The sequence below is a fragment of the Lepisma saccharinum genome, chromosome 12 (genome assembly GCF_977018435.1).
Source record: "Lepisma saccharinum chromosome 12, izLepSacc3.1, whole genome shotgun sequence".
NCBI lineage: Eukaryota > Metazoa > Arthropoda > Insecta > Zygentoma > Lepismatidae > Lepisma > Lepisma saccharinum.
The window spans coordinates 38999080-39071168 of record NC_139240.1 but is presented as its reverse complement, the minus strand read 5'-3'; the positions used below and the strand labels follow the sequence as shown (position 1 = coordinate 39071168).

Here is a 72089-nt window from a genome sequence, read left to right as displayed (position 1 = left end):
ACATCAAAAGACATTGAATGAATACCGTTCATCCATTCTCTTAGTGTTACAGCATAACTCTGACATGTACCATGTAAGACCCACGGGATCTCAGAGCTACAATCAAAGTATAGTCGGTACACTATCTTAGGATTAAATGGTCATTACATGGAATTGATGGGGTGTATAGGGTTACCCTCTGAACACACACAAATGTGAACATCATCCACGTAATTTTCAGACTAACGAGACTCTGGCGTCTGGAATCACAATTAGTATAATCGTTTATGTTGTGTGTTGTCCTTTGAGCCAAGTGCCTCTTTACAGCCTCAGATTTTACCATGGGTAAGGATATTTTAGTCCTTGGAGATAGGTGTTGATCTTAGTTATGGTAAGGAGCTGGTACAGGAATAGTGAGATAGGTGCAGATAGCCCAAGCACCGACGCACCCATAAGTTATATTTCAATCAATCAATTTAATCTTACCACCTTTCATCTTATCTTCGCAATTACCTAAAACTGACAGAAGTAAAGCAAATCAATAAAAAATACGAATTGATGAAGGAACATTCGCACCCATAGCAAGTTCGTGACTTGAACCCGGAACACTTGCTAACGAGTTGATTGATTGACTTGCTTTATTTTACTTCGCTTTTTATGCCACTTTTGGCTAAGATGGGGATGAGTGATGACATGATGAAATTGATGAAGGGACACGGATGAGTGATGATATGAAATTGATGAAGGGAAACTCACAATAAACACCCATGCCTGGGCTAGGATTCGAGCCCCCTGCCGTTGTAGCGCTCTATGCTAACCACTCCTCCACGGAGATCGGAATACGAGATTGTGAATACATCTTGGTCACAGAGGCACAAGAATCCCTAGAAGCGAATTTGATAGGTCTTAGCTTTCATGGCATCCTTTTAAATCTGGAGAAATGTCTTAGCAAAGATGCACAAAAGACCGGAGATGAGAGACTGTTGAGGTGAGAGATTTCTCCCAGAATCAATTCAAGGCATCCAAGAGGAGCAAATTGGCAGTGGTTGGAAAATCTCCGGATCTTCCTGTTGGGTGATGACAACAGTGTTTTATTAAATGTTTTTAGATTTTTCCACCTTCTCTGAGGAAGCTTTTAATATATTCTCACCTTTTAATGTGTTTTGTGTTTCGTGCAGTCTTCTTACAACCTTTTAATTCTTCCCAAGGGGATTTTTACAGCTCTTATTTTAATTTTTCAGTCACAATTTTAGATAAGGAGATATTTCCCCATGTACGTAGAAGGGTGCAAGATGGCATTAAGTGCCGACGCACCCAAAACTTTTAATTCAATCAATCAATCGATCTATCTATCTCTCTCTTTCTAATTTTATCTCTTCTTATCTGTGTCTCTTTCTCTCTCTCTCTCTCTCTCTGTCTCTTCTCTTTCTCTCGCTCTCTCTCTTTCTCTCTCTCTCTCTCTCTCTCTTCATACCACTTTTTACATACGCGTTATTTCCGAACACACTACAGTCAGAGCAGTAGTTAAAAGTGAAGTATCCTGAGCCTTATATAACCTAAATATCACATAAGTTATAGTGGTCGCATATTAACCAGGGGTTTTGCGATTCTGAGCTTTGAGACTGTATATCAAGGAAAGGCCTTTTCCGAATTCGCCTTCCTTCTGCCGCAAGATCGCGCACAGCGTTTACGACACCAGATGTTTTGTCGAGGCCCGCTTTGCGAGGCTACTTAAGAACACTCCTCCTCCGGTACCCAGGCAGTTAGTGATTGACAGGTCGTAAAACCCTTGTGAATTTCTTTCCTCAGACATGTCCTAGGTTTTGCTGTTCGGGTCGATTGGCATCTTCATTGTCAAAAGTTGATCTTACCATTTCGTGTCAAAATTCCAGACGAACGATAATATAGAGTCCTGCAGCAACAATATGTGGCTTGTAACATACATAATTGTGAAAGCTTCTCTTCAAAGAATAGTATTTGACCTCTAGGGCGAGGTAGTTAGCACTACGTTTGGTATGATGTCGCATTTGCTGTATGCTCTTGGAAGAGGTAAGTCTTTGCTAACTTGTCAATCTTTTTTTGCACTCAATATTTGGTAGCACTGAATAGCATGAAGACAACCTGCATTCCTTGCAATTCCAAAACTGTAAACAAGGCACCCCTCTTATCGCTCAACCCTCCAGGCGACACTGACCCATCGCCAGCGCAGACGTTGCCAAATGTCTCCTTCTTCCGCGCGGGAGTCGCTAACGTGAGGTCATTGCTTCCGAAATTGGACGAATTAAATTATATAATACGTAAGTTGGATTTAGACGTATGTGTAATCACAGAAGATTGGATAAGCGATTCCACACCACAACCTGCATTTAGCTTGCCGGGATACGAAGTAATCACACAAAACAGAAGTAACAAGAGGGGAGGTGGAATTCTTGTGTACAATACAAATATGGGTTAAAGATACAGAATGTTGAGATCGGAGTGAACACAGATGAAGTCGAAACGCTAAGTTTCATATTATATTACAAAAATGTGCGACTTGGCATGTGCGCTGTTTATCGGCCATCCAATGTAGCGTACTCTAAACTGTCGGTACTCGAGGAGGTGATATCTGAAATATACCCGTCGTTATATACAAGTATATAATATATAAATATTTGTTAGGCAAGAGCTGCCTGCCTCAAAATTTCAAATTCACGATTGGTATATGAAATCCCCACAATATTCCTGCGTAAAACTACCGACTCCTTGGCTCTTCCTTTGTCTGCCTTATTCAACAAATGTTTCTCTAAGGGTATATTTCCGAAAAACTTCAAACGGGCCAACATTGTGCCCATTCACAAAACTGGAGAAAAAAGACTGTAAAATCCTATATACCAATCTAATTTCTATCGCCACTATCAATTATTTGTGAAAAAATCATCAAAAACAGGTTACTTCAGTTTACATCACCGTATATCAATACCTGGTTTTCTTCCAGGCAGCTCTTGCCTAACAAATCTTTCCGTCTCTGCCAGATAATAACTCCCAATTTGACACTATATATTTGGATATTTCGAAAGCCTTTTACAAAATTAATATATATATTTACACTGTGATGTTGTACGTAAAGAAAAAAATGCCACAACTACAAAGTAGACAACATGTACATTCCTATACTACAAGAAACAGCAGGCGTATAAATATACCCTATCATAGACTCTCAAAATCCCTGAATAGTTATGAAGCTCTAGGATTAAGACTATTTAATAAGCTACCTCTTGATGTGACAAATATGCCTATGAATGTATTTAAACATAAACTGTATGCCTGGTTAGTTGCTGCACCATTGTACTCAACTCAATAATTTCTTGAAATTAAAAATATTGTATTTTTGTGCAACTTAAACATAAAAGGGGTTATAATTTTATATTATTTTATAATATATTTCACATGTATTTTGTTCTTGACATTGTCTATTGCTGTACAAGCTTAATGACAATAAATTATTATTATTATTATTATTATAGTAGAGTTGCAACATTATCGTCCAAATTAACGGGAAAAATCACCACATCAATGTCCTCATAAATTTGTTAAAGTAGAACGTACAGTCACGAAAATTTCTAGGTTGTAATGTATCTATTGAAAATCAATGCTGTCGTTACAACCCAGAACTGTCCGTAACTGTACATCTCTGCAAATTTGAGCTAGGAAAAGCAAAGATGGCGCCGAGTGCAGGTTGTGCAAAATGTGTAGCTCCGCTCTTTATCTGTTTTGCGTTGGTACTAGTGCCAATTTGCATAGTGAAAAAGTGTTGTCCGCCTTGTGAAATTGCAGTTAACGATGGGAATATGTTTGCCGATCAGTTCTATGACAGATACTTGAAAACTCTTAAATCCTTCTCCAACGCTTTGTGCTCTTCGCGGGGCGAGCGCGTGCAAGGACGCTTCGAGGAAAGTCTCGCCCGGGACCTCCGTCAGGAAGTGCGTGGTCCAGCACCTCTTCCTCCTGCTGTTGCTGCACGGAGACGTCGAACTTCAGCCTGGACCAGGGACGTCTACGGGGATAACAACAAGTGATACTGCCTTTCACCTATATTATCAAAACGTGCAGAGTCTAAAGAATAAGTTTTCGGACTGTGAATTAATGACGACTGAGTTCTCCGAATACGACTGTGTGTGCTTTAGTGAATCTTGGCTCAATTCTAATGTCTCGTGTGTTGAAATTCCCCTCTATGAGCAATTTGATGTTTATCGTAGAGATCGTGAAATGCGTGGTGGTGGTGGAGTTATGGTGTGTGTGAACAAGAAGTGGCACAGCAAAATACGTTTGGATTTACAACGAGACTGCGAATTACTCTGGATAGAAGTAAGTACAAACCACCGTAGAAAAATACTTATAGGTTTGTTTCTATCGGCCTGATAGGCGGAGTCCCAAAGAACTCTTGGAGTGTTGTTATGATTCCACTTTGGCAGCTCTTTCCAGCCACGACGTTGTTTTGTGTGGGGATTTTAATTTGCACATAAAGTGGAATAATCCTGTAAATATTATACCAACCACTGGAGACGAAGACTGGTTCATAGACAATTTTATTCATGGACTGGGTCTTCTTCAACACAACATGTACAACACGAGAAAAGATAAAAACCTTGACTTCATATTGTCCTCGTTTGAAACCTGTGACGTGACGCCCTCTTTGAATCTGCTTCAGTCGGACCACGAGTCGCTGTGCGCTATCTTCAAAATCCCGGTGAAAGCGGGAAGCTCCCCTTCTGCATCTCCCAGGCATAAGATTCCGCTGTGGAAGAAAACGCCGTGGGACGCCGTCCGTCGAGCCATTGACCTTTTCAACTGGAACCTGCTTTCCGAAGGGACCGTGTCCGAGGCTTTCGAACTGTTTACGGAGTGATTCATGCCCTAATTCAGGACTATGTGCCACATAAAACAATGAAAAGTAAAAAGTTTCCCCCGTGGTTCGATAAGGAGTTGCAGCATCTGTTGCACAACAAAAGAGAGCATGGCAGCTGTGGAAAAGTTTCCCCAATCCCCACACACACAACACTTTCAAAGCCCTTTGTAAGCATAGCAAAGATCTTATGAAACAGAAATACACAGAATATGTAAACACAGTCAAAAATGGACTCCTTACTAATCCGAAGAGATTCTGGACATTGATAAATTCACGGAGACAAACCAAACGCATCCCTTTGGAAGCAACACACAATGGCATTTCAGCTGTTGGTAATGACAGAGCTGAACTATTCAATCAAACATTTCAAAAAAAATAATTTTCGAATGATGTTTTAGATCATCCGCCTATCAAATCTATCTGCTCTCACTCTCTTTCTACCGTCTTTACAGAGCCAGATGAAGTATTGCACTTCCTTACATCCTATTCTTCACACCGAGCATCTGGACCAGACAATATTCCTACTATTTTCCTTCAAAAAACAGCTCACTCGCTAGCTACTCCTCTTGCAATGTTATACAATAGGTGCTTCTCAGAAGGCTGCTTTCCCACTCAATGGAAGAAAGCAAATATCATTCCTATTTTTAAATCTGGCAATGCAAACGATACTACATGCTACAGGCCCATTTCTCTCCTCTCCACGCTTGCTATTGTCTGTGAAAAAATTCTAAAAAATAGACTTCTGAAATTCACATCCCCTTACATTAACCCAGCGCAACACGGCTTTCTTCCAAATTCTTCATGCCTTACCAATCTGTCTTCTATGCAATCCTATTCCATAAACGCAATTACTAATCGTAATCAGTTGGATGTTGTGTACTTTGTCCAAAGCTTTTGATTCAGTGGATCACCATTATTTACTGCATAAATTAACTGACAGATTTAAAATAACTGGAAACACGTTAAAAATATTGAAAGACTATCTAAGTAATAGACAACAACGTGTTATACTTCCTGGAACCAATTCTAACTGGCTTCCTGTTATATCTGGTGTACCCCAAGGAAGCGTTATTGGTCCTCTGTTGTTTGTATTATATCTGGATGATCTCACAGATCTCTTTAATTCCCCCATCTCAAGCACAATACTAATGTTCACCGATGATTGCAAGATTATGAGAGAAATAAAACAGCCATCAGACATGCGACATCTCCAAAATGACATTGACCTGACATGACAAATTTTCTGAATGGTGTAAGCGATGGAAACTGTCCATAAACTCTTCGAAATGCTCTTACATAACAATTTCATTGAAGCAAAACATTCTCGACATCCCTCTAGCAAAAGAAGCACAACACCGAGATCTAGGTATCCTCATAGATTCTAAACTAACTTTCGATAATCACATATCAACTATCACAAAAAAGGCAATGCGTATGCTAGGCTTACTTTACAGATTCACCGAAATCCATAACCCTAAAGCACTTTCCATTTACTTCAAAACTTTTGTGTCCACCATTCTAGAATACTGTTCACCCATCTGGAACATGGCTGCCCCTTCTCATACCTCCAAGATCGACAATGTTCTCAGCTTTTTCCTCTCCATCGTTCGATATAGAGTGCCGGCCCTGACACACCTACCTAAGAGAGATCTGCTTGTAAGCTTAAACATACATACTCCAGAATCACGTAGATACGTTGCAGATATGAAATTACTACATAAGATCATTAATGGAAACCTAAGATGTAGCATCCCACTCCACGAACTCCCCCACAGAGTGCCCAGACATAAAACACGGAGCAAGGAGACTTTGCACACTGCAACTCCCAGACTATCACTCATACAACGTTCATTATTCCATAGACTACCGAACCAATTCAATATCATCTCAAACCAAGTAGATATTTTCAGTTCATATTCGTCTTTTATCACCAACTTAGAAAAAATGTACATAAGTAATGCATTGTGAAAGTAATCTGTTTACCTTGGTATTGTCTTGGCTTGCTTATGTGTGTGTATATTTATGTTTATATTTTGTTTATTTTTATTTTCTTTTATCTTGTTTCGTGTGTTCTTTTTAACACTAGGGTACTGTTTTACTGTTGTGTCTTTCCGGTTTAAAATGGCTTCTGCTGTACTGAAAATTGCAATAAATAAAATAAACAAATAAATATCTTGCATTCAGGAAAAAGCTAGGGAAGGGCAAATGCCCGCCTTGCCCTTATGTGGCGACGCCTATGCAGCCTCTCTATGTAAAATACTTGCTGTTATTCACTTTTTTCAGTGTGTGTGTGTCTATCAAATCTTTCCACACACGTCTGGAAAGATATATATATTTTTAATGACCTCGCTTTTCTACCTCTTTTGTCTTATCGCGACGATGAAGATGAAATTGTTGAAGGAACTCACAAAGAACAACCATGTTCAGGCCTGGTATTCGAACCCGTAACCCTGGTGTAGCGAGCTGAACTGTGCTAACCACTCCACTACGGATGTCGGTATACCTACAGAATTTTTGTTAATTTGTGTAGGAGATGAAACTTTTGAAAAGTCACTTTTGACAACTGTTTAAAGAGACAACAATGCAGCTAGGAATGGTGGTCATAATATTTCTGTAATTGCGAGAATATCTCATGTGCTGTAAATGTGAAGTGTCATTGTTCTCGTATGTCCCATACAATTTGTCATTCCCGAGCGTTAGTTCCAGAATTGACCACAACCATCACACATTTATATTCTTGACGTATAGTACTTACCAGTGCTGTATATCATGATAAATGTCATTCTTTCTTTAACTTTCAAATACATTCTCTTGAAAAACGCAAAATAATAAGTAAGTCAGTTGTGATTAACGATAAGATGAATGCAACGTAAAAAACAATACGTAAATAATGGTATGATCCATTAAATTAAGGTTAGGTGACTTTTGGATCACTCCTTAAACACGATTTATGAGATTGAAGTGAGATATGTTGCAAAATTCCTTTCCATCCATAGTTTACTCTGCACCTTCATGCGGCACTTACGTGAAACAACGCTTTTAGCAGAAACCTTTTAAGAGGTCAGCTATGGGGCACGCCATTACCATGTGGATCGACAAAGGGGCCATTACAGTGTCATTTAGAGAAATCGATGATATGATATCACAGGTTGCCTTCAATTGGACGATGCATTTTACAGCCAACTCAATCTCTCACTTCAGTGACAATACTGTCTAATGTCGCACATCTTGCTTACTTTGTGAATGTAAGTTTTTAGTTATTACTAAGGGTTTTGTATTTGCTCGCAATGGTGAAGTTTGAACAAAATATTTGCTTAATACTATGGACGTTGTTGATAATTACACAACTACTACAAAGGGATCTGTCAGACCGCTCTTTTGATTTTGAACTCTGATCTACTTGTTTTGCTATTTTGCATTTCTGACGTGTTTCACGGGACCTGATAGGGTTATAGAAAAATATTGTAAAACAGTTTTCAATTATTATTGGTTTGTTAAAAAAAGTAACGTAATTTATGCAAAGAGGAAGAAAATCAGTCAAATATTGAATCGAAGGCTCCTTTATTTTCTTTTAAATTCCAAATTCTTAAAATTTCTACATTTTGGTGTTGTCAGAAGAGAGGTACTTCAAAATAATTTGCTGAAATTGAGGACAACGAAACAAAAAACACACGTAACCAGTGGCGAAACCTCATAAGAGGCCCGGAGGCTGGGTCTACTCTAATATATTTGGCTATTACGGATTATTTTATTACTTATAATTTCATTGAACGACGCCTTAATATAAGAAATCTCAAATTCCAAGCCTTACGATAATTTCCACAAATTTCCACCCCTGCCAGGGGCTCTATCGTCGCATGTCGAGCCACTTCTCCAAGGGCCTCAGCTGGCCCCATAACATTCTATTTGATTCATGCGGGAAAGCATAATTTCAGGGGCGCGTTCGCCCGAAATGAACACAGTGAGTCCGGCCTCACTCAGTGATGCCAACCCTAGCGTAATTGTGCTAAACGTAGTACAATTTGAACTTTGTTGTCACCTAGTACCCTGTGTTTGGGATAATGATAAAATATAGCATCATATATAAACATGCGCCCCTGGGAGACAGATAAATTTGGGAGACAGATAAATTGAATTCAGAGGAATATATCTTTAAGAAAACAATTTTTTAAAAAATCTTATTTGATCATTTGTTCTGATTATTATCAGATCTTATTTGTTTCAAACAAAAGGTAGAATGCCGATCCAGCCACATCTGGTCCACCGTCGTCTTTTCATCTTTTCTTTATGTTTCCTTACTTAGCTCACGAGGAACATTTTATTGAAGGAAATTGCTAGAAAGTTGGGGTGACAGATAAAACAAGCCGCAGCCTTTTGTAGTCGTCGAATTTTCTCAAACTTTTTTCAAGCGATTGAACCAATTATATTGGTTAAACTAGGGGTGTGCGTGATCCCCAAAAGTCGGGACCGGGATCGGGAAAATAATTTCCCGTCCCGATTCCGAATACCGAATGGTCATTTTAAAAAGTTGTTAATTCTCGACGTTTTCTGCATTGCAAGTGTCTGGAACTTATCGGAAATTGTTTGCTTTTATTCCAGAAATGCAAAAACAATCACTTAAGTTGAAAATGACGTGTAGAATTCGAGATTTTTAGAGCTTCGGGAAATTTCGAACATTTCCCGTCCCGAAAATTTCCAGACTATGTCGGCAAATGGCGAATTTTTCCCGTGCCGACCAAGAAAATTCTGTCCCGCACAACCCTAGGTTAAACCATTGTAATTAATTTAATGGGGGGAATTACCAATATTGTTTAACTAATCAACAACGCATATTCACATCACAACTGCCCCCAAAATAGATGCATAAAATGAACTTAAGATCTAAATCATCCGAGCACAATTTAGTGGCATTTAGCAAAATTTAAGGGTTTAACCATCACACTTTTCCTGATTGGGAGGTTGGCAATGGTGGACACACGGTACAAAACTGGGCTTCATATCTGTTTCTTGTCCAGCGCGGGGTGTCCAACGAGGGGAAAGGAAAGGTGAAGGTAGAAAGGCAAAGACAACTTGTTCCGAGGGCGAAAAATTGTTTCTATCACAGTGTTCTGCGTTTTCGTTAGTTTCTCGATTTACTCCTGTTGCGTTGTTGTTCTATTGTTAAATTTTATCTTTTTCTTTTCGTTCATTTATATTTTTTATTGTTCTTTGATTGATTTCCTTTATTTTAATTCGCTTTGTGTGCCTCCACTTTTGACTAATTTGCAAAGATGGGGAAGTGTGTTGATATGATGAAATTGACGAATGGACACTCAGAAATATCCATGCCCAGGCCGAGATTCGAACTCAGGGCCCCTGGCGTCGTAGCGCGATGTGCTAATCACTCCGCCAAGGAGGTCGGGTTTCATTGTTGTGAGCGTGAAGTGAGCAAAGGGAATAATGACTTGAATTATTCTGGAATGCTACAAAAACAAGCAATAAAGCCTATTACCGGGCATAGGAAGAAAGAAGGGGCATCGGAACATTGAGGACTGTCACTCGAATGACAGCAATTTACAATGAAATCAAGAAATACGATTTACGAGTTGGCACACATCAAGAGTTACTATTCAGGTACGTTGATAGATGCAAGAATATTTTGTTACATTTTCAAAAATAACTTTAAAGGTTATATTTTTTATACTTTAAAGAAGTCGCATCCATAACAACAGGAACTCTCACGCTTGTGCCTACCCTTCCAGTGACACCACGCTTCGCCACTGCACATAACTACTATGGTACGTCTCTCAGACCACCCGGCGAAAATAGCATTCAATGAAATGTGTAATAATTAAAAGGAGGAGAGTTGCGGTTGTCAGAACCCCCCCCCCCCTTCGGACTAAATTTTCTTGAAAGAAATAAGTATAATAATTTTGCTCCATTTTCCTAACGATATAATGACATTCAAAATACTTTCTTAGCAGCCTGACCCCCATAAAAGTTTTCTGGTTGCGCCTATGCACGCAAAACATGTCAAGAAAGCGCTCTTTGAAATCTATAAATACGTACGAAAAGATCTCGAGTTCAAATTCCGAGTACAGCATGAACCTTTGTTTATGAATGGCTGTCCCTCATCACTTCGTTAGCCATTTTCATTGTTGCGATTAAAGATCGAAAACGGAAGAGTAACGTGAAATTAAAAAAATGCAAATTAGAAGAGCGAGAAAACTGATAAGAGGTTTCGTGTCACTTGCCCCTTGAAGAGTTTTTCACTATTATTTCACCCAAAGTATACAATACACTCCCCCACCTCCACATATACACATTTTAAGACTGTTCTGCTTATCAAAATATAATAAAAACACTAAGTTGCTGACCAAGGCAGTTTATTAAGAAGCACTTAACAGGTAACGTTTCAACCCTGTATTAGGGTCTTCCTCAGACGAAGAACTAAACTAAAATGAAATATACTACACACAGAAAGCTTACATACACATAGCAGGGTCACTAGACACACAACAACAAATCAAGTTGACAGTCCTTATCTAGGAAGATTTCTCCAAAGGAATTAGGTGATATATGTTTAATTCCTTGAAGGGATATGAGTGTATCATGCTGTTATATATAAATACAACGTGCAAAATTTGATATATAAATATTGTGATCTCTCTCCTGAGTCCGTCGGACGAAATGAAAGGGAATCAAGTGAAATCAATCCTGTATCAGTCCATATGTGGATAGACGAATACCTGAAACCACAGCCTTTGAACCATTGCAGTGACCTACAAGTTGGGGCGAGGGGTGGGGAAGTAGAAATAGAAATCCTTTCAGCAGCTGTCTCTACCTGAAACCTATCAGACAGTCGAAGAAGCTGCTAGAGTAACTCCTTCCAACCTGCTTGCTGATCGTGCCGAGGAGTGACTCGCTACTCCTCAGTGCACAGATGCATATATTCCTATATTTCGTAAAGGGTACGATCCAAGAAACACGTGATTCTGTGATATAACTTGTCTCGTATTTAGCTGTGAATATGTGCATCTTATGAAAGTTAGGAATACAAACGTTAAGGACTACAGTTAATGCTCTTGTCTTACAGATTTTCAACTCCAACTATGAAGAGTAAGCTGTTCTGTGCCGTTGTTTGTTGTGTTTTAGAAGCCCTTGAATGTTCCTTGGAATACTTCGAAGTTGATCAGTTCGAGGAATCTCCAAGAGTGTTAATTTACCAACGTGTTCAGGCCGGCAAGTGCATAATGCGAACTAGAGTTCATAATTGTCTACCTGTTGGAGAGAACAAAGGTCACGATGAAGAATACGTACAAATAGTCTACGACATGGAAATTGAACCAATGGAATCTCTTCTGCAAGCAGCGAGCCAAGATTGCTGCACATTGGTAGTTGATAGCAGAAATATCTCTGAAACATTCATTTCTGTACATGAAAGTGCCATAGATTCCGTTATGTGTAATCTGATTATATATGTGTTTATGTGTGAAGAAGCTGACTTAATTTTACCCTCTTTAAGTTCCACATGGAAGTCAGTGTTTTCAGAGTTCTATATTATAGCCCCAACACTGGATCCTGGCAAATATAAAATATTTAAATATTTGCCAGGAGATTATTTGATTCCGAAGGAGTTTGAAGTGATTGGTGAGGTTAGAAGTGGTAATTGGATGAGAGCTGTAGTTGTGAAAAAGAACAAAGTGTTGAACTTGAATGGAATAATGATGAAGATGCTTATATTTCCTTACGACCCATACTCATTTATTACTGATTTAGGTTACGATGGAATCGACTACAGGATTCTAATCGAGTTCTCGAGGAAACACAACTTTACATGGAAATTTGAAATGATCGATGGTGATTTTGGAGAACCCACAGACAATGCTTCATCTGCAACTTTCTTTGGATTGATTAAAAGTGGCAAATATCAAGCGACTATTCCTGGAGACTTCATAAATGAATCTAGAATGAAAGTGTTTGGCATCAGCAACTTTTACATTCAATCTGGGGTGAGTTTTCTAACTCCCAAACCAAAAAGACTGTTTACTTTATGGTCAATATTCTCTCCATTCAGACTCTTTACCTGGTTATCTATTATAGCTTTTATATTCCTTTCATCGTTTCTCTTAAGCTGTTTTTCTTTAGTACAACGCTGTTTATTACGAGAGAGTGGAGATATGTATTCAAGCTACTCGCATTCTCTTCTAAATTCATTCAAAATCGTCCTTGGTATTGGAGTTTCAGATACGAAAAGTCCTGTTCTGAAACACCTGATACTCTGGCTGTTGTTTACTTCAACACTACTCATCACCGCCTACAATTGCAATCTCACATCACACCTCACTGCTCCAACATATGAAAATCCTATCAACACAATCAACGAATTTGCCCATTCGGGACTACAGTGGGGAACAGACGATGTAGTGTGGATAGATATACTTAACGATTTAAGCGAAACATTACCATGCTCTATATCAAAAAGGTACTTTCTCTTCGATGACCCTGATGAGATAAACAGACTAGTTAGAAACAAAGATGTGGCAATTATTGCAGAGAAGCTTCCATCTGGGCAGTTAAGCAATGTGGACTTCCTTGATAGCGAAAGTCTAAGCAGGCTTTACTTCATGAAGGAAAACGTGATTAACTTCCAAAATGGTTTCCTGTTTCATAAAGGATCAACGTTGTTGCATACTTTTAATGCATTTCTAGCTCGTTTAAGGAACTCTGGAGTTGTTGCTAAGATTGAAAGTGACATACTCTCCAACCGACCAAAGAGTTTTCTGCTACCACTGAGTTACAAGGAAGATAATTCCGGAGATCTCCGTCCTTTCACTGTGCAGGATCTAGGAGGCGCCTTCTGTCTGTTGATGACAGCTCACTGTCTCTCGTTATTAGTGTTCTCCATCGAACTTCTAACACGATAGTTTCTTTAGGGGCCATTGCCCTAAATGACCCTAACGTTTCTTTAATAAAATCCGCAAGTATGTTCCAGGTACTATGCAATTAACATTTTATCCCAAATGTATTTCCTCATTTAATCACTTTGCTGCTTCACTGTACAATACTGAAAAAACTTTTCTGTTGAATCTGCACGTTAAATCACCATTTTATTGGGATACATATACTATTCTCTTGACCAAGCGGTTTCGATGTCTTCTTCTACGGCAAATCCTGAAAAAGACCAACAGAAAAGAAATAATTATCGTAATCGAGTTTAATAAGATCATTTGTGTAAATTACCTTTGTTTTTAACAATAGAATTTCAAGTGGATCACATTGTGTGACCATTTTTAAAACATATACGTTTCATACTTTTCTCTGTCTACCTGTTTGTATTTTTCCCTCTGTGCCCTTCTTTTCATCAGGCTCTCTCTTTCCTTTATGTTTACCTTTCTTTGTTAATTTGTATTATTTTACTTCGTTTTTCTCCCAGTTTTGGATAATCGAGAAAATGATGATGAATGGTGATAGGATGAAGTCGGCGAAAGGAAAATCACAAACACACTTGGGCTGGACACAACACAAGCCTCACAGAGGGTAACCCTTGTTGTTGGTCGAGCACCAGAGCCTCGTTAACCTGCAAAATACAAACCCAGGGCAGAGGCTCAACCACGATTTTTTGTCTAAGGGGGCAAGTTCCAGGATAAACGTACCAATAATAATAATAATAACAATAATAACATTATTATTATTATTATTATTATTATTATTATTACTAGTGGTAGTATCAAAGATTTGAAATATTTTTTCAACACCGTCAATTTCACATTAGCTAATAATGAAAAAGAAGCTAACAAACTGTATTTTTGAATGGCAGAAAATGAATGTTAAATGCATTCCGAAGAAAATAATTTTTGTAAATATAACATGTATAACTTTCATGTACAACATATGTTTTACACATATGCAATATGGAGCGACACAAAATAAGAAAATACATATGTAACATGCTAACACTAAGTTGTGTACGTATTCAAAATTTATTCAATACATACAGGGTGTGCACAAAGTCGCTTTCCCGAAAACAGTGATTTCTTCATTTATTGGGGAAAGCGACTTTGTGCCCTCCCTGTATATACAACACATATTATTTAAATACGAGGAAGAAAATTTTTAGATCTAATTTTTGCAATTGAAAACAATATTGATTTAATGGGGCGCAAATAAATTTAATTTCACTGGACGCCATAGCATTCTCTCTTTTACAACGTTTTTTTTTTAGTTTAGATCGCTCGGCGTTCATGGCTGACTCCCGCCGCCCTCTAGCTACGGCTCTCAACTTGACGAGACTGAGAAAAGGAGGAATTGCGAGCGAAGCCAGCAAGAAAATTTCACGAAATGTATTATGTGCTTAAAATTTGAAATAGAAGAGGGTAATTGCTCCTCTGTGTTCCCCTGCAGGTGCCCTTAGCCGTCAATGTTTGCCCCCCTAGAATTGACTTCCGTCGAAGGTTGGGAGGGAAGCAATGCTCCCCCTGCCCCCTGTAGTTGCGCCACTGACCCAGGGTATACTACGTGGAAGAGAGGTTCAGCAAAGACCATCCCTAACTCTAGTGTGTTTCTCTTATTATATTTCTCTTTCTGCCTATATCCCCTTATCTTTCTGTGTCGCTGCGTCTTTTTCCTCTGTTTCTCCCTGTCTTCCTATTTAAACTTCTATTTCCTCGTCATCCCAATCCCTTCTCACTTTATTTCCCTTTCTCTTAACAATAACGAAATAGCTCCATTCAAAAATTATAAAGAGCGATAATAGGGATGGGCGTGGACGATATGGGAAATTTCATATCGCGATATATCGTCACACACGATACGATACGATATTTCTTTTAGTATCGTGATATCTGTGACATATCGTTTCCACGATATATATCACCAAATATGGTGACAATATATCGTCTAGTTGATATCACGTGGACAATATTTTTTTCAATATCGCGATATATATCGCGAAGAACGCTCGATCATGTGGCAGCACCTTTCATACTCAAGACCTTTAATGATTCATAACAAATATGTTGTGCGCATGCGTTGTGCACTCTATTGGCCTCATGTTAAATCATGTTTAATCATCTATTTCATCTTCATATACAGAAGGTTGTTTCACGTTGATGGTAACGATTTCGATCACCAAGGAGCAGCATGTAGGCATAGCACAGAGCAGCCGGACCCAGTAGGACGAAAGTCCTGTGTGTTGACTTGCAAAAACGGTAGTTGGTGTGTGAGTGAGTGTTTATATGCACCAAAAATTCCAGTATTTTTGGAGGGGTACATCTGTGCCCTTTCCGACGTTGGTTATAGTTATAGCCAGATAATTAAACAGTGCCACATGAAAGCATTCCATGTGTCAAAGAAGGGCATCAATGCAGTATTGAATCGCCATAAAGCTTGCACTGTACCTGTTGCTGGAACCAGTCAAAGTGGGCCTCGGACATATCATAAGCCCAAGCGTTCCTCCGATGTTGTGCGGAAAGTGAGATCCTTGGTGCGATGTGAAAACCCTGCAACGCAAAGAGTGATTGCACAGGCAGTGCAATGTTTCCCTGCAACTGTAAATCGCATCATAGCCCAAGATTTACAACTTGTGCGGAAGCACAAGGCTCAAGTTCATAAGTTGCGTACCTCACATGTCCAGGAGAGGAAGACCAACAGTCGGAAGCACTACGAACGACATCTGGCAGGGGACCGCTGGAAGTATGTGGTGTCCCTGGATGAAGCATGGGTGTATCTGTCGGGATGTGGTAAAAAAAAGGGCCATCTACTATCGTCCACGTGATGCAAGAGGTCGATTTGAGTGGGTACGTGAATGTGCTGAAAGTTTTCCACGCGGGTTCATGGTTGTTGGTGGTTACTGCCATAACGGCAAACTTCAACTGCGCAGAGTGGACAAAAAGGCTAAACTAAATGCAGCCTATTACCAGACGAATATTTTGGAGCCACTTTACAGACATGAAATTACTTCTCTCTATGGCAGCGACACATCTCGTGTTGTCATCCACCAGGACAAGGCTTCCAGTCATACGGCAAAGTCCACGCAGGCATACATGGATCGAATGGCACGTGTAACGGGCATTCATGCAATCCCCTTTACAGACATCCCTGTGAAATCCCCCGATGCCTCTTCCATGGTTTTTTGTGGGTTTCCGTTGTTGAAACGAGCCTTGGGAAGCAGACGGCCCCGCACAATTGAATGTATTTGGAAAGCTTGTCATGAGGAATATGATCTTTTGGACCAATGTGTTCTTCAACGCAGTCTCCTCCAATGGAAACTCCTCTGCAGGGCCATTGCTGCAAAACAGGGGTATCACGTGGAGCACCACCGCTCGTGGCGTCATGGTTTTTCTTAAGGTCAGGTGGGTTCTAACTTTGTTACCATGGACATGAAACGACCTTCTGTACAGTATTACTGTGTATTGATAAGATAGACTAAACTGCATTATTATCTATCATAAAGGTGATCGCTATGTTCTCTTAAGTTTCAATTTTCCTGCGTGTTTTGCCTCACGATCTATGTTTGAGGGCTCACTTGTCACTACCAGAGGCAAGTGACGGTTATACGTGGCGCTTACTAGCTGGCTTCGAGAGTGTTGCTCGTTTTGTCTGGTCGAACGTTCTTCGCGATATTGAAAAAATATTGTCCACGCAATATCAACTACACTATATATCGTCACAATATTTGGTGATATATATCGTGGAGACGATATATCACCGATATCACAATACTGAAAAAATATCGTATCGTATCGTGTGACGATATATCGCGATATCAAATTTCCGAAAACGTCCACGTCCATCCCTATTATTCGCTCGTGACGTCATGGTGTACGCTATCTAGCGTCGTCTATGAGAATTATTGAACGCACGAGCAAAAACCTCTCACTGCAGCATTCTAGTACCCACTCCTCTTCCATGACAAGCCTCAGTGTACTCCTAACAGTGCTCGTAGCCCTTTTTGAGAACCATTGAAATAGCTCAAACACAATTATCAGCCAGCGAGACGATCTAGCACTGACGGATAGTTCCTAAAATTATCTCACGTAATTTAATGGTTGGTTCTGATTGGCTGTTTCTGTAGGACACGATATAGATGGCGGAATCAGTTGCAAATCCTTTAGGGAGGCTCGTATTTAACGTGAAACCTAGTTCAGTTACGAGTAGGGCGCTTAAGTGCAAAATTCTGTTTAGTAGACAACTATTTTAACAACAGAAGTATTAGTTAAGTTTCAACTAGAAAGAAGTGCATATAATACGAGTGAAATTCACCTTCTATGGTTCAAGATCTCCATCAGCAGAATGCACCCTGAGGCAACTGTTCCCATCATGACCACGAACACAGCAGGGAGGAAAGACTGGAGTCCAATGCTAACGAACTTGTCCTCCTTAGCGCATCGTGGCTTCGGAGACACCCAGATCTTCTCCTGCCTGCGAAGAAGTCCCCTCTCCATGATGAACCTCAGTCTGAAATGCAAATCAGGCTGAAAATAAGTTACTATAAAAATAAAGAGATATTTTGGGGATATCTACCAGGTGAGTTCTGGAAGATTCCAGAGTTTCCTGGACGTTTCGTCCAGAGGTTTTCACCATCCGGAGGGCGGCCCTCATGAGAGCAGATCTCACCCTCACCCTTCGGAAGACTTGTGAGGGTGAGGGCGAACGTTGAGGATAAGATATATATAAGAATAAAAACAATAAAATAAATAAACACTGAACCACATTTGGCTAGCTCTTCATCAGCTACAGATTCAGTTGTTATTCGACCAACGTGGCGGAGTGGTTAGCACACTGCATTTTGACGCCCGGGTTCGAATCTTCAGAGAGATGATAAAATTGATGAAAGGACACTCACAAAGAACACCCATGCCCAGGCCGGGATTCGAACCGGTGACCCACAGCTTCGCCATAGCGTGCACGCTGTGGTAATCAAAATATCGATGCTTATGAAATAGCGTAGAGATCTGTAAGAACACGTATGACAACTTGCAGTCTGGTAGATGATGACTCGTTAATTTGCTAGGTAAACGTCCGGTAGCTTCCGTGACTGAGGTGAATGTATCGTAACAATCTGTAGAATCTCTGCAATTGTAAAGTACGTACAAAGAACTCCGAACCACAGACTTTTAGCCATCACCTTTCCAGTCAGGAAAAAGTTAGAAACATCTAAGGAATGTCTTGTCAGACATTGCCGAGCCTTCTTGAGCTTCCAGGATCGCCATAGTTGCAAACAGGTGTAAACAATGGCAATCAAGAAATATTCTGCAGATAACTGAGTCGGCATTATTAAGTAAAGTCAATTGGAATAAATGTTTAGGAGACGTTGCTGGGCAACGATCCCAGAACCTCTCGCAATGAGGATGAATTAATGAGGATGCAACACGTAAGGTTCTCCTGGAAAGGGGATCGAACTAGGGACCTTTAGATGCTCCACTGGGTGATGTAGCTCACTGATCATCCATCCTCTATTTTGAGCGATTCGCTATTCATGGTAAGCTTGATGGTAATAAGCGAGAGGTAATAATTACACACATATGAATGGCAAAACACAACACTTGAGTTTAAACCCCTACAGACTGGATCAGCATGGCGTGTGGAAATACCTGTCTCTCACCTGTGCGAAGATGCTCCCTCGAGGTGTCGAACCACGGACTACTTAGAATGAGGTATCCGTTTATGGTGCCAGACTGAGAGCCCAGACTTCACTCCCCCCTCCTTGACTGTTAGCTCGCACTTCTGCTCACCTTGACTGATAGTTTAGAACTGCCCTCTGACCCTCGTTCTCCCAGACATTTATTCCAATTGACTTTACTTAATAATGCCGACTCCGTTATCTGTAGACTCTTCCTTGATTGCCCGTGTTTGCACCTGTTTGCAACGATGGCGATCCAGGAAGCTCAAGGAGGCTCGACAAGACATTCCTTAGATGTTTCCAGTGGCGATGCTAGAAAAAGGGCAACTAGGGCACTGCCCCACAACAATTTTAACATAAAAAGTTCATCTCAAGAGACGATCGGTATATAACTATTTTTTTCCCTCCATTCCTACGTTGCTGCAACCAGGCGTACAGGGTGTGCACCCTGTGCAATGCTAATATATTTCTGCGGCCTGTTGGAGAGAGTCAGATCTCAGCTCTGCCCTGAGACGTGACGTCACTAACTGATCCAATGCTTTACAGCATAGGCAAGGAACGGTACCCCCTCACAATGGAAAGCGCAAAATTCGTAGCCGTCTCTGGGCAGTGAACGAGGTGCCCTGCCCATTCATGTTTGCCTCATTCACCGTTCAGTGTTTCCAACTCTTGGCAGGCAGTTCATTCGTTCTTCCAGCCTTCGTACTTTCACTTTCCTCAGTAAGATGCAGCAAAAAGCTAGAAAAAAATCCCTGGAATGCTTTTCTTCGCGCTTGTTCCGGTTGACAACACTTTTTATTGCACAAACTAGTCCCTCGGTGTTTTCAAAAAGATCCTCCTTCCTTTCCATTGTATACGGATTTGGATTTGAGTTAGTGTGTGAGTTTTCGTTGCGTTCCATCTGTGTGCGTGTTGATCGCTTATGAAATAATTAGTTCTTTTTCGCGAGTGAAAGAGTTTATAGTTACTGTACGTGTGTATTTATTTGTGTGGTTGTGTCTGTGTTCCAGACAACTTGACATGCAGATTATCTTCGTAAGTATAAACGAACTTTTTTGGGGGTACATGGACAATGAAAAGTGTTGTAACTGAACTTAACGGTGCATAATCATCTTCGTAGTTAGTTATTGATATTAGATCGGAATTTGTTACATTTCATTCCAAATAGTGATCCATTGTTCGAACAATTTACTTACTCTATGTCAAGAAACTCTTCTCAAAAACCTTAAAGAAAAATTTAGAGGTTATCTGCCCCCCCCCCAAAAAAAAAGTGCCCTGCCTGCCTGGAAAGGCACGCGCCGCCCCTGGATGTTTCTATTTCTTGACTGGAAAGGTGATTGATAAATGTCTGGGGTTCGGAGTTCTTTGTACTTTACATTTCAGAGATTCTACAGATTGTTACAGTATGACTATAGGGGAAATAAAACGAGGGGAGTAATTGGAGAGAGAAGGAGGTCGATAGATGGTTACAGAAGACTTCATCTTCGTGCCGAGGTTAGGTAAGCTCTACCTTACCCTCATGAAGTCTGCCATTCTCAGTCAGAATGTATTGTAAAATGTAATCTCTCGTGTCATTTCTGTCAGGTTTAGTATCCGTATGCAACTCTCAGGAGGGTTTATGTTAAGCGAGTGGCGTACCTGTTGGTTACGTTACGTGGTGAATTTCTGTTACTCCTTTTTACTTGTCAAATATCTGTGAAACTACGCGATTAATGAAAAAATGGTTTCTACAAAAGTTGTTTATTTTTGTAAGAGGAATTAAAATATTAAACAAAAAACTAGTTTTTTCATTTAAAAAAAATTGAGTGGCCTTATACTAAAACAAACACAGGGCAATTCTAAATGAATGGTACTAAAATAAACCATTCGTGTGACTGCTGTAATGAATGTAATTTACAATTATCGATATACTCAGGCCCTTACCCAGGATTTTTTGAGGGGGGCCAACCAAGCCGGAAACTTTGGTTATATATATACCGCGTGAGGCACCTAAAAGTACCACCTGAAATAGCGAAGAAACCAGAAACAGTAGCGATGTGAGGTTTGCGGGAAACAATAATATCAAATGGGTCTCGTAAATCGGAGGTATGGAGTGGGTCGAAAAATATCGACAAATGGGGCATCTGGAGCAAAGTCATATTTTTGTAAATGGAACGATGTACAATAACATGCATAATATAAAAGAGAACACGCAGAGAAACACAACGCCGTTGGTCTCATGCATCTACTGCACATAGGAACGAAGATATGGCCATGTGAAAATATGTAAACAAACTAACAAGTGGCTCACTTGACCGTCAGTACCACGGCATGTACAAGTATGAGATGTCGGAAGCCATTGGACAAGATGAAGACAGAACGTGTTAAAGGAAGAAAAAATACAGTAGACATTGTCAGCACCATGTATTTGACAGTGTTACAGCATAATGAAAATGACCATGACAGTATGTCGAAGAACCACTGCGTAAGAAGTGAAAACCTGTCAAAGTGTGTGTTCAAAGTGGTGGCCGTCAGCTGCGATACAGGCAAAGAGGCGCCCAGGCAAAGATCGTTGCACAGAATGTAGCATCTCGTAGGGAATGTCCCTACAGGCCGCAGTAATGCGGTGTTGCATATCCTCTGGAGTTGTTGGCACATCCCGGTAGACAATGTCCTTCAGCTTTCCCCACAGGAAAAAGTCTAACGGTGTCAAATCTGGGGAACGAGCCGGCCATTTGGCAGGCCCTCCACGTCCAATCCAACGATTGGAAATGTATAGTACAGGCAGTTCATGTTGTAAAAACTGTATGTATCGGTCAGCATTCAGTGTCCCTTGTATAAAAAAAGGGCCAATGAATTGTTCACCCACTATACCACACCACACGTTCACACTCCATGGGCGCTGGCGTTCCACTTGGCGAAGCCAATGTGGATTTGTCACCGACCAATAGTGCATGTTCCTTAGGTTGACATTTCCATGATTGGTAAAAGTTGCCTCGTCAGTGAAGAGGATACGTGACAAATCGGGTGTGTCGTGTCGTAACATCCATGTGCAAAACCGAACACGGTCCACAAAATCATTCCCGTGAAGTTCCTGATGGAGGGAGATATGATATGGGTGAAACTTGTGTGTGTGCAGAATGCGCAATACACTTCGCTGACTCATCCCAGCATCCCTGGCAATTTCACGTGAGCTAACGTGCGGATTCGCAGCAACAGCGGCGAGAACATTTGTTGCACCTGCCTCACCTGTAGTTGGCTTGTTCCGCACACGTGCTCGTGGTGTTACACTTCCGGTGTCTCTTAATTTAATAAATAACGTACCAAACAGACGTCGAGATGACTGTCGTGTGTCCGGATATCTCTCTGCGTACACACGGTAGGCTTCTGAGGCATTCTTTCGGCATTCCCCATAAATCAGGATCATGTCCCCTTTTTCTATGTTTGTGAACACCATAATCTTCGCTCTTACCACTACGACTGCTTGCTATGAACTAACACAATCTCGTGGACCTGCTATCAAAACTTGCTCTGCGTAAAGGCAGTTCTGTCAGGCACCTGAGAAGTCTTACATGCCGTGGTACTGACGGTCAAGTGGGCCACTTGTTAGTTTGTTTACATATTTTCACATGGCCATATCTTCGTTCCTATGTACAGTAGATGCATGAGACCAACGGCGTTGTGTTTCTCTGCGTGTGCTCTTTTATATTATGCATGTTATTGTATATCGTTCCATTTAAAAAAAATATGACTTTGCTCCAGATGCCCCATTTGTCGATATTTTTCGACCCACCCCATACCTCCGATTTACGAGCCCCATTTGATATTATTGTTTCCCGCAAACTTCACATCGCTACTGTTTCTGGTTTCTTCGCTATTTCAGGTGGTACTTTTAGGTGCCTCACGCGGTGTGTGTGTATATATATATATATATATATATATATATATATATAATTGTCATGAAATGTATGTCAATTATTAAATAATTAATTATTAATTAATTAATTAATATATTTATAATTATAAACATATATAAAGTAGCAAAATCATTATTTTAACGACTGATTCAAAATGTCAAGAAATTAGAAGATAGGTGAATTGTTTTTAATAAATGTTAGATATTATTTAATTACTGTTTTGTATTAAAGATCATAATTAAATTTTCATGTTTTTATTGTGTATGTTTTTATAATGGTGTAATTATATTTAGGGTCTCTCGAAAGGAAATGTTTCCTTATCAGAGTTGTAGCTAGAGATTTCAGCGCCCAGGACGAGAATGATTTTCGCACCCCCCCCTACCTGGATGTAGTTGGCATACTTAGATATTGTTGACATTGTATGTACTTACTCTTTTAAGTTGAATCCGATGAAAAGAAAACTTAGCATTCAAGAAATGTGGCTATAAAAGGGCAGTCATTGAAGCAGTGTGTGTTATTGTTCTCATCTGTAGGTGGATGGACAAAAATTGTGAAACTTTAAGAAGACATTAGTTTCCTATGAAATTAACATGTAAGCACTATGTTTTATTCCCGACGAAAAGAATTGAAAAATGGAGGAGAAATGACAGGTCGGTCTAATTTCTATGGCCTAGGATGACAATGACAACCACCTTCGCAGGTACTGCTCTATTTCTTACTAATCCAATTTGATATAATTTTAAAATCTTATCAATGACTGTAGAAGTACGTTTTTAACCCCATGCTGTTACCAGCCCTAGAGAGAGAGAGATGTATGCAACATTCACACACAGGCTGACATCATTCTTTGTTATTCCTTCTTTGTATGTGTTTATGACGTTAATCTTAGTAAAGTATGTTTGAAGTCCAAACGAATTGCTTATCTTTGTTGTTATAACACAAACTCTTACCCTCGAAAAATTTTAATGGGGAAAAATTTTAATAGAAGAAGTTCGTTGGTGGGAAAGTGGGAAATCCCCTATCCTCCATGGGAATTCGTACCCTGAATGTGACCACCGACGCTATGAAATTATCCTTATAATGAAGAACATGTCTGAATGTGAATTAACCACAAGAAGAGGAAATTTTCTCATCGAGACTGCAGTTCGAAAAAAGTCAAACCAGGGAGTAAATATGGTGAGCTGTCCCGATCAAATTGGAACATTTAGTAGTTTTGCATAAATGGTAATAACACTAAAATTACTAAATATAGTAGATTGCAGCCTTCTGGAGTCTGCCTCTCTCCAGAGACAATCCATTCATTTATACAAGAAGAAATTATCCATGATAACACCTGATTAACATATTTACTACTATACATCCTTATAACCACCTCTGCCATTATACTATTCTCAATAAACAAAACACACTACGTCCATCAATTGTTTATACTAAACCTTTCCCCCATTAAAAAATGTCCTTATTTATATCAATATTATCTCTTGGGGGGCTACCACCACTACTAGGGTTTTTACCAAAATGAATAGTTATTATCCAAACAACCAACCTTAAGCAATTAATTATAATCATAATCCTAATTAGTATATCATTATTAACCCTATACTATTATTTGCGAACCTCACTTACATCAATTTTAATAAATTATAAAACCAATATATGAAATATTATTAATAACAAACCGTTAAACTTAAAAGAACAAGTATTATCGGTAATCACAATTTTTCTTTCAATTTGTGGATTACCAATAATTCAACCAATATATATATCTTTATAAGATCTTTATAAGGTCTTAAGTTAATTCTAAACTAATGACCTTCAAAGTCATAAATAAAGGGTATTCTTTAGGCCTTAATACATATAACGTACCACCTTGAAATTGCAGTTCAAAATTATTATTCTTAACTATAAAGCCAAAATTAATGAGAGAGTTTAAAACTCATAAATAAATTTACAGTTTATCACCTATAATTTCAGTCATCTCATTCTTGCAACGATGATTATTTTCTACTAACCATAAAGATATTGGTACAATATATTTAATTTTCGGGGTATGATCAGGAATAGTTGGAATATCATTAAGTATCTTAATCCGTATAGAATTAGGTCAACCAGGAAGTTTAATTGGAGATGATCAAATCTACAATGTAATTGTAACTGCGCACGCATTTATTATAATTTTTTTATAGTAATACCTATTATAATTGGGGGGTTTGGAAATTGATTAGTACCTCTAATAATTGGAGCTCCAGACATAGCCTTCCCACGATTAAATAATATAAGATTTTGATTACTACCCCCATCATTAACCCTACTATTATCAGGAAGAATTGTAGAAAGTGGTGCAGGAACTGGCTGAACAGTATATCCACCCCTATCTGCAGGAATTGCACACACCGGAGCCTCTGTGGATCTATCAATTTTTTCATTACATTTGGCAGGAGTATCCTCTATCTTAGGAGCAGTAAATTTTATTACAACAGTAATTAATATACGAACTATAGGAATATCTATAGAACGAATACCATTATTTGTGTGATCAGTAGTAATCACCGCAGTTCTCCTATTATTATCACTACCAGTTCTAGCAGGAGCAATTACCATGCTGTTAACAGATCGAAATTTAAATACCTCATTTTTTGATCCATCCGGTGGTGGAGACCCTATCTTATATCAACATCTATTCTGATTTTTTGGACACCCAGAAATATATATTCTAATTCTACCAGGATTTGGAATAATTTCACATATTGTAACTCAAGAAAGAGGTAAAAAAGAAACATTTGGAGTTCTTGGAATAATCTATGCAATAATAGCAATTGGATTCCTAGGTTTTATTGTATGGGCACATCATATATTTACTGTAGGAATAGATGTTGATACACGAGCATATTTTACTGCAGCTACAATAATTATTGCTGTACCAACAGGAATTAAGGTATTTAGATGAATTGCCACACTACATGGAACTCAAATTAATTATTCCCCATCAATATTATGAGCATTAGGATTTATTTTCCTATTTACAATAGGGGGATTAACAGGAGTAGTGCTAGCAAATTCATCATTAGATATTGTACTACATGACACATATTATGTTGTAGCACATTTTCATTATGTACTATCTATAGGAGCAGTATTTGCTATTATAGCAGGACTAGTACATTGATTTCCACTATTTACAGGAGTAATAATAAATCCAGATTGATTAAAAATTCAATTCATCTCCATATTTATTGGAGTCAACTTAACATTCTTTCCACAACACTTTCTAGGGTTAAGAGGAATACCACGACGATATTCGGACTATCCAGATGCATATACAATATGAAACATTGTTTCAAGATTAGGATCAATCTTATCATTTACAGCAGTAATTATTATAATTTTTATTACCTGAGAAGGTATAACAAGTGCTCGATCAACATTATTTAATTTACAACAAGCGTCAACAATTGAATGATATCAAATATCACCTCCTTCCGAACATACCTATTCAGAACTTCCAATACTTCTTACTAATAACAATTAATTTTTAAGGTGGCAGAGAAGTACATTGAATTTAGCTTCAAATATAAGGATTATTCTTATATTTATGGCAACCTGAAATCAAATAGGGCTACAAGACAGATCCTCCCCATTAATAGAACAAATAATATTCTTTCATGACCACACAATATTAATTTTAATTATAATTACAGTATTAGTAGGATATCTAATAGCATCATTATTTAATAATAAATTAACAAACCGAATACTTTTAGAAGGGCAAATATTAGAAACAATATGAACGATTATACCAGCAATTGCCCTAGTTTTTATTGCCCTACCCTCCCTACGTTTATTATATTTATTAGATGAAATTAATCAGCCTTCATTAACCCTTAAAACTATTGGACATCAATGATACTGAAGTTATGAATACTCCGATTTTATAAAAGCAGAATTTGACTCATATATAGCCCCGACAAATGAAATAACTATAGATTCATTTCGATTATTAGATGTAGATAATCGAACAGTACTACCAATTAATATAGATATTCGAGTACTAATTACATCTGCGGATGTATTACATTCATGAGCCATACCATCTATAGGAATTAAAATAGATGCCACTCCAGGACGGCTTAACCAAGCAGGGGTAAATATTAGTCGAATTGGTCTATTTTTTGGACAATGTTCAGAAATTTGTGGTTCTAATCATAGATTTATACCAATTATTATTGAAACTACAACTCACAAATCTTTTATTAACTGACTAATAAAAATTATACAAGAATCATTAGATGACTGAAAAGTAAGTAATGGTCTCTTAAACCACAAAATAGTAATATAACAACTACTTCTAATGAAAAGAGTTAGTTAATATATAACATAGGAGTGTCAAACCTAAATAATCTTTATAGATACTTTTTTATTCCACAAATATACCCATTAAACTGAATTATCTTATTTACAATATTCATATTAATTTATTTTCTATTTATAGTAGTTAACTACTATAATTATAATAAATTATTTAATAATAATTTTAAAACAGAAAATAAACCAAAAATTAAATACTGAAAATGATAACAAGATTATTTTCATCATTCGACCCAACATCATCAATTATAAATATATCATTAAATTGAATAAGAACATTCTTGGGACTATTAATAATTCCAGCCCCATTTTGATTAATACAGTCGCGAACCTCTATAATATATAACATAATAATACTAAAATTACACGAAGAATTTAAAACATTCTTAGGAATAATTAATCACCAAGGAAGAAACCCTAATATTTATTAGTATATTTTCAATAATTCTATTTAATAATTCAATAGGATTACTCCCCTATGTATTTACTAGATCAAGTCACTTAGTTTTTACCCTAACTCTAGCCCTACCAATGTGATTATCATTCATATTATTTGTGTGAATTAACAATACAAAACATATACTGGCACACCTAGTGCCGGAAGGTGTACCAACACTATTAATACCAATTATAGTAGGTATTGAAATAATTAGAAATTTAATTCGTCCAATAACTTTATCAGTACGATTAGCAGCAAATATAATAGTTGGACACCTAATAATATCAATAATTGGAAATACAGGAACAATATTAGAAATTATTGGACTTTCAGTATTAATTTTAGCACAAATTATACTAATTATTATAGAAACAGCCGTAGCATTTATCCAATCTTATGTATTTGCCTTATTAATTGCTATTTATTCCAGAGAGTCAAAATAACCAATGTCAACAAACCAAAACCACCCATATCACCTAGTAGATCAAAGCCCGTGACCAGCAACAGGAGCCATTAGAGCAATAATATTAACAACAGGTATAATTAGATGATTCCACCAACAAAATATAATACTATTACTAATAGGAGTAACAACAATACTCCTTACAATAATTCAATGATGACGAGATATTTCACGAGAAGGAACATATCAAGGATTACATACAAATCAAGTTATAATAGGACTACGATGAGGTATAATTCTATTTATTATTTCAGAAGTATTATTTTTCGTATCATTCTTTTGAGCATTTTTCCATAGAAGTTTATCTCCAACAATTGAACTAGGAATATTATGACCACCAAGGGGAATTACTCCATTCAATCCAATACAAGTACCTTTATTAAATACAGCAATTCTGCTAGCCTCAGGAGTAACAGTAACATGAGCCCATCATGGATTACTAGAAAAAAATCATTCACATACAACACAAGCACTTATATTAACATTAATATTAGGAATATATTTTACTGTTCTTCAAGCATATGAATATTATGAATCCCCGTTTACTATTGCTGATGCAGTATATGGATCCACATTCTTTATAGCAACAGGATTTCATGGATTACATGTCATTATTGGATCAACATTTCTAGGAGTATGCTTAGCCCGACACATCTTGTTTTTTCACCAACACATCACTTCGGATTTGAGGCAGCAGCATGATATTGACACTTCGTAGACGTAGTATGATTATTCCTTTATATTTCAATTTATTGATGAGGTAGATAATATTTACTTAGTATATTTAAAGTACACTTAACTTCCAATTAAAAAGATTATAATAAAATAAAGTAAATAATTAATATAATCATAAGTACCTCATTACTAGTTATAATAATCACCTCAATTGTAATAATATTATCCACGTTACTATCAAAAAAAATAATTACAGACCGAGAAAAAAGATCACCATTTGAGTGTGGGTTTGACCCAAAATCCTCAACACGAATTCCATTCTCTATAAAATTCTTCCTAATTGCAGTAATTTTTCTCATTTTTGATGTAGAAATTGTATTACTACTACCAATAACAGTTATTATTACTAATTCAAAATTAATATATTGATTATCTGTTAGATTTTTATTCCTATTAATTTTACTTTTAGGTTTATATCATGAATGAACCCAAGGATCACTAGAATGAGCATGCTGGAGTAATAGTTAATAATAACATTTGAGTTGCATTCAAAAGGTATTGGAATAGTTCAATTTACTTTATTGAGCAAGAAGCAAAAGCAATCAGTTTCGACCTGAATAAATTGGTATATATTATTACCCTTGCTTACTTAGCTGAAGCCAAAGGAAGGCGGCATATTAATGTTAATAATAAAATTAGGATTATTATTTCCTCAGTTAAGGGGTATAAATTAAGTGGGGGCTGCTAACTTCCATCTTTAGGGCCGGTTGCACCATCGCCACTTAATCTGCCACTTTACAAAGTGCTGGATAACGACAGGCGGGAGATTTAGGCGGCGGTGGGTTGCACCAAGCATTTTTATCCTCGGCCTTGTAAGGTGGAACTTTCTCCTGCTTGCCGTACGACCTGGCAACAGAAACTGGAGAAAGTTGTGTTTTCGATTGTGTTTTGTTTGTTTATTACGTGCTAATATCTGATTGTCAATTCCAAATGCATGCTTTTTCAACTGAAATATGTTTAAAAAAACTAAATATTTATTGCAATAAAATGAAACAGCTGATAGAAGTAGGTAATGCATGTGCCGTACTCTCATATAATATCAAATGTATGTTATATGATACAATATAACCCGTAATCTTTCGAAGTAGTGGGATGCTTACAAAATTTTCAATTTATTTTTCACGTACTCCAATTAACATAATGCAAAAAAGAATATTCCTCGTCTTATTTTTCAGTAAGACATACGGTCACTTTTTAAAAAATATTAAACACTACTAAACAGTGACCAAAATTTTACGAAGTCGTAACAAATGCAAGTTACATTTATTCAATTTTTAGTGCAAGGCTGACATATCTGAGTTTGTGTAAATATACGGAATGAGAAGAGCAATCTTCTATTCTGCTCTTACTAATTTATCATTCGTTTCTGTTAATAATTTATCAATCCGTAACCCCTTTTTTAGCGAATAGCGAGTATTAGTATTATCAACGATGACCATCTTATAGGTTTCTTCTTTATTTATAATGCAGCTTTTGTGAAAGTTGGTTAACGATGCAGATGAAAATTAAATTTTTGTATTCAAAACAAATTCGAATACCACAAAAAAAATCGTTAATCAACGGTTCCATGTACAAGGTACATTTTGGGAATTACTATCATCTTAGCACAAAAGGAAGAATCAAATAGTAATGTAAAGTACCGTAGTACTGATGTACGTATGTTTTATTCTTATTAAGAAAAAAGAAGAAACTCCAGGCTGTATATACTTTCAGATAGGTAGTTTCGTGCAACGTTATATGCTAGTGCAATGCAAGAACGTATATATTTCTTTACAAAAAACAGTAATATTCACCAGGAAAATATACATTGTACATACGTACAAGCTGTGGTCCTTTTTAGACGAGCGGATAGGGACAGTATTAGCACCTTGGGTAATACATGCTAACAACACCAAACATGGCCTGCCTAACCTATCCACGTATGTATATAATAGCTTAAATAAACAAATTATAATTTGCCAAACCTATTTACATGCTCATTTATGCTATTATATGCCTACGTGGATAGGTTAGGCAGGCCAGGTTTGGTGTTGTTAGCATGTATTTCCCAAGGTGCTAATGCTGCTCGTCTTTTTAGGCCAGTTATTTTGAAAAATCAAATACAAGATCATGTGTATTGCATATGAATGTTAAAAAAAAAACTTGAGTGCACGTTTTATGCATCTTCAGGCATGTAGATTCGTGCAAGGTTTATTACAATGGTGCATTTTCTTTGTATCTACGAAACGTAACACCATTCGGAAATTGTTCCTTGTATATACGTATCAACGCCGTAAAGATACTGCTGTACCTGTCTCTATTATTGCCAGTTTTAAAGTTAAAGTACAAAATCTCGCACAATGTAATGAAAAATATGTTACTTCGCATAAAACGTTTCCTCTAAGTAGTAAATACCAAAAAAAACTTTGGTATTTACGTCTTATGCTCTCCCATGAATATTAGGGTAGGGTTGGTTAGGTTAGGTACAAAACCAGTAGGAAATTGTTCCTTGTACATGCATGTCAACATCGTAAGGATGCTTGTTAACAGTAAACTTTTTTTTGCCAATTTTGGAAGTTAACATACAAAATCACACATATACAATGTATACGTTTCTTAAAACATTGGTATTACGTCTTATGTACTACTAGGTATGTAGTTTCTTGCAAGGTTATTATTGTAAATGTGTGTGTTTATAAAAAACACACCACCATTCGGAAATTGTTCCTTGTACGTACATATGTATGAACTGGACGGTAAGAGTAGCTACTGCTAAATATTATACGTGCATTCTTTGCAAGTTGTTATTCGGAAACAACACATTACTTGTTTATTTGCAATGTTACATTCACACCAATGGCGACGGAAGTGACTCTAATAATATTACACATGTTTTAATCTTAAAGATTACAAATTGCGAAAAAGCAACTGATGCATGGTGTACATTTCGTGTATTGCGTTTGGTTGAAAAAAATGGTTACAGCAAACACACATTCATTTATTTGGAACGGCATTTTAATACAATTTTGCAAGCATCAAACGCATTACTTTAACCAGGTTTTATTTTCTGTACCCTCATGCACTCAAATCCTACATACGAAATTACAGTGAAACTGCTAATGCTAATATCAATATACAACATTTTTCGGAACACACACGAAAATGACCATCTAATATTTATTTCTACACATATATTTACAAACGTTGCTTTATTTATTGCCGTTCCTGGGATAATTAACAAATCCGCCTTTTTTTGCTGTTATTTGGTAATGCAAAACATGCAGCAAACTTTCGCAATTTGCAACAGCTGATCGAGACTTTGCCATTTTATCAACTATAAAAGTGTAAACACAGATTATACTAGGTGCTGCATGTATCTGTTGGCTGCACAGTGTACTGCTTTTCCATGTTTACCTGGCACTTAACGCGTTAGGCGGAGCCCCGACCGCCACTTACATTACACGGGACTTTAAGTGCTAGGTAACGTTAGGCGGACATTGAACAACCGCAAAATGGTGTTAAGTGGGGGATAAGACGTTAAGTGGAGATGGTGCAACCGGCCCTAAGTGGTGAAGTTCCATTAATACTCTTTATATTGTTTCTTTAGTATAAAATTACATTATCTTTTCATGATAAAGCTGAATTCTAAATAAATTCAAGAAATGTTTACAGAATTATTAAATTCTTCCTAATAACTTCAATATTATGCTTTATTTATAAGCTATATAAACACACATAAGTTATTAATAAAATTACTATTAAAAATGAAAATATAAAATAAATATTAAAATAATTAGAATGTATTAGTTGAATATTTAAAGAACCACCCCTTATATATTTATACACCCCCTGTCCACCTATAATTTCACTCCATCCATAATCAATAGCCTTAATATATGAACCTCCAGTAGTAAATGAACTACCAATTAATCCACCCGAAGATAAGTAAGGTAAGAATCATATACCCGCTAATAAATAATATATTATTTTATTATTAAAAAATGGATAAATTTCGAACAAGAAAGATGTAATATTATATCCAATTCAACCTCCCAATAAAATACAAACGATTGCTCCTATTTTCAAATTAAGCGGAATAATAATAACAAAAACAGAAGGAAAGATTAATCATATTAAACCAGAACCACCTACAATAGATAAAAGTAATAATCCTAATATACCCTTAAATATACCTCATCCTCCATCATCAGAAAAAAATTGAAATGAAATACCTCTATAAGATTTACCAGCTAAATAATAATTTAACCGAAAACTATAAGCTATAGTTATACCCGTAGAAATTCATAATAGGACAAATATTACTAAATTAAAAGAAGATATACTTAATATTTCCAAAATTAAATCTTTAGAATAAAATCCAGCCAAAAATGGTATCCCACATAGAGCAAGACTAGAAATTATTATACAAGAAATAGTTATTGGCATTTTATTAATTAAGCCCCCCATACAACGAATATCCTGAACATCTCCTATAACATGAATAACCACACCAGCACATAAAAATAATAAAGACTTAAATATAGCATGCGTCAATAGATGAAAAAATGATAACTCCCTTAATCCTATGGATAATGTTAATATTATTAACCCAAGCCGTCTTAGTGTAGATAAAGCAATAATTTTCCTCAAATCATATTCAAAATTAGCACCAACCCCAGCTATAAATATAGTTAATCCAGATAGTAATAATAGTACCTTACCAAGAACAGTATATGTTAATATATCCCCAAAACGAATTAATAAATAAACCCCAGCAGTAACCAAAGTAGAAGAATGAACCAATGCAGAGACTGGGGTCGGAGCAGCTATAGCTACCGGCAATCATGCAGAAAATGGAATTTGTGCACTCTTTGTTATTCCAGCAATAATAATAAATCTAGTAATTAATATTATATCAAAATCAGAAATTAACCATAGATAATAAATATAATTTCAACTACCATAATTTAATATTCAAGCAATAGATAATAAAATAAATACATCCCCAACTCGGTTGGATAAAGCAGTTAATATTCCAGCAGAATAAGAACGAACATTCTGATAATAAATTACTAAACAATAAGAAACTAATCCTAGGCCATCCCATCCTAAAATAATTCTAATAATATTAGGAGAAATAATTAAAAACACTATAGATCCAACAAACAATAAAACTAAAATAATAAATCGATTCATATTATAATCCCCCTCTTTATAAGAACCTCTATAATTAATAACTATAGAAGAAATATATATAACTAATCCTATAAAAATTAAAGATATTCAATCAAATAATATTGTTATAATAATATTAGAACTATTCAAATTAACAATATTTCATTCAATAAAAATCGTAACATCCTTAATTAAAAATATTATGCCTAATAATAATAAACCTATTCTACTAATTAATAAAATAATTGATGCTACACTTGTAATAAGAAAATTAAAAACCATTGATTTAAGAACTTACTAGTTACCACTAAGCCCACAACTTACTATTCTACTTAAACTACTTAAATAATTTAAATTCAATGAAATATTGGAGAACAAAAAATAATTAGAAAATTTAATGGAAATAAATGACAAAATAATAATAAATATTCACGAATATTACTTCTTCAACAAGAAAATACACCAGAATAATATATTCCGTGTTGAGTATAGGAATATAAGTATAAGGTATAACCAGCACTTAAAAAAGAAAGTAATGCAACACCTACAAAACTAAAATATGATCACCCAATAATTCTATTTAACAAACTAATCTCACCCAACAAATTAATAGAGGGTGGAGCGGCCATATTAGCAATTCTTAATATAAATCATCATAAAGATAATCTAGGAATATAATTAATTATTCCCCTATTAATTAATATACTACGACTACCTAATCGTTCATAAGTAATATTTACTAAACAAAATATTCCAGAAGAACATAGACCATGTGCTAATATTAAAGTAAGGCTACCATTTATACCCCACGCCCAATATAGTTATAATTCCTATTAAAACAAGTCCTATATGTGCTACAGATGAATATGCAACCAAGGCCTTTAAATCAATTTGACGTATACAAACAAGACTAATTATTCAAATACCAACAATTCTAATACCAAATCAAAAAATATTATATTTAACAGCCAATCTCTCAATACAAGAAATAATTCGCAAAATTCCATATCCACCAAGCCTTAATAAAATTCCAGCCAAAATTATAGATCCACTAACTGGAGCCTCGACATGAGCCCTAGGCAATCACAAATGAACCAAAAATATAGGTATTTTCACTAAAAAAGCAAACACCATTCTAACATATCAAATAAAATAATTTATATTAATATTAGTATATCTAAATATATATATATATATAGACTCCCCACCTTATGATTTAATACAAAAATACCAACCAAAAGGGGTAAAGAAGCAATTAATGTATAAAAAAGCAAATATACCCCCGCCTGTACCCGCTCTGGTTGATATCCCCACCCTAAAATTAAAAATAAGGTTGGTACTAATGATCCCTCAAAAAACAAATAAAATAAAAAAAAATATTCTTATAAAAGTTAATATCAACAATAATAATAAAATAATTAATAAAAATATAAATCCACAAGGGTAAAAATTAGATATAATACTATTTCTAGCCACTATTATTAAAAAACAATTCAAATGGTAAGTAAAATTAAAGAATAAGATATTACATCCAGACCAATAAAATAACCAGCCCCCCATGCCCCTATACCAACCCACACTATAAATAAAAACAAAAAACAACCAAAAACAATAGAAATTTGAACCACCATTCATAAAGAACTATTAAATCTTAAAAGGATTAAAAATATAAAATAAAAAATATACTTTAACATTTCAATAATACAAAAGAATTAAAATAATCATTACCATGAGTACGTGTAACTGATACTATAATAGATAAACCAAGAGCCCCCTCACATACACAAAATGAAATAAATAATAAACAAGAATAAGATTCTTCCTGATTATTAATAAAATAATAAGTTATATATAAGTATAAGGATAATACAATAAATTCAAGTCTTAATAGAGTTACTAATAAATGCCTACGCTGAGAAATAAAACATAAAAATCTAATAAATAAAATAATTAATATAAATAATACTCTTAACATAAGTTTTTATAGTTTAATAAAAACAATGGTCTTGTAAATCATAAATGAATTAATAATTCTAAAAACATCAAGGAAGATATGATTATATCATCAGAAGCTCCCAAAGCCAATATTTTTTATTAAACTACTCCTTGATATCAAAATACAATTAATATTAATTACTATTATATTATTATTAGCACTAATAATATTACATATAAAACATCCACTATCTATGGGAATTATACTAATTATACAAACTATTACCGCATGCCTAACAATATCAACATCCTAAAATCCACATGACTTTCCTATGTACTATTTCTAGTATTTTTTGGGGGAATACTCGTTCTATTTATTTATACAACAAGACTTACACCAAATGAAATATTTAAAATAAGAACAAAAATAACAATTATGGGAGTAACCCTAATACTATTATGTTTATTTATAATAATAATAGACCCACTATTAACCCCCTCAACACTACAAAATATAGATACATATACAACCTGAAGAAGTACCCTCCCCCTACCAGGAATAAAATTATATAATGAATCCATTATAATAATAACTACTATAACAGTAGCATATCTATTCATTACACTAATTGCAATTGTAAAAATTACTAGACTTTCACATGGACCTCTAAAAATAATTAAATAATTACAAATGACAAAACCAGCACGAATTTATCACCCATTACTTAAACTAGCAAACAATGCATTAGTAGACTTGCCAGCTCCACTAAATATTTCCTACTGATGAAATTTTGGTTCGCTTATAGGAATATGCCTTTCAATTCAAATCTTAACAGGTCTTTTTTAGCAATACATTATATTTCAAGAACAGATTTAGCCTTTTCTAGAGTAATACACATCTGCCGAGATGTAAACTATGGATGAATACTACGAACTATTCATGCCAATGGGGCCTCCATATTCTTTAATTGTATATATATACATGTTGGACGAGGAATATATTATGGGTCCTATTTGTATCTTCACACATGATCTATTGGAGTTATTATTATATTAACAACAATAGCAACAGCATTTGTTGGATATGTACTACCATGAGGTCAAATATCATTCTGAGGTGCTACAGTAATTACTAACTTACTCTCGGCAATTCCATACTTAGGAACTATACTAGTTCAATGAATTTGGGGGGGATTCGCAGTAGATAGTGCTACATTAACCCGATTCTTCGCCTTTCATTTTTTATTACCATTTATTTTGATAGCAATATCCATAGTCCACCTACTCTTTTTGCACCAAACCGGGTCTAACAATCCACTATCTATTAATAGAAACATGGATAAAATCCCGTTCCACCCATACTTCTCCATAAAAGATATATTAGGATTTATATTTATAATTTTAAGATTAATACAACTCTCACTAATGTTCCCAACAACCCTAGGAGATCCGGAAAACTTTACCCCAGCAAATCCACTAGTAACCCCCGTACACATTCAACCAGAATGATATTTCCTATTTGCATACGCCATTCTGCGATCAATTCCAAATAAACTTGGTGGAGTAGTAGCACTAGTATTATCTATTATAATCTTATTTATTATGCCAATACATCATAAAAGAAATTTTCGTGGGCTACAATTTTACCCCTTAAGGCCGTACTAAAGGCAATTTTGTGGTAATTTTTCGATAACAGATGGCAGCACCGTTTGCCATGGCAACCGAGGGCCATGTTGCCAGATCTCCGCGTAAATATAACCAAGGTACATACATACAGGTAGGTAGATTAGGGTACTCGATATGAGATGACGCCATATTGGTTAAAGGTGAGTTAGTGAATTAAAAGAAAGTAGTAAATCAGGGAAATTGATAATCATGAGATTTTAGTTATATGTTCTTCTTACAGAAATAAGCAATATATCATCAGTGGAGGCTAGTAATAGTCGAAATATTAATATAAAATCCGTTGTTTTATATTAAGTATTTGTTTTAATATTTAGAACGCAGAGAAGAAAATGCAATAATGAGTGTAGTTAAATATCAATATAAAATTCGTTGTTTTATGTTCAGTATTTATTTTAATATTCAGAACGCAGAGAAGAAAATACAATAATAAGTGTAGTTAATTCAAACACGAAACTGACCAAGTGAGGACAATAATTGAAATAATTGAAATAATTGAAACATTTTGTGAATAAGTTTGAAGCAAATGCTGCGTTGACTCAGGCACGTATCCAAGGGGGGCTCAGGGGGCTAGAGCCCCCCGAAAGTTTTCGGTTTACACTAGATAAAATGAGGCTTTTTGGTTTCTTGTGTGTGTGAAATAAAATAATGTGACGAAAATTTAAGGAGAGAAATAATTATCGAGGCAAGGTAAATTTTTCTACAACCCTGTAATTGATAATAGCACGTGTCCAATGTGGGGATAAGGGGAGTCGATCCCCCAGGAAATGTTTCAGTTTACACTAGATAAAGTAGGTTTTTGGATTCTTGAATAATGTGACGATAATTTAAGGAGAGTAATAATTATCTAGGCAAGACAGAAAATGTTCTATAACCCTGTTATTGATAATAGCATGTATCCAAGATGGGGATCAGGGGGGCTCGAGCCCCTTCCAAGGGAAATCTTTTAGTTTACACTACATAAAATTAGGTTTTTGGTTTCTTGAAAGATGCTACGATAATTTAAGGAGATAAATAATTATCGGGGCAAGGTAGAGAATGTTCCATAACCATATTATTGATCATAGCACGTATCCAAGTTGAAGATCAGGGGGCCGAGCCCCCGCAGGAAATCTTATCACTTTACACTGAATAAATTAGTTTTTTGGCTTCTTGAATAATGTGACGATAATTTATGGAGAGTAATTATCGAGGCAAGACGGAGAATGTTCTATAACCATTTTATTGACAATATTGCACGTAAACTTTTCTTGCGTTTTCATTGTTGTTGTCGCAGCGAGCGCGATCATTGTGTAAAGATTTGTCATCATTTGGAAGCTGCACAACAAAGCGTGCCACGAGTAGGACGATTCTTTGTATTATTTAGTCTTTGGAAAGCGGGAAAGGAAACGTTCTTAAATAAGAGGTGGAGTCGAACCACTGCTAATATTAACGAAATGTTTTACCTGCGGAACATTCTAGCATATAATGAAGACGTAAATACCCGGCTTCAATTTCCCGGTTGATCAGTACAACAGAATCTGTTAGTAATTCGAAAATGAAGAGGACTAGTGAGACAATTTCCCGTAAACTACCGAAGTCTACTTCTAGTTCGTGTCCAAAGTTGAAGATATTGACGTCTGTGGAACTCTAGGAGCCTCAGTGTAGTGCTAGTTCGGGGCATGAGCCGAAGAGATCGAAGGTCTAAAGTGAATATTTCAGGAGTACCGGATATTGGGGCGGTTTATTAAGACATAAATAAGTTGCACAGATCAACTGTAATTTTATTTGTGCCCGGGCCAAATTTCGTGTTTACAGTCCGAGACTTTCATGGGATAAAAATGACTTTTATTTAAGCCAACTGGGTTCGACCCACACTCATAAACTTAACCACTACAATGGGACAGCCGAAAATTATATGAATGTCGAGAAGAGAAAGCAGGAAGATGTTGGATATGTAGATATTTTAGCGGAATTTTCAGGCTCTGCCAGGACCCAAACCAGGGTCTCTGGCATGTCGTGCGGTTCCTCTACTGGCATAAGCCAGGATCTTCGAAGGGATGGGGGGGGGGAGTGTTACGTATACTTTTTCTCGGTAGTCAGTCTTCATTTTGCCATATTTTTCTGCATTTGAAGTTCATTTTTTTTTTTTTTTTTTAGAAATACTGGGCCAATGGAGGGTTATGACCCCCATCACGCCACTGGAGATAAATGAGTGAGCATTTTATCATATTGGAAGTCGAAACATTAGATATGTTGGGAACGGAAGGGTTTTCGCTGTGCATTAATTGTTTCTCGATCCAGCAGTGTTCGAGAATACTTCCTTTGTTTCGTGCCGATATATGACAAGACTGCGGAAGCTGTGACGGACAATTTCGAACACTTGCGAGTGCTTAGGCCTGAATATGAACAATTTGGTGGGTTTCAGCTTTTATAAGAGCTGCATACATGGGAAGACAAGACACATTAGTGGTGTTCAGGCTCGAATCAGGGAGAAATATTCGAGAACTGTGTGCATCCAGTTCACAGCCCACAGTTTGAATCTCGCATCGTCGAGTAGATTGTCCATCCATTGTGTAACAGCTTCGTGAAGACACTCAAAGACACCAAAGATGTTTTGATGCCTGATGAGAAGAAACAGACAAACACGTGATAAAAATGGCAGCCTTAAACGGTGGCTACTATTTAGGGGACAGTTGCTCCCCATTTTTTTGCCTCTGCACTATGGCCTCTTAATACTAGGCCATGTCTACCAAGAGAAAGTAAACTTTCCTTGCTCCCCCCCCCTCCCCGCTTTGCCTCCAAAAGGGCACCACTGGCCTTAAATATGCACCTGTGAGGTTCTATCTATACCACTTAAAAATATATTGTCCCCCCTCGCCCCGAAGGGAATTTCTGGATACGTGCCTGCGTTGACTATACACTTCATTTTGTATGACAGTACTTTCTACTTTTGATTGGAGACTTTATACTCTGTCCCAACTATCTCTGCTGCAGCAAGGCTGCACATAGCGGCAGAGAAGGGGTGGGGGATCGAGTGGGCAGAGCGAAGCAGTACACGATGCTGCGAAAGCAGGTAACTACAGCAGCTTTCCGCCGTTCCGCGCAATCCCGTTCCCTCTCACGTGTTCATTGCTAGAGCCGTCTCGCGTCACTACTTGCGCAGAGACTTGCTTTCGTTCGCTCGCTCCAGCGAAGTTCTTTTCTTGTGTATGGAGCGACTGTTCAAAATATTCTTTGGTACAACGTATTCAACGCACCGTGCTTTCGTTGTTGACATACCATTCGCAAGATATTATTTTCTGCACCCTGTATTAGTAAAATGAAATTAAAGATAAAACACATTTTCAATTTTTTCAATTATAAACATTGTTGAAAAATGCTTAAAAGTGTTAATGTTAATTTTTCCACAAGGCCGTAAATTTCAGTTTCCTAATGTATTTTTCTTGCAGAATTACAATTGTTACAAAAAAGTGTTCCATTTTCTCAGGATGACGATAAGACCAAATAATCTTTGTTTATTGTCAATTGTGAATATTCGTCTGAAGAAGATCCTGTTAGAGTGTGGAAACGTTACGTTTTTATGTATATTTTTTTATACTATAAAAGCTTTCCTTCGTCAACATTTTAATGACATGAAAACAAGACTTAACAGTGTTACAATGGAAATTAAATCTCAAATTACTATACTTTAAGAAAATTATTTATTTGAAAACCTTGAATTGATGTTTTAAGTCCTTTTTATGCACAGATAGGCTAATCAGGACTGGACCTACAGTTTAAAGTGGGATCCGAACCACTGTGCAATGCGCCTCCACCATGTATCGAACTTCTTGAGTAGCTACAAGGCGACGACTTTACCACCACGCCATCGGGGAGGCCTTTATTTGAAAACCGGGAATAAAGGTAAACGAGCAGCAGAGTGATTGTTTGTTTGTTTCAAAATACTTAAGTACAATTTTACACAAGTTGCCTCCGCACAATGTCCAAAGTCCTGTTTCAAAGTTCTTCGCGAATTATACTGGTTTGTTCTGCAGCTGTCTTTGTAAGTAACAGTAACATTTTCGAGTAACATTAACTGTAAACTACTTACTTTATGAAATTAGTACCTGAAATTCAGTTATTTTTCCACCTAACTAGTAACTAACTTCGAAGTTAGTTGTACACTCCTGTTCACATAAAGTGTCACTCTTTATAGGGTCGAACAGTTGAAGTATGTACCAATTGATGTGAACAGAAGTGTACAATTACTATTTTTTTTTGCATAGAAAGGAATTTTCTTCTGTTCCATTTTTACAATTTGTTGAATCATATCCTCGCCTGAAAGAATGGATTGAAATCGTGAGACCATGAGAAAAATCTTATTTATTGCCAAGAACCAGAATGTATCTATTCCAAGTGTATTTTAATTAGAATAATTTCGACATAGGGCTATATAATCTCCAACAATCCTCATTGGTATACCACAGTTCAACAGTAATTCTGAATAATATATTGTTTGCTCAACAAAAATACAATAAAATATTATTTTTTCATCTTTAAGTAAAAGATGTGGATTTTATTACCTCTGTATTTACATATAAAATATATTAACTTAGTTATAATTATGTGGTTGATTGATTTAGTTTATTTTACTACGCTTTTCTGCCATTTTTGACTAATCGCAAAGATGAGAACTTGTGATAAATGATGAAACTTATGAAGGATCACATACAAAGCATACCCATGCCGGGATTCGAACCAGAGACTCCTAGCGTCGTAACGCGCTGTTCTAACCACTCCAACACGGACACCAGCAGTTATAATTGAAGACTAAAATTCGTAAACGCTGTAAGTGCCACAATAATTCAAACACCGTTTTCCACGTTAAACTGTGAAATGTGCCATGCTTTATAATGTGGTAAATGTAAAATGTGGCTGGTAGCCCTTTAAGTAGTTCAAAGGGCGTGTAAAGAGGTCACTAGTGTGCACGTTCTTACGGGCTGATGTGCGGAACGATGTGATTTCCCAACACTTTCGCTTTTGGCACTTACAACGTTTACCACTTTTAGTCCTCAATTATATATGAACTTAATGCTAAGTTGTTGGTGGTCATCTGTGGTGAAATGAATAGTGTACTTGCATTTCATGTTCTGAACCATGTCTTACAAGATATAACTAATCTAGAATAAAGTAATTGTAATAGTAACTAAATTAGATACGTTTTAAAGCTACAGTAATTATAACTGCATTTATTTCTCAAGTGATTAACTTTGAATTATTTTGAAAAGTAACTTTCCACACACAGTCGATATCTTAAATAAGATACTCAGATAAGAATTGTGAGAGAAGTTTTCTAAGATACAATATGGTAATAATTACCATTAGAATAAAATTCAAATCATTCAAAAATCATTGCATAAAGGGACTACTAAAACTATATATTCGGGATATACGTATAAATTAACATTAACATTTTTCTTTCAATGCAACTTCATTCTCCTTCTTGCCCATCCTGCAACATTATGTGGTTCTCTCATAGATGCGTATGCTTCTTGCTGTCTTGAAATCATCATTCCATTCAGAAAGCAATAAATATACTAAGATTGTGGGCAAATACCCTTCAAAATTGGAACTAGCAAAAATTTCAAGGAATGTGTGCTATAACTTGACAGACAAGACAAACAAGTTATACCATTCCCATTATTTTCAGTTTCTCAAATATACCGTTCCCAATTGCTGACTACTTGCAACCAGATATTAAGAAGTCTTGCAACATCATTTCTTGAGTGTATATTTTGGACTCTTGATATCTTGTAAACCATCACCATCCAACCATGTATGTGCAAACTGTGTACAGTTCAAACAATCCACACATACGATTTTCATTCCATAGAAGCATATCGACAAACTTCCACGGTATTGGGTTGCCATTGTTAGTCAAATCTGTTGACCTTTTTACAAATTCCAAGGTATTCTTAGAAGACACATCAAATAGATTCTCAAATGTTCATCTGCAAAAGAAGCAAATAAAAATATTGTTAATATGGTGTATGATACTATGAACTTAACAAAGATGAAAAAAATAATTGTCATTACATTGTTACAACCACAGACAAGTTGAGTTAATAATAAAATGAAAACAACTTAGAGATGTTGTGTAAGTGGATGTGAATATAATTGATCTAAACTGCACCATAATGGTTAACGAAGTGCTCCTTTTATAACAGAATTACGAGGGTCACTATTTATATTTTGAGCCTAACAATGAAAAAACAGGAATTTGGCATTGAAAACTGCTTTATTGTTTTTCGAAGTATTCTCCTTTATGGTCAATACACTTTTGCATTCGTTCGAACCATTTGTCAAAGCAGTTTTTCCAATCTTCTTGAGACACCTCCATTATATGGTTTTTGAACGCATCAACCGTCTTCCGCCGACGAAAATCGTTGTCCACGCAATTTATTCTTGACATTCGGGAACAAGAAGAAGTCATTGGGTGCCAAATCAGGACTGTACGGCGGATGACCCATCAATTCGATATTTTGATTGTTCATAAAGTCGGTTCTTAGACGAGATGTGTGACAGCTGACATTGTCTTGATGAAGAATGATTCGACGGCGTTTGTTTGTTTTCCGTATTTGACCGAAGACCTCTGGCAAACAAATTGTTGTGTACCATTCAGAGTTGACCGTTCTACGTTCCTATAAAGGCACAGTTGCCACATGACCAGTTTTCCCGAGAAAACAGGTGACCATTTGTTTCGATGTGCTTCGAGTGCGAACAACTTTTGTTGGATTGGGTTCATCTTGAAACACCCATACAGTCGACTGCTGTTTACGTTCCGGCTCATATGCATATATCCATGATTCGTCACCTGTTACAATCTTATATACGTCTTTTGAAGCACCACGATTGTATTTATTGAGCATTTGTTTGCACCAATTGACGCGAGCGTCTTTTTGAGTTTTTGTCAAATTGTGTGGGATCCAACGAGAACATACCTTTCTCACAGCTAAATGATCATGTAATATTTTATATATGTTGGTGGAACTAATGCCTATGGTTGCCTCAATCTCACAGTATGTCACATGACGATCTTGCAGTATTAGGTTTTGCACAGCATCAATGTTTTCTTGAACAACAACTGATTTTGGACGACCTTCGCGAATCTCGTCGGTGAGCGAATGGCGGCCACGATTAAATTCGTTATACCAGCGTTTCACAGTGGCAAAGGATGGGGCTTCATCGCCAAATGTGGAAGTAAGTTGATCGATGCACTCTTGTCTTGATAATCCACGTCGAAAATCGTAAAAAAATCATCGCACAAAAATGTTCACGAGTTAATTCCATTTTATTGTTGTCGCGCAATCTCCAAGGCAACATAAACAACACAAATGAAGCTATTGACAAAACATTTGAAGTACGTTATGGTCAATAATGCCAGACGATTCCGTGCAAACGTCAAATCGCGCCTAACTTCAATCAGTGTTGCCAAGGCTCAAAATATAAATAGTGACCCTCGTATATTAATAAAAGGTTTGATTCACGGCATCAGCTCACTTCAGTGACTCAGATCTATCTTTACAGTGCATGTTAAATATGACCATAGGCGTGCGCAGACCCTCTGATTAGGGGGGGGGAGCAAAAACCTTGAAAGTTTAGTCAGAAAAGAAAAACTTCACTTTTAGTTCTATTGCATTGATGGGTATATGTGTGTGTATGTATATGACATATTATTTATATACATTACATAATCAATTCAACCGCCCCATAACAAACCAATAGGAAAAATGTTATAAAAGATTTCACGATCCAAATTTTTGCAAAGTGAAAACTGTATTGATTTAATATGGCGCAAAAAAAAAAATCACGGGACGCCATGGCGTTCTCTTTTACAATTTTTCTCATTCAGATTGTTCAGCGGCCAGGGACAACTCCCCCGTCCCCTATCTATGACTATGAACTTGACAAGACTGCAAGAAAAGCAGATATTGCGAGCGAACCGAGCAAGAAAATTTTACGAAATGTATTTTTGTTTGTATATAAAATTTGAAGTCGAGGGGGCAATTGCTCCTCTGTGCCACCGTACAAGTGCTCCTGACCGTCAGGAAAAAATGATGATAGAAAAACGTGAAAACTAATTCCATTTTGAGTATCCTATTGTCCTGCTACTCTTAATTTCTGCTAGTTTTACTTTCTCTTAATTCAATTTTTGCCCTCCTAGAATTGATTTCCGTCCAAGGTTGTGATAAGGCAATGCCCCTCTGCCCCCTTGTGGTTGCGCCACTGCAACCAATATCGTTTAATAAGTCATAAGATTCCTCTACACTAAATTTCTAGTTGAAAGTATAATAATGTAGGGGCATGGAACGTCTAGAAGGGGGGCAAGGATTACCACACCTCCCTCTTCGAAAACGAATATCTACCTAAAAGTATATATTTCACACGTATAATTTTATTTTAGTCATAGTAATTTACATTAATTATTGCGTATGTAATGGAGGGACGCAAGTATGAGATAATTTCAAATTCAAGTGGTGTTTTTGAGGGGGAAGCACTATTATCGGGGTAATATGCCCCACGGAAAAATATCTTGCCTGTCCCTATGTGGAAAAAATCTGCGAACGTCCGTGAGCCCCCCCTTGCCCCACCTTGCGCACGCCTATGAATAGGACTTTGACTTCAGTAGGTTATTGAATCAAATATTCGTAACATAATCTGGACAAATTATGATTTCTCTGAAAATCACTCAATCTTACCCACAAATAAATAATTGGCCTTGCACTTGTAAAATATGTGAACTTCTAATATTTACTAATCTATACTAATTTGTAAATTCTCAGTAAACACGCAAACTATTGTTTGGTAGACTGTTAGGACTTTACTCTTTTAGCTGTTAGGGTGTACTTTTACACTTTAAATACATAAAGCTTGAACTTATTGGAAATGTTGCGCTACCATTACAAGGCGTTCAAAATTATGAAAGAACGAGAAAACCAAATGTTTTATACAGCTTACAAAACCGGTTTTCTGACCTGATTCTGTGAATGAAGATAACAGAACGTTGTCCAGAACTTGCACAAAATTCTGGGATCTCACAATAAATCTATTCCAATCCAACCTAACAGCTTAACCTACTTATTGCATTTAACATTTGCGAGCTTTATGAACTGTGTTCAAGTTTCAAAAACATAAAAGAGAAAAATCTTGTTCAAAACAGGTCAGAAACAACTCGTTTCAACCTTGTACAAGGGCAAAGTGAAACTATAATGAACGACTGATTTGTAATACAAATTCCGATGTACGTACATTTGAATAGCACCAGTGAAATACGAAAATAATCTCCCAAGAACGATAGTAGAGAATTTTGTGCAATATCGATTTAACGCCAGAATATAATCTATATCAAGGTATTTCATGCTCTAGTAATAATCACAAAACTGTAATATCTGCATTATGCCTAATTTAATATAACATTCTCTTCTGATTTTACAATTGCAAAGAATTATGAACTTCGTTTGTAAGGAAAAATGCGTGCTGCGTTGTAAAGGTTGAGACGTTGAAGCGATATTCTCACAGAAATTATATCGGAAGGTATTTCCTCATATAAATAAATCATACATTCTGCATCACTCTTGCATATTGCAAACGTTTACTTTTGATGGATTAAGCAACAAGCATTTAAATATAAGACTTACCTTTCAGTTTTTTCCGATGTTTCCTTCTTCCAACATGTACTGGATTCGTTATTCTCTGGTAACTTTGTTTAACTTTCACGATTTCGACGCACTTGTATTGATCATATCGTTAGAAAACACGGCGTGAAATATCGGCAACAGTGTTGACTAAAATCTGCACCACGGAGTATATTGCGACGAAACGCCACTTCAAAAGTTTTAATGATAGGCACTACTCTCTGAAGGTACGAAATGTTTTCATTTTTTCACATAGTATTTCAGATGCTTGCGGGAAGAACATGTGATCTTTGTTTCACCACGAAATCTTCCATACTCGTCATAAAAGAAAGAAAATGCACCGGTATTAACAAAACTACCACTTCAGCGCCATCTGTACGGAGCAGTTTGAACATGACGGAGACCTTATATTTTCTGTTATTTACTTAAATCCCTTCAATTGTAACAGAATTATAAGGTTCACATGTTCTAGTGAATAAAACAATCTTTTATATCGGAAAATTTCTTCCTTACCGAATCTATATTAGTTGTACAGTCGGATCCATAAGTATTGTTCAGCAAATTGTCCATGACTATTTTCGTTGGTTATTATCTTCACCCTACGTATTTTTAAGAACTGTATTTTTACGTATACTGGTTCAGAGGTTCTAAGCAGATTGTTTGGTGTTTTGTGTCAGTTCTTGAAGCTCTCATTACATAAAACAAAGGAAGTAAACGTGGTGATGAACAATTTGCTTGGTAATACTTAAGGATCCCACTGTACGGTTACCCTTAGAAATTTGGGTCTATGCTTTAGCATGGCTTTAGAACCCCCTTAAACCAAATATTATTTTGATTAATATTTGCAACCTTTATCTTATTAACTTGAATTGGAGCCCGACCAGTAGAAACTCCATATATTATTACTGGACAAGTATTAACAATTATATATTTTATATATTTCATTATATCCCCCGCAACACTACTACTATGAGATAAAATTTTAAAAAAATGACTTCTTGACTGAAATTTAAGTGTATGTCTTGAAAACATAAAATAGAATGTAAATATTCTAGAAGTCTTCACATTCTAATTATTATGCAACTAAATATAAATTGATACAATCAACCCCCTAAAACCAACAAAAAAAATAATAATTTAAAGAAACCGGAAGAAAACTCCTTCAAGCTAAATATATAAGTTTATCATAACGAAATCGCGGTAGTGTACCCCGAACCCAAATATAAATGAATCCTAAAAAAATAACCTTTAAATAAAAAAAATAAGAAAAGTGGTAGCCCCCCCAACAATAAAATTCTAAATAAAACACTTATAAATAAAATGCTAGCATATTCAGACATAAAAATTAAAGCAAACCCCCCCAGCACTGTATTCAACATTAAATCCAGAAACAAGTTCAGACCAGGGAGTCGTAACGTAACGAAATGGAACGGTATTTTCAATTACGGTTTCCGTTACGTTACAACCAGAAACAGAATAACCTTTTTCGTGAACAGAAACGTTACCTCAGGTATATAAACATTACGTTACAGGTGTGCATAACGGTACCGAACCATAACTGATCTCTAAAGGAGTAGGTCTTTACGTGACACTTTAATGTTCCATCCATTGCCGGCAACCAGTAACGTTACAGGGTAAGAAAGAGGTTCGTCACGTATTGACTAGTAACTTTAGTGTGTGTGGAAAGTGATAGTAACGTTACAATTAACCAGTAACTTAATTGAGGTCACGGCTGTAAAAACGTTACACTCCTTTTTTTCAAAGCAACAACGTTATTTATAGCTGGTATCATACAGACGTTCCGATGTGCAATACCGTGTCCGATGCCGTGTTCCGGAGAGAATAACATAGGTCTCTCGTATAATTGTGCTCGTTACTTTTGTAACGTTACAGTTCTTTTCCTCCACAAAAGTCTGTTTCGAAAAAGTGATACACATATCCGTTACGAATAGCAAATACCGTTATCGAAGGCGTTTTCGAAGAAGCTTCATAATTATGATCGGCATCATACTAACATTACAGTACTTTGACCCCTTGAAAGTCACTAAGTTATAATACGTATTTTCGTTTTTGATGTCAGTGAAAAAATTAAATTGTAAAACAAAACGTTTGAAAACATCAGTAAACAAGATTCGGCGTGACTAAAGTTCTGGTAATTGGAATTTACTTATTAACTATGTATTTATCACAAATATATTTATTTTCTGCATACTTAATCGCTTTATGTGAATTTGTTCTAATTTGATTATTTATGGTAGATGAATTTTAACATGTACGTTCACTTTATACGGTAGCAAAGCAAACGTTTGTTGAGGGAAAACGTTTATATCTATCTATCTATCTCTCTCTCTCTCTGTTTACATGTATTACATATTTTTTTTTTAAAAAAAATACAGTTGTTTGGCGATGAGAATGATTCGTGCTTAGATTAAGTTGCTGAAGGACGAAACATAAAGGACCAACCATGGTCGAGCCAAAAAATCAACGTGCCACGCGTTCGTCCACCTAAGCGAGAGGCAAGCTTTCTCCTATCGGAAGACGAAAAATAATTGCTTGCTTCGCGACCTTGAGAAGGCGAACAGAACTGATAGCAGCAGCACCAAGCAAAATCGAAAATCTGAATCCTGAAACTTTGTACACGTGACCTTCGATCACAAAGCATCCGAGTAGACAACGCCTTGGGGCTATATGAAAGGCACTTTTGGCAAGTAGAAAATGCGTAGAAACGAAATGTTAGATGTAATTGTTGTACGAAACAAACGGCACCGCGTTTGTGCAACTGGTCTGTAGCTAGACAGGGCCATTGGACTCTCAAGAAGGCAAGAATTGTATGGAAAGTGATTCTCAAAACTAAGCGAATAAAAGGACAGTATATTTATCATTTACAAGGGCCCTCATCCGCTTACAATTTTGAAAATTACTTTCAGTAATTCTTGTCTTCTTGGACAGGAGGTGCATTAAACTTTTTGGTGTAGAAACAGACAGAACGTCCGCCTACCTACCACGTTTGAAAGAAGGGCATAGACAGACAAGAAAGTAATTTTCAAGAACGCAAGAACGGCAGTCGACATGGACATTGAGCAACGTGTGACTGAGAAATACAATCGGAACAAAGGACAAGATTATTCAAGAAACAGTAATTTTATAAAACTTCCTATCATTAACTCAAACTCAGTTCATCCTTTTATCCTCTTTTGTTTGTTATACTTTTGTATTATTCATGTTTTATATCGCTTTTCTGCCACTTGTAGATAATCGCGACGATGAAGATGAATGATGATCATATTAAATCTATGAAGGGATGCTTACAAAAAAAACAGCCATGCCCAGATGTCTACTCGAACTTGAAATGTTTGGTACTGAGTGTATGAGTGGATCACTAAACGACTTCGGCCTTCGAGGCTACGGTTTCAGTTGCAACATGCAGTATAATTACGTTTCTACTACTCTGTATTGACCAAAGCATGTGGTATGTATCCTTCATTTTACTTTAAAAGCCCCCTTGATACATGAGATACTACAAATAATTTCAGGCATACCCTCGAATTCTGATTGCCTGGTACTTTTTTTTTAACTAAGTAATGAAGTGACGTTTATATTGATATTAGGCCTACGACTAGCTCGAACTAAAAACTCTTGTGAAATACTGTGTATATGTTATCCTTGTGAAGTGAGGAACTTCATATTTTGCTAACAAAATATGTATGAAAAATTATATTTGTAGCTACTACTTGAAGAATTCAAATTATTATTATGATGGAATTTCAACTTAAGTATACTCTGCATATAATGTGTAATCGGAGAGGAGTTTTTGTCTCGCAGTCAATATATTTTTAGTTGAGGAACTCGAGAGTAAGTTGGAAATATATAATGACCCACGTTGTGGTGTGCTGTTCGATTAATCAGAATTGGAGTGAGAGAAATCTGTAGTTAACTTCATTCAACACGTCAATTTGTAACTGTGAATGCAAGTTTTCTTTGATTTAGCAGGAAATCAGTCTGCTATTGTTGTAAGTAATAAATGGAAATATATATATTTTCTGCTCGAGTAGGAATCCGCAGCCGTTATCCAATCAATCAGTTTCTGTGTGTGAAACTTCTGTCTAGGAAAGCTACATACAATTTGCTTTTAATAACAGCAGCTTCAAAATAACCTATCCATTCTTGTCATGCCAAGTAATGTTTGATTTTGATTTGTTATATTTAACTTTGGTTTTATGCCACTTTTGGCTAATCGCGAAGACGAGGATGGGTGATGAAATGACAAAATTGATGAAAGGACAAAACAAAGAAAATAATGCACAGGCTGTGATCCGAACTCGGAACCTGTGGCGTCGTATTGCACTGTGCTAACCACTCCGCCACGGAGCTCAAAGTAATGTTTGACCATACATTGTTCATGAAATAAAAACATAACATATACAGTGGCTCACATTAGTAATCAAATACGTAGCATCTTGCTGCATTTCTTCACAATATTTGAAAATTAACAACATGTACATAAATATAAACGATGGTGAAATATTTATACTCATTTCTTAAAGTTATATGTAACTTTCTTTTTAAATTTTGGGTGCGTCAGCACTTAGGCTATTTTGCACCCGCTACGTTATACGGGGTGCAGCCCCTTACCATAACAAATAACATAACTGTAATGTCGCATAACAAAAATATTAAAATATTCTGACAGGTTAAAAGCTGAGGCTGTAAACAGGCACTCAGCGCATATGACAGAAAGCAGGAGAACACACAGAATTATACTGGCCATAGGGCCAGTCGCCAGAGTCTCGTTAGTCTGCAAAGAGCAGTCCAGGGTGTACTACGTGGAATGAAGTTGAGGATTGGATGTAATACGTGGAAGGTCACCCCTTACACCCCTGTTACGTTTTCAAATCTGAAAATAGTTATTATGTTTGGATGTGAAAAAAGAGATCACTTTAATATTCAGACAAATCGTGAAAGCCTTCTGTTTCTGTTAAGCTACGTTACCATTCTGACAAGTTCCAGACCCATGACGCGCAACATGTGCCGGCGCATGTTGCGCGTCATTCAGTGCACTGTTTCCAATTCAAAACTACTTCTGCAAAATACGCCCGCAACAGCACCGGAGTGCAGGACTTGTGTGTACCGTTGTTCCATTGTGCTTTAGAGTAGTCGGTGTTTCTTCTCTTGTATTGTAATAATTTGGTAGTGATTTAACTTGTGTAAAGATGAACAATACAACTATGGCGGGTTTTGTGGTTATGGCAGGCGCGTACCATGAACTTGTAAAAATGAGAGGCGAAAACGACCTAGATGGTGGATTAGAAGTTTTCTAGCGAAAATAAATTCGGAAGGAGCATATAACTCGTTGATGAGAGACTTACGTCTTCAGAGTGGATACGAAAACTTTGTAAGAATGACTGTAAGTGATTTTGCATTGTTATTAAATCTTGTTGGACCACAGATTGTAGTCGCGTCGTCTGTTTCTAATCTAGTGCGCATGCCCCAGGAACTTGCTGCAGGCTGTTTCCATTGTCCGCGGCGCATGTTATGCGTCTTAATTGTTGGGGCAATTTTGTCCCCGGCACTTGCGCCGCGGCATGTTGCAGACAGTTTCCATTTCAACAAATGCTTGGCACATGCAGCGTCGCATGCCGCGCGTCATGTTGCACGGCAAATTTGTGGTAATAGAAACGAGGCTTTACATAGTTTTTTTCTACTGGTCAACTACAGTGCGGGGAAGGAACAATTGATGCTATTTCCTGACTACATTTGTTACCAGTAGCTGCATTTCTCCCTGACTGAAGTACGAGAAAAATGGGTAACAAAAACAAAAATACAACATTTGACGAATGGCAGCTATTTATGTTTACCGTACCTAACCAAAGGGTACAGGGAAATTGAAAATGTTAAGTAGTACATGTAAGCGTACCGTGGGTGATGCAATAAAACGTAATGAAAAGCAAAATGAGGTAGATTCCGTATCACAGAAAATTCAACCAAGAGAAATAGGAGAACGAAATGAACGAGCTTCAGTATAAAAAATCTAGACCCTTTCCTCATCCCCACCCCCTTTCCAAACCAAGAGCTCCGAAAGCAGCTGTGCAACTTGGAGCAGGCATTGGGACTGCTGTACGGTTCAGTAGCGTTTCGTCCGAAAGCGAAATTTCTGGGAAAATGCTACAGTTCGTCTGCGACGGTTTAATGAGTTGCGTTTCGTTCTAGCCTGGCTGATGATGAGTCACACCTTGACTAACCACTGGCAGCGATGGAATTGGTGACTAATATACCTCGGTTTACAACTTTTAAAACTACATTGCATAGACAGCGGAGTGCAGACTCAAGACAAATTGTCGAGAGAGAGGTCCCGGGTTCGATACCCGGTGGACGCACAAGTGGTTCGGATCCCACTTTAAACTGTAGGTCCAATCCCTATTAGCCTTAATGTGCATAAAGTGGACTTAAAACAACAAATCAAATCAAAACAAATCGTCGAGAGGAAGTGAACTTGGATCTAGAAATTTTAGTCATGTCAGATGGCAACACTTTCTTACTATCTGACAACTATGAAGGTGAGATTTGCAATTTCCAGAGGGAAAGAAATATTAAAACAACAAAAAGATATTTTCTTGGATGGAGCATTTAAGAGTGTTAGCAAGAGTTTGCTTCATTAAACACTATTAGGATGGTAGCCCTCGGACGAAACGCTACTTGGTCAGGTAACCGTAAGTTGCCTGTTCCTGGAATTCGGACGCGAAACGCTACGCCACGTGCTGTACACCTGGCGGTTCAGAAAGCGACGATGAGCATGAGCGACGAATGCTGAAACTGATGAAGGGACACACACAGAGAACACTCATGTGCAGGTCGGGATTCGAAACCGGGACCCCTGGCGTCGTAGTGCGCTGTGCTAACCACTCTGCCACGTAATATTTTTATTTACTCATTTTTAGCTACTTCCTTTTAAACTAACTAACTAACTAACTCTCTAGCTTTCTTAAACCCGAAGGTTCATGGCTGCAGCAACACAGGCCTTCCATCTGTCCCTATATTGAGCAAGATCTATATACTCTTTTCCATCCCTACCGATTTCCTTTAGGTCCATCTCAACGTTGTCCCTCCATCTTGGTCTTGGCCTTCCTATAGGTCTCTTACCATCAGGTTTCCCAACAAGAATCCTATAAACTCCTCTTTCCTCTCCCATTCGTGCCATATGGCCTGCCCACCTAAGTCTTCTTGATTTAATTAGTCTAATAACATCTGGACATGAATACAAATTATGTAGTTCTAAATTATGTAACCTTCTCCACTCACCTGTCTCCTCATCCCTCCAAATATTTTCCTAAGAACCTTATTTTCAAATACTCTGAATTTATGTTCCTCTTTCAATGTAAGGGACCAAGTTTCACACCCATACAATACGAGTACTGCATACAAAATTACTGTTTTGTATATTTTAACTTTTAGTTTCTTAGTTATTAAACTAGAAGACAAAAGTTTATGAAGAGAGAAGTAACATGCATTTCCTGAATTAAGCCTACTTTTTATTTCCTCTTTAATATAATTTTAATTTGTTAATATTACTCCTAAGTATTTGAATTTGGAAACTGGTTCAAACGAGTTGTTATAAATAATTAGATTTTGATTATTACCTAACACTTGGTTTCGGCCTGTAAGCATATATTTAGTTTTCTCTTTGTTAACTTCCAAACCTATGTCTTTAGCAGTTTTGAAAAGTATTTTAGCATTATTCTTAATTGTATTTATATCATCCCCTAATAAGTCTACATCATCTGCATATGCTAACAACTGAGTCACACCATTTAATTTTAGTCCTTCGTTAGTTTCTTTTACCTTCCTAACAGCATATTCTAAGACAAAATTAAAGAGCAATGGATATAATGCATCTCCTTGTTTCAACCCATCATGAATTGTAAATTTGTCAGACACATAAATACCCACACGAATTTTACTTTCTGTTTCACTGGTGCATACTTTTATCATATTAACAAGCTTCTTAGGTATTCCAAATTCGACTAATATATTATATAATTTATCTCTTTTGACCGAATCATATGCTTTTTTGAAATCAATGAATACCTGATGGACATTTTGATTATATTCCCACTTTATTCAAGTGACTTCCTTTTACCTACGCTAAAAGAAGAAATTTAAAAAAATGAATGTCTTTTTTTCAACATGTCCATTGAGAATGTAAATGATCTGTCCATTTTTTTATTTTGTCAGGAAATCTTTAAAGTTTGACATTATAGTTATTGGATCTTTGTCTCCATTGCACTGAAAGTTTACATCATTGCAAAGGTTGATATATCTATCTACCAGATAGAACACTGGAATTGAATGAGATTAGGTAGTTGTTCTGTAATGGAGATAACACAATTCCATTATAACTTTGTCATTCGGTAAAATAATCGATTACTTTGATTTCACTATTATTCAAAATGTATCTATATGTTAAAAGCAAAAGTAAGAACCGAAGTCCACCATGCCAGCAACGCTACTACTTCTAAGCAGCTCCCACAATTGACTGAGGTTAGAATGAAAGTTTGTCTTGTTTTAAGTTCAGTTGTATGCACAGATAGTCTAATTGGGAGTGGGCCTACAGTTTAAAGTAGGAAATGAACCACTGTGCCTCCACCAGGAATCGAACCCGGTTAGAATGCAAGTGGTTTCTCATACTCAGATGGCAATTGTAGTTGATTGAGGGAAATTGTAGGCTGCAATTGTTTCATCTCTTATCGTCTGATGTCTACATACAAGCAATTTGGTATATTGAGTGTGTTTTTCGTTCATCTACGAAATATGGCAGCAGCCACGAGAATGCAAACTCAAGACAGGCGCACAAATTTGGAAGTAGTAAATACTGTATAGATGAATGAACAGAGCAAAATTTAAATTAACACACAAGTTTTGCTTTCGAAAATCTTAGCATGCTGTGGAGCAAATTGTGGTTTTGCATTAAAGGGAAGACACGCGAATACCACTACTCACTCGTGGATGTAGTGATCGAAGTGGTAGTTTGTAGCTAGGGTAAAACGAGCCTTGGAAATCGGTCGGGAAGTTGTTTGTTATTGTTTCACATAATTTGTAGGTAGTCACACGTAGTCTGAGAAACAGAAAAGTCACACATACAAGAACCTTGCTTGCAGGCCACGGATAATAATCCTGGGGAAGTGGCGCTACCAGCTCCTATTTTCCAAAATTTGGCACGTTAGGTATTACACCAGATGTGTCATTTGGGTATGATACATTTTTATTATATTCCTGTGGAGATTCGAACAGTGTTCTCGGCTTGCGAGCCAGCTTAAATCGGCGTTAGCGTCCAATGTTTCGAGCGCATACCTTGCTCCCATCATAGGTAGAGAGCATCCTGCTTAGAGCAATGTATGCACTCCATTAGTTTGAGAAAATCTAAAATAAGAGGAATTCCTATCCCTGTTCTCGTGTTGATATTTCCTGGCAAATAAGAGGCTGTCGCGGTCTATTGCCGCGCTATACATTGAAGAAACAATGCTTTCTAACGACAGCCATGTCGGGCAGATTTCAGTTGTACATTGGCATTTATCTTATTCGTATATTTTCAAGTTTAGAACTTGGATTAAATTATTTATAGTTAATTGTTTTTATAATTCATGTATATATTACGTTTCTTTATATTTTATAATATCATTCACGTATTTTTTTTTACTTTCTTTTTCGCGTATTTTTGCAACATTTATTCAGAATTTATAGGATCCCAAATAATATATGCAACGTTTTCATTGTTTTTGAAGCACAAGTTAAATACATTTCTTCTTAATATCGATTTTTGTTCAACAATGTACAAGATTGAAGTACTTTGTCTTCCTTATAAACTAAATCTTTATTTAATCATTTTTTATGTACAAGGGCAAATATGATTTATTTGATAAAATCAGTTTAGTTATTTCTATATAGTTTAATATTGTAATATTATAGCAAAGTATTTCTCCCTCGTTTTCAATAAAATATCGTATTCCTATTGGCTGTTTATGTTAGGAGTAGGGGAACCACGCTTCGTGTTCTTTGCGATGTAAAAACTTCCACGTTGGCATTTTTAATTGTTGCCAACCTTAACTTTAGCTTAATATCGCTAATTAACATTGATGTGTTATATAAATTATCAGTTTTGCTTGTGTTATTTTATGTTATGAGTTTGTATTGTAAGTTAGAACAATCTGTTATGCTGCGCCTCGCGCTTGAGGTAGCAGTTGAGGTCTTGCTATTAACTGTGAAAGCGGTGCGCGGACTCTCGTGTTAAATAAATTGCTTATGACTGCCTGCGAGCGTGCATGACCCAATAAATTATAACTTTTAACTTGTGCGAATCAGTATGTACGCGCGCGATTCGTGATTAAAGATTTGGACATTTTAATTATAAAGTATTTGGAATTTTATTTACTGTCACGTGTCGCAATTCGGTGGTTTCCTTCCTGGAGGAATGTGGATCGTCTTAATCCCGATCCCTGAGTGAGAACTGGTGCTCCCAACTGACCAGCCGGAGCAAGGAGCGGTGTGTTGCCAATTCGGCATACCCTGGAGTTACGAGTGGTGGCACGTTGCAGCTTTATACTCAGAAGTCGATACCAAAGGTTCATGGACGTCTGCAGGATTTTTTTTCCAGGGGGGGGGGGCAAACAAGGTGCATGTTCCCCCATAACAGTGTTGTCTCCTCAAAAGCCATTGCTTTAATTTGAAGTTATCATGTTCATGCAATAATTAACATTATTATTATAGCTAAAATGCAATTGCGCGATATGTATAATTTTTGGTTGACTTTCCTTTTCCAGGTGGGTCGTGCCCTTGCCTCTTTTTCGGACATTCATGCAAAGGTTCTATTTTTATTTCGCGTCTACCACTTTCGGTTAATCGCGATGATAAAGGATGTGATAGGTGATGGAAGTGGTATAAAGACAAATGACCCATCCATATTTTCTAATCCGACAGACTTCGCAGTTTATTACGCTAACTAATTTGCCACGGGATCGGCTTCTTCGTGTTTGTCTGCTCATCAAATGATTGATTAGTTATTCAAACTATATAGGTAGCAAAGCTATATAAAATAACGAAACAGAAAAAAAAAATCCACTTGACGTCTTGTAGTACTATCATCAACCTACAATTTCATGCTCTCAAATCCACACAGAAAACTTCTTGTGGCATTAGTTTTACGGAATGGCCTTTGGGAATAAAGATCGCCCATTTCCTGGTTCAGCTCGAAACAATTCAGATGCCTTATCGAAGCTGCTCTTGAACACGCAGGGTTTCTAACCTACTTCGCCGTAAATCAGTTGTTGTATATTGTTTAATATGATGTATGGTAGAGCCAACCGCAGATTAAATAGGAGGAAAAAGACTTTTTCCGACGGAAAATAAGTTGGCAATGCTGCGAACACCGAGGCATTCTTGATAAGACGCTTGAGGAGGGTCGAGAAAACTTTCCTGAAAAAGCGCAACCCCAGTATCGAAGGTCATGCTACACGTGGATTGGCAACTTTCGGGAGCATGCTGTCTGCCTACACAATTCTACCAAAATACCTGTTTGAAAATGAATCTTCTGCTCGCATTTTAGTTTTCAAATGTAGTTCTGACATTCTAGTCATTTTGCAATTATTTTTATTTGTACTTATTTTGCTTTGCTTTTATGTCACTTTTATAATTAATCGAAACTATGAAGATGGATGATAAATAGATTAAATTGATGAAGAGACACCTAAAAAAGATATTTACAGACCAGGACTCTAACCCGGAACCTAAAGCGGATAGGTTGGGGGGGGGGGGGAGACCGTCAATAACTCCCGGTAATTTCTCAGGAGTATTTTTTGTTCTGTTCATGCATAATGCCTGCTTTCGGAAACTTAATTTATAAGTGACACACTTCGTTCGGTGGGGACAAGCCACGAATTGTTTGAGAGGAGGGACAAATCTCTTTCATATACTAGATACAATCATGGACTATACTTGAAATGGCCTCCCCGATGGCGCAGTGGTTGCGTCGTCGCCTAGTAATCAAGGGGTCCCGGGTTCGATACCCGGTGGAGGCACAAGTGGTTCGGATTTCACTTCAAACTGAAGGTCCAGTCCCGATTAGCCTTACTGTGTATAAAGTGGACTCAAAACACCAAATCAATCAATCATATACTTGAAATGTGACGTGCTAAACACTACTTTCGGAGATCAGATGGACATGGCAATTTTGATATACAAGTTGCACTTTTTCTACTTAGATTATTTATGTCCAAATTTTATCCTAATAGATAATCTCGCAACAACGCAAAATGTTTAAATTGACTCGAATTCACAATGGCTCATATACAGTGTGTTTATAAATGAACGGTGCGGCTTCAAAAATTAATAATTAATCTATTTATTACCTTACACGGGCAAAACTTACACCGTAATCAGCAGCAACTGTCCAAGTTTATATAACTATTTTTAAATAAGTATAAAGATAGAAATCGAGAGGGGGCAATTGCCCCTCTGTGCCCCCTTGCAGGTGCTCTTGGCCGTCTGGAAGAAATAGTGCACGAAAGACGTTAAAACTAAATCCATCTTGATTATCCTTTTGTCTTGCTACTCTTAGATTCTGCAACCTTTCTTTCTATAGTCCAATGTTTGCCTTCCTTACCTCCTAGAATTGATTTCTGTACAAGTTTGAGGGCTAATCTCCCCTGCCCCCTGTGGTTGTGCCACTGCACCTTCTTCCGCCGTTGTTCCTTTGTGAACTTTCATCGGCTTCAAAATACTTCATTTTCTTCAAGAGCACAATATCGTTTAATAACCGGCGATATGATTCCTCTACCCTAAATTTCTGGAATAAAGTATAATAAAATAGGGGCATGGAAATCTGGAAGGGGGCGAGGATGGCCACCTCTCCCCTTTAGAAAACGAATGTCAGCTTAAAGTATATATTTCACACGTATAATTTGATTTGTCATAGTAATTTATATTAATTATTATAATGGGGATGCAGGAATGCGATAATTTCGAATTCAAGTGGTGTTTCTTGAGGGGGCAACACTATTATCGGGTTAATATGCAGTTGCATATGGCATATTTCCCTGCGTCTAAAATATCGAAAGATGTCCATGATGAGGGGGGGGGCATTTGCCCCCCCCCCTTGCACCCCGTGCGCACGCCTATTGCTGCTCATTTCTACACTGGTTGGAAGCTTTATTCAATTTCGAGCCAAAAATGTAATTTAATATCAAATCAGGGTTGTTAAACGTCCACGAACCCATAAATTCTATTTTGGTTCTTCTATTGGGTTCTGCACCAAGACAGGAACCTTTTTTATCGCACAGTTTAAATTCGGTCCAAGTTGCGTATTCTTTCATTTCAATATGGAACTTAGACCGTCTTTAAATTGATCCGGAAAGAAGGTCCCTGTGCCGTATTTCAATTGATCAGGAGAAAATGTCCCTGGAACGAATTGAAATACATAAAGAGGCTCTTTACAGTCCAGATCCATTTATGCTTGCTAATATTCCCTGCTGAACCGCAATTGAATTGATTTAAAATTCCTGACCCTTTAACAAACAACCATATTTTTCACGGCTATTTCCCATACGATATACTGACTTATTTTTCGCAATGTTCCAATGAAAGGTAAGAGATTTTGGCTATTCCTTTTTCTTCCTTGATGTTAAATAGATTATATTCGTCACGCGCCTATAACGTTACTAGCAAACATTTGTGAATTGTTCTTTCCTTGTAACGTTAACATCTACCATACTGAATTTATTTACGTTCCTTATGCAGATGGTATGTACCCAACTGCATTTTGTTCCGTTCCGCTACAGTGGTTTACATTTTGTTACATTCCTATATAACGTTAATTAACCATATTGCCTTTCACTTCGTTCCGTTACGGAGGATTGCATTCATTACGTTCCTATGTACCGTTATTTACTACCATGTTGCATTTCGTTACGTTTTTTTGTAACGCTAGTATATACCACAATGCATTTCGTTACTACGTTCCTTGTATCCTTGTAACGGTAGTATATACCATATTGCATATTACGTTATGTTCCAATGTGCTCATTTCGTTCCGTTCCTTTATAACGTTAATATCTACCATAATACATTTTGTTACGTTCTCTGTAACGTCAGTCTATAACATATTGCATTTCGTTACGTTACATGGGTACCAGCAGCTGAACCATACTCTTCCTCCTACAAAATGGAACGTACCGTGTAACGCAAATTGGGTACGTTACGACTCCCTGGTTCAGACTCCCCCTCAGCAAAATCAAAAGGAGTTCGGTTAGTTTCAGCTAAGCAAGAGCTCAATTAAGCCAAAGCTAATGGCAAAGCAATAAAAATAAATCATAAATAATCCTGAAAAGTACTAAATAAAAGTAAATTATAACCACCAATTAAAAAAATAAAAGATAATAAAATTAGAACCAGTCTAACCTCATAGGAAATAGTTTGAGCAACTGCTCGAAAAACCCCTAGCAACGCATAGTTAGAATTAGATGATCACCCAGCAGATATTACTCTATACACCCCTATTCTCATACAACATAAAAAGAAAAATACCCCCAAATAAAAGTTAAATAATAAGGTATGATATGGGAAAACAACCCAAACTAATAAAGATAAAAATAAACTAAAAACTGGAGATATATAATATGGGTAATAATTTCTCAAAGTAGGTAATGTTTGCTCCTTAGTAAATAATTTAACTGCATCAGCAAAAGGCTGAAAAATACCACAAACCCCAACCCGATTAGGATCCTTACGAATTTGAATATAACCTAAAACCTTACGTTCAAATAAAGTAAAAAAAGCAACTCTAATTAAAACACATACAACTAAAATAATAAAAGAAATAATTCCAATAAGTAAATCTAATACCATCTACTATAAAAAGAAATTTATCTTCATTCTTGAATCCTAAATTCAATGCACTTCTCTGCCATAATAGTAATTTATTATTAATCAATATTATATATATAATATAAGTATTTGGTCCTTTCGTACTAAAACACTTTAAATATTAAGAGATAGAAACCAACCTGGCTCACGCCGGTTTGAACTCAGATCATGTAAGAAATTAAAGGTCGAACAGACCATCAAATTTGAAATGCTACACCCAAATGATATCTTAATCCAACATCGAGGTCGCAACCCCTCCTGTCGATATGATCTCTCAAGAAAGATTACGCTGTTATCCCTAAGGTAACTTATTCTTTAAATCACTAAAAATGGATCCAAATAACAAAAATTATTGAATATAAAATAAAAAAGAGCTAATTATTATCTTCCCATCACCCCAACAAAATATTATTTAATAATATATATAATTATATTACTAATCAAAACATCATTAAAATAATATAAAGATCTATAGGGTCTTATCGTCCCCTTAAAAAAATAAAGCCTTTTCACTTTAAAGTAAAATTATATATTAATTAACTAAAGACAGTCTATTCCTCGTCCAACCATTCATTCTAGCCCCCAATTAAAAGACTAATGATTATGCTACCTTCGCACGGTCAAAATACCGCGGCCATTAAACAAGCGTCATTGGGCAGGTTATACTTCATATAAAATCATGAAAAGATGTTTTTGATAAACAGGCGAGAATAAATTTTGCCTAATTCCTCTAATTAATTAAATAAATATACTAATAGAATCATAATTTCCAAACAAAACTAATTAAAACATGTAATTAGGTAAACAAGTAAAACCAAACTAAATTTTTAATAATAATCCCAAATAAATTATAAAAAAATTACAAAAATTAGCAATCTCCAAACCAATAAATATAATAGTTTATTATAAAGTTATAACCAATATATTAACCAGAAGCACATCACCATAGTTATAACTAAACATTAATATTATAATATATATTAATATAAAAAATATTAAAATGTAAAACTATATTAAATATAATTCCCTAATAACTAGATATAAGATAAGTCGAATAACATTTTACTACAAATAGTAATTTTAACAGAAAAATATAACACTTTTACCTTAAAATTAATCTACTAAGCTGCTCGTCAAGTCAACCTTGCAGCAGGTTTTATGTATCAATCCGCGCGAGAACTGAGCTCAGAATCTTCCGTGCCAGTCTTTCCTCAACCGCCGAACTGCTTACATCGCAGACACTGAGAAAATCCACAGTATTGCCAACCGCACAACACATCAAAACCCACATGCATGTCAAGTGGAATGTATTTTTGCTTCTCTTTGTCTCCTGAAACATAAAATTTTAAAAGTACTTTCTGCGCATAGATTATTTAATAAATGTGTCATTACTTAATATAAATGCGAAATATCTTCGAAACATGAGAGCGTGTGTGTATATTTCGAGCACGCAAAAATAAAAATGAACAAAGATAAAAGTAAACAACGATAGGCCCTCTTGAATTTAATGACAATTTTTTTTTTTTTTTTTGGTTTAGAAAGAAATACATTTATGAAAAACGTGGTTGCTTCGTCCGCAATACATCCGTTCCTGTAAGACACACGCAATTCAAGTTATACCACCAAAAAAGCATCATTTGTTATTGGTGATATATACAATCAGGTGCATTGTCTGTCGCTATTACTCTGGTTTCAATTTATGAATCACTTCACTAAACCAGGATTCAAATCTTGGTCTGTCCATTTCTTGCGGATAATCACCCTTCCCTTTCTTTGCGCGGAACAGTAAATATGCACCTTCAACAAAGCTTTCATTGCCGCCAGTGGGTGAAACAATAAGCCTCCCCCTTCCCCTCATCGTTGGTTTCTTCAGCCCTGGCGTGGTTTTGCATGCTGGTATCCTTCCATGTTTTATTCCCCCTTCCCCCACCCACCGAGTTGAAGGACGTCTCGTCCAAATAATAAACATGTTTCTTCTCACTGCGATATCTTTTAATACCGCGGAGATTCTTTTGTCGTCAAAAAACAAACAATCGTTTCCTCTTGCTAAACTCAAACAGCAAATCATTCAACACCCGTGATACAATTCGTGCGCACATTGACGGCAAATCACCTCACGCCCTGTTTTACTTTGATCTTGTTGCCGCAAGGAGGATTATGCATTCAAAACAACTTGCTTGTCTTTGAAGAAAATTTCCCTTCGGACGAAGTCCAAAATAACATTCGGGTAAAACCGCGCGCTGAACAGTAGATTCAGCCATTCTCGCCGCTCTACAATAAACATAGGGTTAAAATAGTGGGATGTGCAACACTGGTATCGCCGATTTCACGCGTTCTGCAACGCATTCAGTCTCGCTCGACTCGCTCTAAAGTTTCAGTGTCTCTTCAACGCACTACACATTGCAGTTGGCGAATCTACGGTTCCAAGTTCGTCTGCACAGTGATTGCAACCAATTAAGTCCATACCTGCTAATGGATGTACTATTTTGTCTGTATATTACAAATTAAATAACTGTTTTCTTGCAAGTATGCAGTTGTGTCGGAATAGAACCCGTCTCAGTGGAACTATGTTCTTGCGCGTACGTTTGGAACTACATATGCGAAAACCTGCTGCAAGGTTGACTTGACGAGCAGCTTAGCTCCTCACCTTTCGAGAAAACAGAATATTCAATTAAAATTTAATCCTCCCTGATACAAAAGGTACGATTATTAACATCTCCTATAATAAAAATTAATATTTCATATATTTAATAAATCCCAACACTGTACTAATAATCTATAACAAACTAATTTATATATATTAAATATATAACCAACCCCAAAAAAATTCCTTTTCATATATGATCAATTTTTAAACAAAACTTAAATAGTAATAAAATTTCTATCAAAATATGTCGAATCGCACGACTAACTACTCAATGTAAATGAATATTCTAACTAACAGAAATATTTTGATACTAATCAAACCAGGCACACCTTCCGGTACACCTACTATGTTACGACTTATCTCACCTATATAAATGAGAGCGACGGGCGATGTGTGCATACCCTAGAGCTAGTAAACCAAAGTGTTGTTCTAAAACAAAATTACAATTAAATCCAATTTTAAATATATTTTCAACATATTATCCAAATCAACATAATGTAACCCATCTCCACCTACTAATAAGCTGCACCTTGACCTGAAATATATTTCAATAGAAAAAAAGAATATATATATTTAAATATTCAAATTACGGCGGTATACAAACTGATATCTTACAATAATAGGTCAAATAAAACGTGGAATATCGATTATGGGACAGGTTCCTCTAAATAGAATAAAGCACCGCCAAATTCTTTGAGTTTCAAGATCATAACTAATACTACTCAGACCAAATTTACAATGATAATAATAGGGTATCTAATCCTAGTTTAATACACCACCTTTATAGAATTAATAAAAATAAAGAACAAATTATATTAAAAATTTCACCTAATAAATAAAATATAAGCAACCAAAAATCAATTATTACTACAATTAAGCCAACAATTCTCCACTTATGTCCCCACGTCTAACCGTGGCAGCTGGCACGAATTTAGCCGGACAAAATAGATATTAAAATTTAAAATTCTGTAATCTAATTTACATTAAAATTAAACAAACCCACACACTGCGAACAAACCCAATATCACACCCCCTCAACCCATAAAAAATTGGCGGAAGTTTCCACCTCTCTTTAACAAATACATATGTAAAATTTAACTAAGGAGATTTAAGCTAGAATAAAACTTTAATCTTAAAATATAAAGAGAGGTTCCTTATGTTATATAATATGTAGTATACTAAATTAAATTATAATTAGAAATTATCTCACGAAAATTTCCTCCCTTTTTATTTTTTACTCACTTTCCCGTTCTATATAGAACACAATTTTTTCCCCCTCAAAATTGTGTTCTATATAGATATATTAACTTCTTTTTTCTCTAAACTCAATAAGTATTAAAATGACATATTAATTAAGTCAATTACTTTAAGTTAGACTACAAACACTTAAAAGAAATTAGATAAAATTGAAAGCAATTCTGAAGTATTTTATATAATTTAATAAATGGGTTCTACTTATTAATCATAAAGATAAAAGTCCAATAAACATTATTATTAGCCCACTATTATAATTTTTTTTATAAATAAGATGTCTGAAAAAGGGTTACCATGATAGGGTAAAGTATACATGAAACTTAACATGTTCTTATTATTTTGTAATAAAATAAAAATTTTATAATTGAAAGAATTAAACTTTCCCCAATGGTATCAAACCCTGCAACGTCCACCCACGCAGTGCTCAGCACCAAGGCGCAGGAGTACTGGTACTGGCTGCGTTCAACACGCTAAACACTGCAGTTGGAGGGTCGGCAAAAGTTACCCATATGTGCTAACTGATTCAGTCGTAGTACAAGGACTCAGAAATATCGCAGGGCTTGCTAGGTGCAAAGAAAGACTAAACCAGGTTTATACATATATATGTAACAGTTTATTATAATCGTATCACAAAGATGTCCTTTAGCACACTTACTCAAGTGTCTTTACCTTTACCCTTACCACTCACTTGCATCAACAAATTGAACAGTATAAATGACAATAAAAATGGCTAACAATCTCATGTCATAAACCTTCACACTGTACTCAGAATTTGCACTCCAGGCCTTTCTGCCTAGTACTTACTGATTTCAAAGAGTGCTTCTCGCTGAGCTAATTTACAATTTTTTTCATTTCACATTCCACTTTTCAGGTTTTTAACCTTTAATTCTCCTGTCACAATATTTGATAACATTTACCAAAAACCACGACCACGCAAGGTCTAACCATGAGCCAAGTTCCTCCACGTAGAGGTGGACCCGTTAACATTCACAGAATACCGCGTCCACGTAGGGTCAAATAAAAATAAGCGAAAGTAATAACCGTAGAGGTGGATCTGTTAACACATTTTAAACATTTAGCATGCATTATTCATCCATACCTTCCCAACAAACACAATACTGCGACTTCGCAGGGCTGTTAAATGTTGCGACCTCTCAGGGTCGTTACATACGCCCCTTCCTCGGGCCAAAAATTTTTGGTAGAAATTTAAAACTTACAATTTCTGAAAAAAATTTTACTGGAAATATTAAAGATCTACCAGGTAAGAGTATCTGTCTCTTCTACACTAAAGTCACTTGGTCCTCTTCTTCCCCTACTACTTCTCTTCTTCGCTCCGGAGAACATCTGTAAAGGCGAAGGTTGTCGAAGTTGACTCTGTCGACTGGGTTCTTGTTCGTCGGGTTCAACAGCAGGGCAGTGTTGCTTCGAACATCCGTAGCGACATAGGGGCCAATAAACACCTCAAATAGCTTGGCGATTGTCTTATTCCTTCTGGAACTCAGCTTATGGTTCCTGACAAGAACCAAGTCACCTTCTTGCAACTGGAATGCATTTCCTTTTACTTTAAACTTCCTTTTCTCACTTTTGGAGCGTTCTCTAGCTCTTGCCATGAATAACTTTTGATCCCAGTTGTCTATTTGTGAATCGGCTTCGTCGATGGGCCAGTTGAAGTGGTCCAGAACTTCATTAGGCACAGGCCTGTTAAAGAATAACTCTGAAGGGGCGTATCCTGTAACGTCTGAAACAGAGTTGTTTAGGAGCCATGAAATTTCGGTTAGATACTTTGACCAAGACTGGTGCTCACGATGACAGAACAATCTGAGTAACCGCACTATTTCTTGGTTCATTCGTTCGATGGTATTACTGCTGGGGTGATAAGCAGTGGTGAAGTAATACTTAATCCCTTTCTTACCTAAATACTCCTTCCACAATCCCGAAGTAAACTGTGTTCCTCTATCAGATAGAATTGCTCTCACCTTTGGAAAATGGGAGAAATATCCTCTCTCCATTACATTAAGGATTTCCCTGGCCGTTCCTCGTCTCAGAGGGTAAGTGGAGACAAATTTGGTCCCTACATCTACCATGGTCAAAATATACTGGTACCCATGAGACATAGGTAGCTTTCCAATTAAGTCGACTGATAAAAGTTCATGAGGATTTTTCTGGTTAATGTGTAGCTTATCCTTCAATATACCTAATTTGTCCATTTTTGTTTTAGCGCAGGTGAGACAATCCCTAACATGTTTGGCTATATCCATCTTTAATTTAGGCCAAAAATATCTACTCTTAATTCTCTTGAGAGTTTTAGCCATGCCGAAGTGACCCAGTTCGTCGTGGTTCTCCTTTAGGACCCTCTTTTTCAGATTCTCGGGAACACACAATTTCCAGGAGACTTCATCTCCAGATGTTTTCCTAAATAAAAGGTTTCCATACACTTGATACAACCCTTTTATCCTGGATTCAACTGGGGAGTCGTTAACTTCCTCTTGCCTCAGAACCTTTAATACCGGCTTGCAGAAATTATCCTCTTCTTGGGCCTGGATCCAATTCTCTACATCCTCCACTTCTCCCCTTTCTTGCCAAACGTAGTTCACATGGAAAAATTTGGTGTCCTCATCCTTGACGCTCTCTTCGACTGGATAACGGCTGAGTATATCGGGAACCGTGTTTTCTTTTCCTTGTATGTAAATAATTTCAAAAGAGTAAGATTGTAGTTTCAGGGACCATCTGGTGAGTCGACAGTTCCAGTTCCTGGAATTTTGTAGCCAAACTAACCCTCTGTGATCAGTGTAGATTTTGAAATGTCTCCCGCGAAGATAAATCTCAAACTTGCTTACTCCAAAAAGTATGGCCAGGCATTCCAGTTCATGAATGGAGTAGTGTACTTCATTGTTCTTTAGCTTCCTGCTAGCATACTGGATTACAGCTTTCTCTCCGTTCTGCTCCTGAAATAAGACACATCCTAAGCCTTTGGTCGAAGCGTCACACTGTATGCAGAACTCCTGGTCTAAATCAGGTTGAGCCAGGGCAGGAGCGGTTACCAGTTCTTGTTTAAGCTGGTCGAAGGCGGATTGTTGCATTGAACCCCAGTTCCATCTAGCGGTCTTAGAGAGTAACTTAAGCAATGGTTCTGTCTTAATTGAAAAATCTTTTATGAACTTCCGTCTCCAATTTGCGAGCCCCAAAAATTTCCTGACATCTTTCTTAGTTTTAAGTAGTGGAAACTTTAGGATGGCTTCGTTCTTTTTCGGGTCTATTTTAATCTTATCTCCCGAAATTAAATGGCCTAAATAAACCAATTCACCTTTAGCAAAGTTACATTTGCGAAGTTTCACCTTGAGTCCAACTTCTTCTAATCTATGGAGCACCTCTTCTATATGTTGGATATGGCTATCGAAATCCACATCAAAAATCAGAATATCGTCTATGTACACTGTCAGATAACTTTCAGTTTCAGGTCCAAAAACTGTATGCATAACTGACACAAAGGTAGACACAGCATTAGATAAGCCGTAAGGCATCTTCAAGAATTCGTACTGGCGACCTTTGTACGAAAAAGCAGTGTATTTTCGGCATTCTGGTTTCAAAGGAATCTGTAAATAGCCTGAAGCTAGATCTAAACTCGAAAAATACTGGGCTTGTTTAAATCTCTGCAATGACTCATCAATAGGTGGCACTGAGCTTTTAGGAACAATCATAATAGCATTTAATAGTCGAAAATCCAGGCACGGTCTTACACTACCATCGGACTTATCCACCACTAGTAATGGATTTAGATATGGTGATACAGATGGTTGAATAATGTTCCAGCTTTTCCACAAGCTGAGTTCTTTTTCTAGAGCGGCCCTTTTCGAGAGCGGCACTGGATATGGCGGGCGATGAACTGGTTCGGTACTTTTTAAAAGGATCTCACATTCTGCACTTTCCATGGTACCGGGCTTCTCTGAGAACACTGCTATATATTGATTCAGCACTTGCAGCAACTCCTGTTTCTGGGAATCATTCAGAATGTCTATAGTTTCGACCTTCTCCTTGAGGTCTGTCGGTTTATACATCCACTCTTCGTCTCTTTCTTGGACCTTTTGGATGTACCGCACAATTTCAACATCCAGTGGATTCCCTACATCTTGATCCGGAGTTTTTCCAAAATACAATTTTACCGAGTTTCTTCTGAAATTTATCTCGGCCTCGTGCTGCTTCAAGAATGGCATGCCCAAAAGAAGATCTGTAACAAACCCTCTCAATATAAAAACTTCAGTACTGAACACCATACCTTCAATCTCCAGTTCCACACGTCTGCTGCCAAAGACACGCTTCCTATGGCTCCCAGAAAAATCCACCAATCTTATCTCTGGAACCTTCTGCACTTGAATACCTGGAATTTGTTCCTTTAACTTAGTCCAAACTTCATAACTTAAAATAGAGCATTCGCTCCCAGTATCTATTACACAAGTCACTGGTATATCTATTAACTTTGCAGCCACTGCTGGTGATTTATATCTAATCCTCGATTCCCTTGCGGATTTCAGTTCACTCTGTAATTTTACTTCTTCTGTTTCAGTTAGTTGAAAGTTAACCTTTAGTTCTTGGATAGTTGTATCAGGTCGCTCCTCCGAGGCCCCTTGCCTAAATGGGAACGAAGCACCTAGACAAGGATCTAGTTTGTTTGGCAGGATTGAGACCTTTGATTATGCAAGTCCCGGGTTGTTTCTAGGGCTCCCTCCTGCTCAGAGGTCATAACTTCTCTGGAGGGCGACTGTCTTCCCCTTGGTCCCGATTCTCTAGGTGAGGATCGCCTAGGAGAATTAGGACTACTGCGTCGCTGATTGTTCCTCCTCCAATCGGGAAATCTGCGATCAGGCCCACGATTTGGTCGAAAAGGTTCCCATCGACCTCTGGTTACAGTTCAGTCCTCTGTTACCTCCAAATCTATTAAAATTCCGAGTGCTCCAAGAGTTTTCAGGTTTAGTGTCACCCTTGGTCTCAATGCTTCGCACTTTGAAATTCTTATGGGGAAGTTCTTTACCTTTGAAGTCCTCTTTATTTCTCCAGTAGTCGGGATCATCATATATTTCAAAGTCCTTGAGGAAACTGGTCAATTCGTCAACTGTTCGGGGAGAGTGCGCAAGGCAGAGATTTCGAGTTCTATAAGGTAACTGACCTATGATTAAATTCAGCACCTCGCTCTCGCTGAAGTTGTCACTTAGATTCCTATAGGCGGCGTAAATGCTCCAAGCGAAGCTCTCCATATTTTCATGTACTGGACGGGAATATCTTCTATTTCTTACTGCTGTTAATTGTCTCTGCTTAGCCTTCTCGGAGGCAAACTCTTCTTTAAACTTTATGCAGAAATCAGCATAGCTAACAAAACTGTCTATGTTACCTGCCAGCCAATGTTCAGCTTTACCTGTGAATACTCTAGGTAGCAATTCGAGTCTGTAATTGTCAGGCACTTGCATGAGCTCGAAGCTTACATTGAGCTCACG

At 36.7% G+C, this 72089-nt stretch overlaps 3 pseudogenes; 2 read left to right on the top strand and 1 right to left on the bottom strand.

Annotated features, from left to right (window-relative positions):
* The first annotated feature begins 26957 nt into the window (after window positions 1-26957).
* LOC145996007 (cytochrome c oxidase subunit 2 pseudogene) lies at window positions 26958-27623 on the top strand (annotated as a pseudogene).
* Window positions 27624-35174: 7551 nt separating this feature from the next.
* LOC145996548 (NADH-ubiquinone oxidoreductase chain 4-like) lies at window positions 35175-36765 on the bottom strand (annotated as a pseudogene).
* A 382-nt stretch (window positions 36766-37147) lies between these two features.
* Window positions 37148-48768, top strand: LOC145996547 (cytochrome b pseudogene; annotated as a pseudogene).
* The last annotated feature ends 23321 nt before the right edge of the window (window positions 48769-72089 follow it).